The following is a 72,089-nucleotide window of genomic DNA, read 5'->3' as shown; positions in this document are numbered from 1 at the left end:
CGGTCTTGCTTTTCTTTCTTTCCAGTTTGTGAGTTTCAGGTGTCTTCCCCCAGGGTAAAATGGCTTCCATTAGCCTGTAAAACATTTAAAAGGATGCTTGTTTATTTGCAAGCAGAGATAGGTAGGGAGGTAGGTAGGCAGATAGACAGACAGACAGACAGACACACACACACACACACACACACACACACACTCTCTCTCTCTCTCTCTCTCTCTCTCACACACACACACACACACACACACACACACACACAGAGAGAATGAGCAAGCCAGGACCTGTTGTTACTGCACATGAGCTCCACCACACGCGTCACTTTGTGCGTCTGGTTTATGTGGGTACTGGGGAAATGAACCCAGGCCATTAGGCTTTGCCAGGAAGCATCTTGACTGCTGAGCCATCTCTCCAGCCCCTCATTTTTTTAAATTTAGTGTTGAACTTTGAACCCAGGGCCTCAGGGCATGCCAGGCAAGCACTTTACCACTGAACTGTATCTACAGGCCAAAATCTTTGTTCTCTAAGTCAGTACTTTGCAAATATTACCAAGACAGGTCAATATTTTAAGAGAACTTTTTGTTATAAACTAGACCAGCCTCAGGCTTTATATACTCCTAAAAATTTAGTGGGGGGCTGGGGAGATGGATTAATAGTTAAGGTGCTTATCTGTGAAGCCTAAGGACTCAGGTTTGATTCACCACTGACCCCTGTAAGCTACATGCACAAGGTGAAACATGCATCTGATGCTTGTGTGCAGTGGCCAGATGGCCTGGCAACCCATTCTATTTTAAAAAATTGTTACTTATTTGAGAGAGACACAGGGGTGGGGGGGAGGGAGGCAGATAGAGAGAGAATGGGTGTGCCAGGACTTCCAGCCATTGCAAATAAACTCCAGATGCATGTGCAACCGTGTTTATGAGTCCTGGTGAATCAAACCTGGGTCCTTTGGCTTTGCAGGCAACTGCCTTAACCGCTAAGCCATCTCTCCAGCCCTCTCTTTCCCTCTTAAATAAACAAATAAATAAATAGTATTAGCCAGACATGGTGCTACATGCCTTTAATCCCAGCACTGCCGAGGCACAGGCAGGAGGACCACCGTGAGTTTGAGACCACCCTGACACTACGTAGTGAGTTCCAGGCTAGCTTGGGCTACAGTGAGACCCTACCTCGAAAAATCAAAAACTAAAGAAAACGAGGGGCATCTTCTTGTCCCCCACTCCCCTCCTCTTCATCTGGGTGCTCTCCTGCTCCGCTTTCTACGTGGGAGCCCAGACCTTTCTCTGTACCAGGGAGATTCGCTCCATCTCCCTTCCCCCTCCCAGCCAGGCTGCGAACAGGGAGGGGAGAATTTCTCTTAGCTTGGGCTTTTCTGCTTTGCTTTCCCTCCCAAATCCCTACAAAATCAATCTCATAATTCATAACTTCAAAAGAAATGATTGCGATGAGGAGGACAGAGGACACCCTTGAGGGGCCGGAGCTTCACTTTCGTTGAGACAGAGCCTCATGCTGCTGTGGACAAGCTGCGGGACGGGAAAGGAGCATCAGGCTTAGTTTGCCTCTTCAGCGCGCCTGGCTCCTCTTAGCGAACTTGGAATCACAGATGCATGCGTTACTTTGCATCTGGCCTTCCTTGGGTGCCGGGCAATTAAATGGAGGCTGTCAGATTGTGCAAGCAAGCTCCTTTAGACTCTGAGCCATCTCCTCAGCCCCAAGAGTCCAGTGCCGAATTTTTTAAAAAAGGTTTTTTTCAAAAAAGATTTTATTTATTTAATGAGAGAGAAAGAGAGAGACGGGGGCTGGGGGAATGGGGTTCCCACGGCCTCCATCCACTGCAAACAAACTCCAGGTGCATATACTACCTTGTATATCTGGCTTGACATGGGTACTGGGGAATCAAACCTGAGTCCTTAGGCTTCAAAGGCTAGCACCTTAACCAGTAAGCCATCTCTCCAGCCCTAGATTTAAAAAACATATTTTATTTATTTGAGAGGAGAGGGAGACAGAGACAGAGACAGAATGGGCATGAAAGGGCTTCCTAGCCACTGCAAATGAATTGCGAATGCATGTGCCACCTTGTGCATCTGGCTTTACATGGGTCCTGGGGAATCAAACCTGGGTCCTTTGGCTTTGCCAATAAGTAATTGTCTTAACCACTAAGCAATCTCTCCTCCTACCCTAGTGCTAATTTTCTTTCTTTTTTGGTTTTTCCAGGTAGGGTCTCACTCTAGCCCAGTCAGGCCTGGATCTGATTCTGTAGTCCCAGACTGGCCTTGAACTCATAGCAATCCTCCGACCTCTGTCTCCCAAGTGCTGGTATTAAATGCTCTCTAGTGTTGAACTTTTTTAAAAATTGTATTTGCAAGTAGAGAGAGAATGAGAAAGACAGACAGAGAGAGACAGAGAGGGAGAGAGAAATTGGATTTTAGTTTGATTCCTTAAAAACAGCAACAAAGAGCTGGGGAGATTGCTCAGTGGTTAAAGACACTTGCTTGCAATGCCATGCCAGCCTAGGTTCAATACCCCAGTGCCATGTGTTTCTTTGAGGTGGCAAGAGGCCTTGGTGCACCCACACTCTGCCCATCTCTCGCTTTCCTATACATCTCTTTCCCCATATGTCTCCTCTCTCTTTTTCTCTCTCCCAAATAAATAATTTTTAAAAATTAAAAACAATATGTCACATTAGTATAATTTCCAAATTACAGTAAGATATATTTAATCCCACAAATACTTCCCCAAATTCTAAATTTACTTTACTGTAGGAAATGTATGCCTAATCAAACATCCCTGTCATTCTGTATTTTCTATACCATTGCTTTATTCAACCCCTAATGTCTCAGAATATTGACTATCCTTGACTAATCAAAATTTCTCAATTATACAAGAGGTTTTCTCTCACCAATGTTCACTGTAAAATGATAACGGCTACCAAACTTAAGAATAGATGCTAAACTTATCCATGCTAAGGACAAGAGCAGTAATTTCACATTTGAGATTTTACCTTTGCATTTACATTATATTTTGCCAATTTTAAGGTGAATCCAGGATCATCTGGAGCAGACCTTTGGAAAGCCTTCAGAATAAAAACATACAAGCATGGGTAAGTCTGGGTTCTTTCAGTCAAGTGAAAGATCAGTGCGCTGCCTACTAAATGACATTTCTTTTTCTTTTTTAGTTTTTTTTTTTTTAATTTTTTTTTTAGGTATGGTCTCACTGTGGCTCAGGCTGACCTGGAATTCACTATGTAGTCTCGGGGTGGCCTTGAACTCATGGCGATCATCCTACCTTTGCCTCCTGAGTGCTGGGATTAAAAGCATGGGCCACCACACCCAGCCTAAATGACATTTCTTAATGGATATTTTTAAAGAAAAACTGTAGAAATGTGCTATTACTTACCATTTTCTCTGATTCAACACTTATCCTATGCAATATTTAATGGAGTGTTTTTCTTATTTCCATATCAATGAGTAATAGACAAAGATGAAGAATATTCTGTCTACACAAATAGCCTCTCTAGAAGGCTCAAATGAAACCTAATTGCTAGCTCACCTATTTTGTGGCTACCTGAGGTGACATAAACATGATGACAGACAAAGTTGAAATGCACACTTCCCTCTCCATTCTCTATCCCTGCTTAGAGATTCAGCTGTGAAGCTAAAACAAACGACCATCATGGTTCTTCAGCACGAAGTCTATTCTACCGTAGACCTGCTTGTAGATTCGTCTTTTATAATCTTCAGGAATGTCACTGCTCTCTTCCATTTTATTATTACATTATTCACCTACATGGTGACAAGTCAGAAAGGCTGCTAGCCCCAGTCTTAAGGGCCATGTGTTCAAGACTTATTACTGCTACTTAGTAAATTCAAATAAATCTCCAAAATCCTGATTTGCTTTTTTTAAAATTTTTATTTATTTATTTATTTATTTGAGAGTGACAGACACAGAGAGAAAGACAGATAGAGGGAGAGAGAGAGAGGATGGGCACGCCAGGGCCTCCAGCCTCTGCAAACGAACTCCAGACGCGTGCGCCCCCTTGTGCATCTGGCTAACGTGAGACCTGGGGAACCGAGCCTCGAACCGGGGTCCTTAGGCTTCACAGGCAAGCGCTTAACCGCTAAGCCATCTCTCCAGCCCTGATTTGTTTCTTTTTTTTTTGTTGTTGTTGTTTTTCAAGGTAGGGTCTTGCTCTAGCCCAGGATGACCTGGAATTCACTATGTAGTCTCAGGGTGGCCTCAAACTCACAGCAATCCTCCAATTTCTGCCTCTCAAATGCTGGGTTTAAAGGCATGTGCCACCATGCTTGCCCACCAAAATACGGACATTTTGTAGGCTTTTGATATAGTCTAACTTAGATATTAGACATGAAAATAAATAACAAGAGAATCCAACATAGCAGTAGTTCAAGGAAATAAAATAGGCTGCAAACATGTTAAGGACATAGGTAGTACAGCAAAGAAGGGAAATTAATAAGTACAAAAATCAATAGACATATCCTCAAGATGTTAAATGTTATTAGTAGAATGTGTTCTACGTGCAGATGTTATCCATTTATAAGAAAAGATTTACAGTCCAGGATGTAAATGATTTCATTATTTATAAAACTGATGGTCCTATAATCATAGTTTAGTAGGGTCTGCTATAAAACCACTGGTTAAAAAAATAGTCGTTGTTGTGACCATAGAAGTAAAAACATTTGGACCGTGTTTCAGACTACCACAGCGTCTGAGGAACACTGTGCAGAAGAGCTTACACATAACCTAATTTCACATGTGAACTGATGTGATATGTACTTGAGTCTCAGCTATATCAATCTGTGCAGAACAATACACAAGTTATCAGTTTTATTCCTGTTTTCCAAATTACCTAATTTAAATGAATAAACCTATAAAATCCTACCTTGATGTTGAGGGACCTTCAGGACTTTCAATTCCTTATAAAGATAAAAGCAAAATACATTTTAAATTAGCAATATAAAATAACAAAATAGAGGGCAGAGAAAATATAATACAATGAAACCAATGATACATTGGTACGATGAGTCACTTTGGAACATACCTCAAGTGTATGAATATCACTTATATTAGCGATTGAAAGTTAATGGAGAAGCACTCTTGTGTTTGTTTGTATATGTCATACACCCAGATCATATAAGTCAAAGTGAAGAATGGAAGAAAGGAATAAGTGAGGGAAACAATGAAAGGAGAAAGGGATTAAAGGCAGAAGGAATGACTGAACTGAGGAACTAAGGAAGGAAAGAAAAAGCCATCAAAAATTAATGGCTAAAAGTAAACTACCATATACGTCTCTGATTCTGACTGAACATTAGCAGACTGACAGAGAATGGTATTATTAGCAGAAGGGCAGTTCTAAGCATGTATATTTATTTTCTTAAGACCCAATCCATAATGTGCAGAATGCTCAGTTTAAGATCTAAAACATCCTGTCACAAGGAACATCAGCGTATGGCCACGGTATTTTGCTACATTGGAAAATCTAATAAAAAGATGAGACACAAGGGTCCTTTTGGAGATGTTCCAGCCGCCAGGAAGGAAGGACCCAGAGAACTCAGTGTTGCATTCTCCCTCTGCCACTTCAAGGCCAGGTGCTCATAACAGCCCTGTTTCTAGAGACGGTCATGTCAAATGTGTGGTGTAAACAAGGCGCAAGAACATCTCCCATTTTACCGCTGTGGACAGACCTCATGGGAACACTCCCTTTTGACTTTGCCTACTCTTACACCTCACAGTCTGAGACAAGCTTCAAAAATCAACTGGACAGAAAGGCAGTTATCTGACATGAAAACTAGAGGGAATAGAAGGGCTGGGAAGACTGCTCCGTGGTTAAAGGCGCTTGCTTGAAATCCGGACGGCGTGAGTTTGATTCCCCGCACTCGCTTTATAAAGCCAGGTTCACAACGCGGTGCGAGCAGCTGGAGTTCATTTGCAGGAGCAAAAGGCCCTGGACGCCCATGTTTACTACGCTCTCGCACCCCCACCCTCTCTCTGTCTCTCACTCTGCCCTTGCAAATTAATAAATAAAATGTTAAAAAAGAAAAGCATACAGGAATAAAACTACTATCGCATCCATGCTTTAGAAGTTGCCAAGAGTGTGCTCTGTGTAATCAGAAAAAAAAGTGCCTTATATCATGGTAACTATAAAAAAAAAAGTGAGATTCTCCTGGGCATTTTCCATGACAAGAACCCCACTCATAGTAAAGAAGGGGAAGGACTTAGACTAATGGTGGAGTAGTACACACACACACACGCACACACACACACACACACGCACACACACACGCACACGCACACGCACACACACACAAACATGGGAGTGACTAAATATGAATTAATTACAGTGCTGTAGGAATTGAGTCCAAAGACTAGCACTGGAAAATAAAACAATGATGTTGAAATGAAAGAAAATTATTTATAAAAATATAGAAAGTGGCCAAGCATGGTGGGGCACACCTTTAATCCCAGCACCCAGGAGGCAGAAGGAGGAGGATTGCCATGAGTTTGAGGCCACCCTGAGACTCCCTAGTAAATTCCAGATCAGCCTGGGCTAGAGTGAGACCCTACCTCGAAAAATCAAAAAAAAAAAAAAAATATATATATATACATATATATATCAAGCCTCGAACCTGGGTCCTTAGGCTTCACAGGCAAGCGCTTAATCGCTAAATCATCTGTCCAGACCCGGTGCTCATTTTATAAAGGACAAAATCTTGCATTTGTATCCTTCCATTTTGAAACAAGACTTAGCAGGATGTTCTCCTTGATAATATAGCATGATGCCATTTTTCTCAATCTTTCTCACTCTGTTGTAAATCTCCATACAAATAATGACTTTTAAGCTTATGACATGTACAGCATCAAACCTTATGCTATAGGACAGTAATTAGTATAAACTTCAGGGCTTCAGGTACGTTATATGGGAGAACACTTGCCGAATTTGTGGAATCCACAGGTTCACTTATGAACATCACAGGAGGAAATTAACTGTTCAGGCAATACTGTGCCAGAAAATAAAATATATTTAATAATGAACTTATTAAGCAATTTTGTTTCAGGCATTTTAGGAAAGAAATTAAGAAAAACACATTTTAATTTCATAAACTTCACGTTGTCATCCAGCTCTTATATTCTTATTCCTACCTTTTAAAATCAAAGCAATGCTGTCCTAGTGTGGCTCACTATGAGAGGTCTTACCTGGGTTGCTGTCTTGACAGACTTCAAGTTCCTTTTGTTCACTCTCTAAGACTGTCCTTTTTCTGTGACTGAGAAAAATGAGAGGTAAAGTTACTATTATCGTAGAGCTATGAAAAGCATTTTACAGTCATTAAATTCTCAGAGAATATTTCATAAACTATGAAAGGACTGCACATGTAATATCACTCCTTTTCTATATTTCTTTTGGTGCCCATGCAGAATAGTTGGTTTTATAACTTCCTTGTGCTTTGTTTTGACATTTCTTTTTAGCCCATTAACTACTCACTAAACTTATCCCTATCAATTTACTTTTCAGACTTAGTGTGGAGCTGTAGCCACTGTGGAATACTACTAAAGTAGTTTAACTTAGAAACAGCAACAAACAACAGTACCTCTCCAACTCCTCATCCTCATTTAAATTGGTCTCGTCCCTTATTGACAACTCAGCCATCTGTGGTTTGTCTTCTTTTGGGGAAACTAGACATGATGCCAGTTTCTTCTGTATAAAATCAAAAGACAAAACATATTCACTCACAAAATATCACCAGATTACTCCTCAGCAACTCTAAAAGCCAGGGAAGCATGGACTATTTATTCTATTTCAAACACTGAAAACAACTTCCAACCAAGTTTGCCAAGATGGCTCTTGAAATTGCTGGAGAATAGACATTTCAACATGACCACAAGCTAAAGTTGTTCATGACCACCAAACACGCACTACGCAGTAGACTTAAAGAAACACTATACACAGAGAGTAGAAAGACACTCTCATCCAAGAAGACACAGAAATGAATGCGTTTCACTAGGTGATAACAGAGAAGCACCAGGAAACACTCTATGACGTCAAACAATGTGAATCACCAAATCCCCGAAAATGATAGTAAGAAAATAAGGGCTATAATCCAATCAACTAGAAAATGAACCAAGATGTTTAATGGAATAATTAAATGTGCATAATAATATTAGATTTTATTGAACACTGAAGAGACATATCCTTGCTAGCTGTATTAAAAACTGTATCCTATCCCCACGGGGTTGACCTGCATCCCAAATGAGGCAGGGCTCTTCAGAAAAGAGGCAGGGAGGAGGGAAAGGATGGTACCAACATGTGTTGTTTACATACTAAATATGTCCATATCTAATAAAAAAAAAACTGTATCCTGCCACACGTGGTGGCACACACCTTTAATCCCAGCACTTGGAGGCAGAGGTAGGAGGATTGCTAAGAGTTCCAGGCCAGCCTGAGACTACACAGTGAATTCCAGGTCAGTCTGGGCCTAGGTGAGACACCATCTCAAAAAACTAAACAAACAAACAAACAAACAAAGCAAGCCAGCCTGTATACAGGGGTCTGGAGAGATTGCTGAGTGGTTAAGGCACTTTCCTGCAAAGCCTAAGGACTCCCCAGTACCCATGCAAATCCAGAGGCTCAAAATAGCACACACATCTGGAATTTGTTTCCAGTGGTTGGAGGTCCTTGCAGGCCCACTGTATCTCACTCTCTCCAGGTTGAAGTTTGTTTTGTTTTAAAACTTTTTATTTTTATTTATTTGAGAGAGAGAGAGAGAGATTGAGGGAGACAGAGAGGGAGAGAGAGAACTGGCACACCAGGTTCTCCAGTCACTGCAAATGAACTCCAGACACATGCACCCCCTTGTGCATCTGGCTTATGTGGGTCCTGGGGAATCGAACGGAGGTCCTTTGGCTTTGCAGGCAAACACCTTAACCTCTAAGCCATCTCTCCAGCCCAGGTTAAAGTTTCTTTAACCACTGAGCCATCTCTTCTCCAGACCTCATCATGGGTTTAAAAATGAGTTCTGTCTATGCAATGCCTGAGCAGCTGCTTACCTGCAGAGGCCGCATGCCGCTGTTGCACAAGCGTGTACTTCCTGGGCAGCTGATCTGCAGAGTCCCCTTCTCACTCATGCTGTTGGTGACCACTGTCCTCCAGCGGCTCGCACAGGGCTTTCCCACACTATGAGGGCCAGCCAGGAGGGAGCTAGCTCCCCCTTTGGTTCCAGCATGGTATTCTGTTGTTCGTGAGTGCAACCTGAGGACACCCTCTTTTCCCTCTGTCACTTTTTGACAATTTCATATATGTTCTTTGAACATATTCCTCCCGACATTACCATCTCCTTTTCCTGTCCTAGCTCTTATCAAATCCCTCTTCCTCCCTTTAAGTCCTCCTTCTGCTTTCGCACGTTTACAGTTTTGTGCCATTTTTAAAAATATTTAATTTATTTATTACTTTTATTTATTTCAGAGGGGGAGAAAGAGAGAGAGCAAGAGAGAGAGAGAGAGAGAGAATATGGGCCCACCAGGGCCTCCAGCCACTGAAAACGAAGTACAGACGCATGCGCCCCCTTGTGCATCTGGCTAACGTGGGTCCTGGGAAATCGAACCTGGGTCCTGTGGCTTTGCAGGCAAATGCCTTCACTGCTAAGCCATCCTTCCAGCCCTAGATTTGTGCTATTTTTGGTGTGACTTACTGAGCTTCATTAGGCTTGCTTGTATGAACAAGGGTAGAGGATTATTTACTGAAGCACTGGCAATTTACCAGCGGCTTCAGCCCTAGAGGACATGCCTCGCCTCCCTCAGCAGCAATTAACTGTCTCATAAGTCCCTCCCCCATTCATGATGGACTCTTGGCAGGCCCAGTCCTGTGCAAGATAGAAGACGCCCTCTGAAAAGTAAGTTTTAAGAGGTTTAAGTTGTAATCTGGGCTTGTTGGCAGGTTTCTGTATTTTGAAGCACTGAAAAAGTTAGGAAGGAGGAAGACTTGAACCCTGGGGCTTGGTGCTAGGATGGGTAACATGACAAGACCCCGTTTAAAACATTAAATTATAGGGAATTTATATTCAAGCCTGGGAACCAAACCCAGAGCCCTGTACACAGCACACAGGAGCACGTGTCCTCGACACTTGATTGTATGATGCAATGGGACACTGTCATATATTGGCCTCAAACTGGGATACTCCTGTTTGTCTGGTTCGTATGCACCCCCACACCTAGCTAAAAGAGAGATAAAGGTGATTATAGAATTAGCCGTTACTAGACACCAGTCAGATTGGTATCGGACATAAGATAGGTAGGTAAGGCCCTATTTTAAAATTCATGTGGTTTTCAAATTCCTCCATGAACAGCATATGATAACAGGCCATGACTGAATTTACAAATAAATATTAAAGTATCCATATTTAGAACAAAATTTACTTGAAAATAAAGCATATTACCTTTGTATTTACATTATACTCCTCTATTACAGATACGAGCCAAGGACCAGAAGGGACAGATGTTTTGGAAAAGCTTCAGAATAAAAACATAAAATAAGGGATAAGTTAGATTCCATTTAAAAACTCTGGGGAAAGGTCAGAAATCTGCACACACAATGGCATTTTTAGTGAGTATATTTAAAAATCAGTTCTTTAAATATGTACTATTACTTACTTCTGATTCTGCTTTAAAACCAACCTATGAAATATTGAGTGAAGTTACTTTCATGTTTCCCCATAAATAAGTGATAGGCAATGACCAAGAAAATGCTGTGTACACAAATCGCCTCTCTTGAAGCCTCAAATGAAAACCTAACTGCCAGCTTACACATCTTTGCTGCTACCTGAGTTGACATAAACATGATGATACTGAACAAGGCTAAGGTATATAGTTATAGATATAGATATAATCTATATCTAGATATATATTTCCCTTCTCCATTGTCTATCCCTGCATAGAAATTAAGCTAGGAATCTAAGGTAGTCTTGGTTCTGCAGCATGGGAATCATAAATTTAAAAGATCCTACTCTTTTCTTCACCTCAAACAGAACAGGGAGTCCATATGCCTTTTAATATGGTATGAAGTTGTGTGTGTGTGTGTGTGTGTGTGTGTGTGTGTGTGTGTGTATATACACATACATATATATATATATATATATATATATATATATCTTATATTCAAGTTCATGAAAAACTGCATATATTTTAAGGCCATACCATCCCTATAGAGATTAAAATTCTTTAGAAAACAATTATTTGTCCTACATATGACCTATATGTTCTATATTCAGATATTGTCTAGCTCTAGGAAAATGTTTATACCCCAGGAGTTGCATGGTTTTGTTATTTAGGAAACTTGTATTATATGATCAAAGCCTAGTGCAATCTGCTGTAAAATCTCTGATTTAAAATAAAATCATTGTTTTGACCATAGAAGGAAATACATTAGGACAGTGTATCAGACTATTCACAGCATCCGAGGAACACTGCACAAAAGAGCTTACACATAACCTAATTTTACATGTGAACTGATATGACATTAACCATTAACCTTGGCTGTATCTATATATAGAGAACAATACAACTATCTGTTCTTTTCCCATTTTCCCAAGTTACTTATTTTAAATAATAAAAATATAATCCTACCAAAATGCAGAGTCCCAATCAGCACTTTCACCTGTTGATAAATATAAAGATAAAACATATTTAACTCAATAGTATACAATAACAGAATAGAATGCAGAAAAATTTACTACGGTGAAACTGATTTCTTTTGCAGCATTAATCACTTTGGAAGAATACCTCAGGGGTATTATAGTGTGAACAGCAATTATAGTACTGATTGGAAATTACTGAATTAAGCACTTTTCTAGGGGCTGGAGAGATGGTTCAGCAGTTAAATGTGCCTGCTTGCAAAGCCTGAAAGTCTAGGCTTGACTCCTCAGTACCCATATAAAGCCAGGTGCATTTGTAGGAGAAGAGGCCCTTGCACATCCATTCATATTCTCTCTCTCTCATATAAAGTTTTTAAAGTAATTATTTAATTTATTTATGTTACAGAGAGCATAAAACTTAATAAAAGAACGAAAAGTAGGAAAAAGGAAGTAAAGAAAGAAGGAAAGAAGGGTGTGAGAAAGCCATCAAAAATTGATAGCTAAAAATAAACTACCACACACAATGGCTATAATTATACCTGAAGATTGCAGCCTGACAGAGAATGGTATTAATAGCAGAATTATTAGTGTCGTGACTTGTCAGTGTCAAGCAAACTGGATGATCTTCAGGACTAACGGCACGAGGAGAAATTCTAACAGTGCATACTTATTTTCTCGAGACCCAATTCATTTGTGCAGAACTTCACTGAAAACTGCTCAGTTGAGCCCACCTGGCCACAATTCATTTTTAAAACTTCACTTTCATGTTCTGATATTAAATTTCCAATATACCTTTTATAAATCAAAGGAAGAATGACCTATTGTAATTCACTGTCAGAGGCCTTACCTGAATTGCTATGTTGACAATACTCATGATCCCTTTTCTTCTTATTATAATAAGATTTCAACATTCTATGGATGAGAACAATGAGAGGCAAAGTTACCGTTTGAGTAGAAATATGAGTCATTTAAAAGAAACATTAGAGGGCTGGAGAGATGGCTTAGTGGTTAAGCACTTGCCTGTGAAGCCTAAGGACCCCGGTTCGAGGCTCGGTTCCCCAGGTCCCACGTTAGCCAAATGCACAGGGGGGCGCACGTGTCTGGAGTTCGTTTGCAGAGGCTGGAAGCCCTGGCGCGCCATTTCTCTCTCTCTCTCCCTCTATCTGTCTTTCTCTCTGTGTCTGTCGTTCTCAAATAAATAAAAAAACAAATTAAAAAAAAAGAAACATTGGATTCTCATGAAGTATTGAACAAACTATGATAGTAATGAAATTTAACACCTCTCCTTTGCTGTATTTCTTCTTGTATCCACACGCAATAGCTGTTTTCTACCTTTCTTATGTTTGAATTCTGAAATTCGTATTGTACCCATTCATGGTACATTAACTTGCTCCTATCTATTTACATTCCAGTCTTGACTGACTGTCGCAGCACTGGAACACAACCACAGTAGTTTCACTTAGAGACAGGAACAAGCAATAGTACCTCTCCCAGGCAGTTAACTGTAGTCTGGCCTCTTCCGTTACTGGCAGCTCTGCTGGTTGTGGTTTGTTTTCCTCTAGATCAGGAAGCTGATCCTGTAGAAGGGCAAAAGACAAAAGAGAGGAACTGACAAAATGACACATTTTCCTACTGAAATTCCAGTCTTCCAACAACCTCTATGAACACGGTCACGTGGTGCACACAGTAGGTCAGCAGTGTGTCTCTTCCTTCTCCCTCCACTGTGCTTTCACAGATGCTTGTCCCTGCTTTGGAAACGTCCCCTCCCTGACTAGGCCTGCCACGCAAGTTCTCTCCACACTCACATCACACATACAAAACTTTTGGTAACTTGTACTTCTTTTTTAAACTACTTATTGACAACATCCATAATTATAGGCAATATGCCATGATCATAATTCACTACTAACACAACACTTTTTCTCACCCCTATTTACACCCCTTATTCTTTCCAACTAGACTCTCTTCTATTTTGATATCATATTTTTCCCCTACTACCTTGCAAGTCTTGTGGGGTAGCATTGGCCACAGTGAGGCCGTGATACAAGGCCGTTGTGTGTTTGGAAGATAGTATTGTAAAGCACGCTTCTCTTTCCTTTGGCTCTCACATTATTCACAATAGCTCTTCCCCAGTGGTTCCTGAGTTTCCTAGGGTGTATGATCAAGAGTCTCGGTGCTGAGCACCCCATTGTTACTTCTTAGCACTTTGTTCAGTTTTGAGTCACCAGGTGGTCATCACCATCTGAAAAGAGAAGCTTCTCTAACCTAAGGTGAGGGTAACCTTTGTTTCTGTCACAACATGTATTGTGGCAGTTTGAGTCACCAACATGTTATTACCTAAGTGGAAAGCTTCCACCGTACATCGTGTGTTTACCTCTCTATACTAAAACTGTACAATATAGAAGATGAGGCAAAGGTTTGAACACTTTACTGAAAATTACTACCTCTGCAACATGGTTTCTCCATCTGTACTCCAAAGCCTATCACTTCATCTGAAGGACCGTGTCCCACAGTAACATGCTGTTATCATCTTTATCGCTTTGAGATGTACTACAAAACTGGATTAATTTTCCAGTACTAAGGATCCTGTTTAATGATTATATATATATGTGGTGCAAAAGAACCTTACTTTCCATTGGTCACTATTTGATAAAGCTTCCTGTGGGAAACATCTACATTTAAGAAAGTAGAGTTTCACGGACAGCTTTCCAATGCATGTATATCCCCCCCCCCCCCCAGATTACGGAAAGCACTCATGTTATTCGCTTCTGTTTCAGGTTTTAGTACCCTGGTAGCAGTAGCAGACATTCATGCTCCCAGTGGAGCACTGACGGAGTGCTAGATTTAAATTCAGACCTTGGCATTTGTAAAGATTTTTTAGCATGATTTATTTTTGCATTATTGAAAGGTATGTATTAATTCTTATCACTTTACTGATTTTGTTGTGTCTTGTATGTTCCTATTCTTCTCTTGCCTAACGACTATTTCATCATTTTTCCCCATAGCCTTTGGTATGAGCTCATCTTTCTCTTCAGAATGAAGAGTTCCTTCAAGTGTCCTCTGTAGAGCTCGGTTCGTGCTCATGATCCTTTACCCTGTGTTGTGGGAACTTCTTCTATTTTCCATCAAACATGAAAGCTTTGCTGGGTATAGTATTGGAGGTTTGCAGTTGTTGTCTTTCAGAACTTGAAACACAACATTATAAGCTCTCCTGACATTTAACTTTTCAGGTTGGGCAATCTGCTGTTATTAGGTTGAGCCTGCCTTTATAGGTAACTTGATTTTCCTTGCCACTTTCAAGTGTGCTTTCTTTGATCTGCATATTTGATAGTTTAATTATACTCTGACTAGGGGAGTTTCTCTCTGTCCTTAACTGTGCGGCATTCTAAGAGCCTCCTGTATTAGCACTGGCATCTTCCTCCCAAGCTTTGGGGAGATTTCAGTGTGATTTTGTTAAAATTGTTTTCTATGCCTTAGGAATGAAATTCCTCTGCTTCCTATGCCCATAATTCATACTTCTGAACTAAGCATAGTGTCTTCTACATCTTGAAAGTCTTACCATAATTTACTAATTTATCATTTTCCTTGTGGAAGTTTAGATTCCTCTTCCTTGTCTTTATGATCACTTACATTGTCTTCTCCTTGATCCAGAGAATATTTTATTTGATTTACTATGTTTATCATATCTTTATCTATTAACTGAATTTCTTTTTGATAAACAGAATTGGTTTTCTTATGACATTCAGCAATGTTCTTTTGAATTCATCTGAATATGTGTGCCTTCGCTGAATTCTATGAACATGCTTGTAAGAATTGTTTTGAGTGCTTTGTCAAAAATTTCATCTAATTCTCTCTCAGTGGGGGAGACCAATGCTGTGGATTGGTAAATATTTGACAATATATGTTGCCTTAATTTTCCATGTTCCCTGTGGTTTTGTGCTAGGATTTTGATATTTGGAGTGAGGTTCTTTGTTGAATCTCTCTTTTTTTATGAGAGAGAGAACAGTTGGCATGCCAGGGTCTCTAGCCATTACAATCGAACTCCAGATGCATTTGCCACCTTGTGCACATGCATCACATTGTGTGCAGGTGTGTGCAGGTGCATCTAGAGTCCATTTACAGTGGCTGGAGGCCCTGGTGCTCCCATTAACTCTATCTGCCTCTTCTTTGACTTCTTCTCCTCTCTCTCTACCACCTCTCAAATAAATAGATATTTAAAAAAATAATAAATTATAAAATAAAGTACTGCCTGAAAATGTAATCAACTACCAAAGAATAAGCTGGTAATGAAAGTAGACTAATAAGCAAATAAACAAATTGGGGGGCTGGAGAAATGGCTTAGCAGTTAAGGTGTTTGCCTGTGAAGCCAAAGGACCTTGGTTCAATTCCCCAGGAAGCACATAAGCCAGATGTGCAAGGGGTGCATGTGTCTGGAGTCATTTGCAGTGGCTGGAGGTTCTGGCATGCCCATTCTCTTTCTCTCCCTCTCTCTGCCTCTTTGTCTCTCTCATAAATAAGTAAATAAATAGTTTTAAAAATAAGAAAACTAATCATCCTTTAAGCACCAATCATTTCGGGAAGTAAAGAGTCATTGATAGTAAATTGTGCACTAATATATTAGTTCATTTGTGTATGGGTGGAAAGCTAAAACCTATGTAAAATATACACAAGCAATAACACAAACAAAATCCCAAACCTAAAGTAAGTAATTAGTATTGGATTCACAGAGAAAATGTGGAGAAGCCAAACATGTATGTAAGAGGTTGCAGGTTGGCTGAACAGAAAAAGACAGAAGCAATGATTATATATATCCAAATGATTTATGTCATTCCAATTCTCAGGAAGCTGAGGAAAGTGGATTCAGTAAGCTTAGCCAGCCTATTTGGGGGTGGGGGTGGGGAGGGGTTGGGAGAGGAACATGCAAAAATAAAAAGTCAGGAAAATGGGAGATAGAATGGGGTACTGAATATCTGTTTGTGTATTCAGGCTTGAGCAGCACAATTCTGCTATGCCTGTGTAGTCCCTGTCATTTCCTCTGAATTTCCTGAGACTGCTGTTCACAGAGTCTGGAGCTGTCATACAGCCTACTCAGCAAGGTTTATGTTATTTGTTTTGAAATGGTTTCCTAATTCTTCCACTCCTATGTTGGCCATGTAGCCCTGCTTCAAGTCATCCATTCAATGCTCAGATTCACTGCTTCATCCTGGGAGTCTCTGTTCCTCTCTCAGACACACTACCTCACTCTCAGACTCAATGTCTCACTCTCAGAGTCCTTGCCTCCCTGTTGGACCCACTGTTTGGCATGTGCTAATGATGTTCTTTGCCACTGGGTACCATACTGCTGGGTCCTATTCAGACATTTAAGATTTTTATTTAGAGTAAGAGCCTTGATCCCTGCGACAAATGACACATTCATGAAGATTATTTTTCTGTCACAGGTGTACAGCATATGTGTGTGGTGTGGTAGGTGTAGTGTCTGTGATGTGTGGGGTGCCACATATGTGTGTGCATGCAGAGGCTAGAGGAGAGCACTGGGGTCCTTTCTATGTACCTGTATCCTTGTTTCCATGAGACACTTTCTCCCCCTCAGCTCTGACCTGCTGCTGGTCAGTGAGTTCCAGAGACCTTCCAGTCCACTGCCTGTAGACTGAGGTTATGGAGGTGCGTGGCCACATCCAGCTTTTTACTTGGGTTCTGTGGAGTGGAACTGGGCAGGCTCTCACTTGAGAGGCCATCATGCTTAAGTGGCAAGTCCTCTCAAGCTCTGAGCAATCTGCCCAGCCTTCATTCAGATTTAAAAACATACGTATAAGAAACGCACTGTTACTATAATTTTTAAAACACAATATTATATACTTATCCCTCATAACACTTTGCTCAATTTTCAAATTTACTCCTGTGGGAAACATGCCCAGCACAATATTCCTTTCACTATATATTTTCCTGACAATTTCTGTATTTAACCTTTACTACCCCAAAGTATTTATTATTCCTTTGTCATTGATCAAGTTAAAATAATCAGTGACTCACAACTGTACAACAGGTTTTCTCTGACCAAGAAAAGAAAATGAATTTCATGACAGAACATTTTACCTTGACGTCATCCTCTTTTGTTGTGAGCAAAGTATTACAAGGACCCGGCTTGTTGGTGAACCTTGAGAATGAAATACAAGCAAAACAAGATCAGTTTTCATTTTTTTAAAAAGTTTTTTTGAGGTATGGTCTCACTGTAGCTCAGGCTGACCTGGAATTCACTATCCAGTCTCAGGGTGGCCTTGAACTCATGGTGATCCTTCTACCTCTGCCTCCCAATGCTGGGATTAAAGGTGTGTGCCACCATTCTTTTAAGAGAAATTTGGTGGCTGGGAGACAGCACATTGGCTAAAATTGCTCACTTGCAAAGCTTTTTGGTCAGGGTTCAATTCCATAGCCACCCATGTAAAGCCAGACAGGCATTTGTTTGCAGTACCAAGACCATGGCTGGCACACACATAAATTAGCTAAAGTTATCTAGTCATCCATATACTAAATGTCATTCCTGTCCTGACATATTTAAAGCAAGCTACTAGTTCCCCTTTCTGCTTAAACTCTCAATCTATAATGTACTCAATGCATTCATAATAAAGAGTGATAGCAAATATGTTGGCAGAGCCCAAGAATAATTTACTAACATAAATTCCATCTCTTGAAAGATGAAATGAAACCCAGTTACTGACTCCCAAATATCTAGCTACCTGAATTTTAAAATAAAGAAAGAAAAGCTGAATTAAAGACTTTTTCTAACCCTTGTCTATTCCTGCTTAAAAGATTGCGATTCAGAAGTGGCAGCTCAGGTTCTTCAGAATAGACAGCACAAGTGTGAAAGGTGCCACTGCCTCCCTTGTCCTGGGCACAGAGAAGGAGGCCTTGAAACCCTTAAAGTATGGTGAAGGAGCGCTGTTGCAGCTCTTTCCCATGGAAACCACATGAGGGAACATCGTCATTATTTTTCCTCATCCCTCAAGCACAGGCAGCCCATGGAGGATTGAAAATATCCGATCATGATGTGTAAAAGTCAAAGACCAAATATAGATATCTTGATGGTTTTCACTTCCCGATAAAATTACAAGACTCCATTTTTCTTCCGATAGATGGACTCTGTTTTCAGCCCCACATAAACTAGCAAATTATCATTCAGACCCTGCAGGGAGACACTGCTACACGCATGAATCAGAATCTCACGAGCTAGACCTCTCTCTCTCTCTCTCTCTCTCTCTCTCTCTCTCTCTCTCTCTCTCTCTCACTACATAGGACATGCGAATATCTGCCTCCTGTGCACACCCACTCACGGATGCCCTTTCCCGCAGGGCTGAATGCCATTCTCCAACCTTTAGATTTGAAGCCTATGAAAACACAGATTCCCAAAAGAAAGTAGGGCTCAACCAAATAAGAGTACGGGCACTATTTCCACTTTCTAGAAAACAAGCTATATGTCAACATCAAGAACATACCAACTACCCCACTAAATGTCCATGACAGGGGTGCCAGCCATTCCTAAGGCTTCCTTCCATCACATGCACCAAAGAAGAAAATCAGTGAGCTGGGGAGAAGTGCAGGGATGTGACACATACGCCGAGCTATACACCCAACATCCCGTCCCCCAGCCTTCCAGGGGGCTACGCCACTTTTCACACATTGAAATGGAAGTAGAGGACAGCACAGTGCTATCTGTTACACATACTCTTCAAGTATCTCAAGTGATTTTAAACATCTTTTAACAGAAACTTTCATATGGTCAGTTCCTTCAAGTACACAAACAACAAAGGAACAATCTGTTCAGAACTCATTTGAATTCCCACTTTAATAAGTCTTTCTAAAATATCCTAACATTCTGAATTCACAGTTCCCAAATTATCTTTTATCATACTTGTCACAAAGCCCGATATTTTCATCTTTTGGATTTTCAAGGTAGGGTTTCATGCTAGCTCAGGCTGACCTGGAATTCCCTATGTAGTCTCAGGGTGGCCTTGAACTCACTGCAATCCTCCTACCTCTGCCTCCCTAGTACTGGGTTTAAAGGCGGGCGACACCACGCCCAGCTTTCATCTTGTTTTCAAAAACCTTTAATACTGAGCAATCCGATGTTGCTCCTCTTCAGCATTCCCCTTCTACTCTTGGTTCTGTCCTACCCCTACTATGTACTGACACTGAATGCTTCATTTTTATCCTCTCCCATGGGCTTCGCCATATGTGTTCACCCATATAACTATTAAAACACTCACCTGAGCTGGAGAGATGGCTTAGCTGTTAAGCGCTTGCCTGTGAAGCCTAAGGACTTCGAGGCTTGATTCCCAAGGACCCACATTAGCCAGATGCACAAGGGGGCGCACACATCTGGAGTTTGTTTGCAGTGGCTGGAGGCCCTGGCGGGCCTATTCTCTTTCTCTCTTTCTATCTCTCTATCTCTCTATCTGCCTCATTCTCTCTGTCATTCTCAAATAAATAAATAAACAAAAGAAATTTAAAAAAGAACACTCACCTACAAAAGGAAAAATAAGGAAGATGATTGACCTTAGAACCAAGGAACACAAATTCACATCTCATTTCTGCAACCTATGTATCCAGGTAACTTTAGTATCTCTGAGTTTCAGATTATCTGTCTCCTCAACACAACAATCACCTGGCAGCAAATTAAACACACACTGAAGTCCTGGGGACATTCTGACTACTCTCTCTGGTTACCCAAAGTCCTGAGGTTTTATGGAATCTTGATTCTACCTACAGAAGAAAAGAAATACTTATCTGGCAGAAATGAAAATGAAAGTTACAAAGGAAGTCAAGGAAAAGTGACATCGAGGAAAAATATATCCACGGAAAACTGACAAAAAAAACCCCACAGATTTGAAAAATGGTCATGGAACAAGGCACTGATTGTAGTTTATATGATAATAAAGCTGAGAATCAGTTCATAGAAAACTCAATATAAATTATAATTTAAATAATGTAAATATGATTAATAGCTCTATTCTTCAGGTTCAGAAAATAATTCTATCTCAGGAGCTTCGTAATTTTGCTTGTATTCAAAATGTGTGGAAAACACAAGACATTGCTCCCCATGACACTATCAAAAATATTAAGACTGGGCTGGAGAGATGGCTTAGCGGTTAAGCGCTTGCCTGTGAAGCCTAAGGACCCTGGTTCGAGGCTCGGTTCCCCAGGTCCCACGTTAGCCAGATGCACAAGGGGGCGCACACGTCTGGAGTTCATTTGCAGTGGCTGGAAGCCCTGGTGTGCCCATTCTCTCTCTCTCCCTCTATCTGTCTTTCTCTCTGTGTCTGTCGCTCTGAAATAAATAAAATTTTAAAAAAAAACATATTAGGACAAGGGCTGGAGAGATGGCTTGGTGGTTAAGGCACTTGCCTGCAAAGCCTAAGTACCCGTGTTTGGCTCTCCAGGTCCAATGTAAGCCAGATACACAAGGTGACACCAGGTTGGTTGCACACACAAGGTGGCACACACGTCTGGAGTTCAACTATAGTGGTTGGAGGCCCTGGGCATGCCAATTCTCTCTCTCTCACATTAAAAACAAACAAACAAAAAAACAAACAAACAAACAAAAAAAAAAAAAACAGGCCAATCTGTTAGGCTTGCCTCAAGAAAAATATTAGGACAAACTATTGGGCCGTGACAAGATTTCTCAGAAAAATTGTTTACCAGAGCTAACACATGACTAAACCTGACTTGATGAATTCACGTGACATAGACCTGACCTTTGATTCCATCAATCTAAGCAGAGGGACAAGGGAAGACAGGGCTGAGGAGACACACTCAATGGACCACCACTTGCCATATTAGGGTGTGACCCGAGTTCAGATCCTCGGCACCCCTGGATGTGATGGCAGGTGTGGCAGCCTGCCTGTAGTCCCAGAACTTGGGAGGTAAAGAGACAAGAGATCCCTGGAGAAATATGGCTAGTTATAATAGAATAGATGAATTCATGAGCTCTGGGTTCAGTGGAGATCCTATCTCAATAAACAAGGAGAAAAGCTATCAAGGAAGCCACTTCATGTCAACTCCTGGCCTCCATCTGCACACGCAGGCATCATCACAAATGTCTTCACACACGAATACATACAACACTCATGCATACATGCAAGGAAAGAGAGAGACAGAGAGAGAGAAAGAGGGAGAGGGAGGGCACTGGGGAGCAAGGCATGCTGACAGGTCATGGGTTAGCTACTTGCTAAATGTACAATAAAGTACGGCTGAAATGGGCATTGCTTAATTAGGGAAGATAGGTAACAATGGCCAAAGTGCGTTCAGACCTGCTGCGCTGACGGTATGAAAGAGCCAATGTTAAGCACAACATCACGAGGCGTCATGCTCAGACCCTCCTCATGGATTCACTTCATTGTCCTATATCCCCAAATTACTTAACTTGAACAACCTAAATCAATAAAATCCTACCTCAGTGAAGACTACTCTGCATTCTTGCCTTCTCCTAAAGATAAAGACAAAACACATCTTGAGTCAATATGAAATAATATAGTGGAAAATAGACAAATATATACGTCAAAACTATAGGACGTAGGGTGCCATGGAAGTACGGATTTCTTCAGATTCATGACTGACACTGCTCTAGAGTGCAGATGAGGGACCACCGTGGTTGTTAGTTAGTCATTAAGAACTCTTCCTTCTCCTCTGCATATTTCAAGTGCAAGGAGAAAGACTGGGAGAGTCAGCTGTTACACACAGCGACCTTAACCGGGATGGCACAGACGGTGAGTTCAATGTTCCACAGCACGATGTTCATTTTCTCAACCCTCATCTTTTGGACAATCTCTCTAGACAACGGGGCTTTCCACCAGATAAAAGATATGTCATCATACCTATGATGATTAAAAAAAAAAAAAAAGGAAACTGGGGCTGTGGATATAACAGGGAAAGATGTTGCTTGAGGATGCTCCAGAATCCCTGCATTCAATCCTCAGCACTGCCAGCACACGTTACTACCTTTTTACATTACACAGAATTCTACGTAGCCATTATTTGTAAAAAACAAAAACAAAAAACAAAAAACAAAAAAACCCAGCACTTCCAGCAGAATAGAGCACCGTGTGAGCAGTGGGTCACATGTGCACAGGGCACACACGCAGACTGCTCATCCTCCACAGACAGCACCGTGCAGACATGCCGTGTTCTTACTGCTCAGGACAGGAAGACCAGTGAAGTCCTGAGAAAAGCACGAAACAAAGATCATGCAGTTAGCTTGGTCAAAATGTCAAGTACAGTGTCGAGATGGAGCTGTGTGCGGGACGGCTGTGGCTGCACCCCGGGGCCTGGCCTGCCCAGTGAAGACCACAGCGGGGCCTGCAGAACGAGGTGTCTCGAAGGGTGGCACGTTGGGACGTGGAGAGTCTCCCTTACCAGTTTGGCTTTGGCAAATTCCTTCTCAAACTGCTCCAAAGCAAGAAGCACATCTTTAGCCTTGTCTGCCAGGCTTTCTGCCTCAGATCTTAAAACATGCCTCAGAACAAGGGACAAGGGACATGGAGGTAACTTTCGTAAATTGTTATCCAAAATTAATAAACCCTGAAGGCCAGGTCTCTGCCCTGCAGATAGTGTTCAACTTCTAACATGAAGCGGTGGTGGGTCTCTTCCAAGGACAATGACAATGACAACAACAGGGCCAAGAAAACAATCGAGAAGTCTAACATTACACTCTATCAGGACAGCAGTCTGTGGGCACATGGGGTGGGAATGAACAAATGGCAAAAATAACTGAAGTTTCCTTTTCAAAAAGTTAGCTCATAAACTTTTCAGATTGGGAACGGCTACTTTCGTATAGGTTTCATTGCAGGTATTTCTGGAAAAGGATGTTACAGTTTTAATTTTGAAATGACTATCAAAAATTTCAGAAATAACATCTTTTCACCTATTTACAATTAAAACCAGAGAATTTGAATCTTTACTCCACAGGCACTGCATCATCTTCCACAATTCTTGTGGGAGGAGGAGCCAAACAGTGGCCACAGGGTTAATTTTGCCGATTCGCTTGTACGTTAGACTGAACCAAACAAATCGGTCAATTGGTCTGCTTTGGAGGGAAACATGTCAGCACTTGCTAATAAGGACGTTTCAACTGTGGCGGGAAAAGGGAGCCTCATTTCATCTCTCAGGACATATTTGAACATCATGGCTTTCCTTTGCCATTTTTTGGAAGTTATTTAATTTATTTTATTTTATTTTATTATTTTATTTATTTGAGAGAGCCAGAGAAAGAGGCAGATATATAGAGAATGGGCACACCAGGGCCTTCAGCTACTGCAAAAAACTACAGACGCATGCACCACCATGTGCATCTGGATTATGTAGGTCCTGGGAAATCGGGCCTTGAACTGGGGTCCTTAGGCTTCACAGGTAAGCATCTAACCCATAAATCATCCCTCCAGCCCCATCATTTGCCATTTTTAAAGTCCCAAGTGCTTTGCAGTGACAGCCCAGTAGTCCTGAGGGCATTCACACAGATGCTGTGATCTCTCCCTTCAGGACAGGACAGAGCATGGCCATTTTGTTTTTGTGGTAAATTTCTAAATGACAATTTGCCTTGAATGCCAACACCCATTTCTTCTTACACAGTTGGAGCTGATTTCTTCTTTACCAAGGAAATCCTTAGATTACTCGGGCTCTCCTTAGGTTGGTCAAGTCACTCGTTCAGGCATGGTCAGGCGCATAACAGGGCCCAGGTGAGGCTGGATGCACACTGGATATGACCTAGGCTGGAAAGCCACAGGCAGTATGCCAGCACCGCCCCCTCTGTCCAGGCTTCAATGGGTGACAGAGCCTCTTCTCTGCTGGCTTATCCAGGGCACAGGCGCTCCTGGTCTATGAGTCTTGAAACACATTATGTGCAAAAGCAGGCGAGCCACTTGAGCTCCAACCTGCATCACTGACGCTACAATTGTTTTAAGCGATGGCATTAGAAACCTGAACCGTCTGAGAGCACTGGAGAGAAGGACCCTAACTCCCCCCACACCCCAGTCCACTTCCTCTTTCAGGATGTGTGCTGGCCAGGGCTGAGTTCTGTGGGTCCCTCAAGGGGGAGGCTGGCAGGCTTGGAGAGAGGGAGGACACTACCATGCCTGGACCCAGCAGACCAGTGTGACCAATTATTAGAAAATATACTGACTGAACCTACTGAGTTATCATCTCTGATGCTGTTCTAGGAAGCTGCACAGAGCTAAAGCTCACAGTAAGGAGGAAGGGCACAGCACCCCAATCAAAGCATTGTAACATTGGTGAAAGATGGTATTCATTACCTACTGAGGAAGAAAACAACAAAAATGATTGTATCTTATAACTTGTTTGAGTAGCACAAATCACATTTACTGATATAAACCCATGTGATATCCAGTTAATAAATGCAATGACTTTATTATAAAAACTAAAAAGTCCATTTTGTTAACAAGTCGGACTCAATGTAAGGTGACATTGGAGGAAACCTGTAATATAATAATTTTAAATATATCTTAGTTTAAAAAAAGGATGTAAACCTTCAGAGACTAAAATGAATTCTTACCTTTCTTGCTTTGGGGGGAATTGCAATGCACTTTTTCAATACATTCATGATGCATTTCTGTATACCTGTGTGTAGAGCATCATAAGAGAAAGTTACTACCTTCATATAGATACAAAAGCATTTGACAACCACATTTGTGAACTCAAGTTCCAGAACAGCCCCACATCTGCTGCACCTACTTTCTCCTGGGTGGACAGATAAAACTCCTGTGATCATAGGGGGCTGGAATGTGGCAGGATCAGAGCCATGTTACCTTGGCAAACTTTAGCCAATTAGCCATTTATTGCCCACGTCTGTGTCTGATAACATCCTGGTGGCTATCAGTTGATTAGCAGGTCACCGACTTCCACCAACCCAAGGACTAAGAATGTCATCAGAGAGCATCTGAAGCCCTATAGAGCAGACCTCCCACCACCCACCCTTGGCTGTAACCTGCCCACCTCCTGGTCAGCCAATGTATTTGAAAAGTGCCTTGATTTATGACATGACTTTCTTTGGTCGTATAGCTATAAAATCAGCATGAAATTGAGGGAACATGGTGTCACGGAGATTTGGCAGTTCAGAAATAGTCTTTGGACTCCAGACCCGGAATATGGATCCAGATTTAACCACAGAATTGGATAAGCCAAATCAAGAAGAATGATTTATAAACTGTTACATTTGTATTCAAAATATCAGGATGGTCTGGAGAGATGGCTTAGCAGTTAAGGCACTTACCTCTGAAGCCTAAGGCCCCATGTTCAATTCTGCAGGTCCCACATAATCTAAACACACATTGATGCAAACGTGCAAGGTCACACGTACACAAGGAGACACAACATGTCTGGGGTTCAATTGCAGTGGCTGGAGGCCCTGGCATACCAATTCTCTCTCTCATGCTCTCTCTTGCACAATAAAAGGCTAGTTTGTGGGCTTGCCTCAAAAGAAAAATGGCAGGGACACAGGGGGGAGGAAGGGTTGGAGAACAGAGGAAGGGAGAGCGGATAAAGCTTTGTTGTCCGCGAGCCTATCTGGGAGCACGAACATGGGGCCTGGAGACAAATATGAGAACAAGGATGTCTCCATTAAGGCATGTGCTCTCAAAGACATCCAAAGTCCAGAAAAATCGTGACAGAGAAGTATCCTTCCTCTCTCTGGAAGCATGGGGACCCAGACTTGGAGGTGTGAGCAGCTAAACAGCTGGACAGGATGTTGTCTTCAGACAGCCCAATAAGCTATTTCCAGTCAAGGCCCTGAAGGGATTGGCACAACTGTGTTAGGTGATTGGCCTAGGCTCAGAGAAGGTGTCCTCCACCTCTGAGTGCGTTGCCCACTGAAGAGAGAGAGAGACAGAGAGAGAGATCTGATTGAGAGACAAGCAGACTCTGGGTTCTGCAACTGAGGCAGGTGGGGCGAGTCTAGGCAGGCGGGGAGGAGCGTGTAACTTAAGGTGCCACTCTTGTGAGCCTTCCCTAGCTAGCTGCCTGAATCAAAGCTACCTTACCAGTCCCTCTCAAGGGAATGGGAGTAACCTAAATCCGTGTTCCCCGGGGCCACGGTCACTCATTAACTATCTCTCATCCCCTCTGAGATGAGAGCTGTGTCTCTTTTCTTGGCACTGAATACTTAAGAATAAATCATAAGGTATAAAAGGTACTCTCTCTGATCTTTTACACAATGCCTCAAACTTGTGGTCTCATCAAGATTTTATTAAGTTTGTAATTATAGAGAAAATTAATAAGTTGAAATGGTCATGGATAGGAAGCAGCACAGCTGAGTATATTAGCACAACATACAGGAACGTGTTTTGAAATCAGAATTTGGCTCACTTGAATCTGAATAACCTATTGCACATCAAAGAATGCCACCAATGGCTTCCTTTTCAGGCCCTATTTGAAACTGTTTGAAACAGGATGCAGAGTTTCACATCACTTAGGAGATTTTAATTGCTATGAAAAATAGCTCACTTCTGGTGACAACTGAAATTTAGCTATCTGGAATTTCCTGTGACATAAGAAAAGGTACTACACACATGGGCCAAAAGGAGCCTTTCAGTATAGATCCAGTATCACAGAAGGAAGAAAGCACAGATTTCTTCCTACGACATAGTTTGAACCTATCTGAAGGTTTAAAATGATCTGAACTCAGATATTCTGGCATAAATTACAAAGAATAGCCTCCTCAGAGCATAACCCACCATGAAGGTCTGGGTTAAAGTGTGGCCTCCACATAAACTTTTGGGTCGCTAAGGAAGGTCAGGTCGCCAACAATGTGTGAGTGAAGGTGGGAGGCTCAGCTGCCAGAGCAAAGCTCAGTCCTTTGGAAATAATGGCTGAGGATGAAAGCACATATGCATTAACAAAACTAACAGCTTTCACTCTATGTATGCATCCCATAAGGACGTGAGGCAAGGAGGACAATCAGAAGTAAAGGGTAAATGTTATCAGGATGAGGGCTGAGCTTAAAAGCAACACTGAAGCAACAAAAAAAGACAAAGAAAGAAATATCAAGGGAAAGGATGACAGATGGCTAGCGTACCCACTTTTTATCATCTTTCTTACTGTTGAAAGAAAATTTTCTTTCTTGGATTTAAGAGACCCCTTAGCACGCTGGAGAGATGGCTTAGCGGTTAAGCGCTTGCCTGTGAAGCCTAAGGACCCCAGTTCGAGGCTCGGTTCCCCAGGTCCCACATTAGCCAGATGCACAAGGGGCGCACACGTCTGCAGTTCGTTTGCAGAGGCTGGAAGCCCTGGCGCGCCCATTCTCTCTCTACGTCTATCTGTCTTTCTCTCTGTTTCTGTCGCTCTCAAATAAATAAATAAATAAAATTAAAAAAAAATTCTTTAAAAAAAAAAAAAGAGACCCATTAGCTTGATAATGGAGAGTGGGCTCATTTTTTTGGATATGATTCTGACTTGATTCCCAGCTCCAGCTATGGGTTCCCTTCCACTGAACGGATCTGTTAGCCAAATCAAGAGCAGCTGGTTACCCCCATGGCGCTGTGCCACTATTGAACTTGTCTGAGCATCACGTCAGATGGACGCAGACCCCGAGGAGAGAATCAGCCCATTGCACCTCACCAGGGCCCCAGCTGAAATGATAGAGGAATTGGGGAAATGAGCAACAGTGCTGCCTTCTTAGTGAACCTGGTATCAGCACAAGGGTGAAGGAGATAGAAGCAAAGGATACCTAACAACTACCAAACCAGAGAGACACAGAGGCTCTCAAGACCTAAAACAAACCCATCGTGGCTCAGGGAAATTTGTGAAGAGAGGCAGAAAGATTGTTAGAGCCACATGTTGGAACATTATGCACAGAGACACAGCCTCTTACCCGTAACTGATGGCTACCCCCAGAGTGCACGACCCTCATTCCCCAATGAGGAGGCTCCGTGCAGAGGAGAGGACAGGGAGCAGGCTAACGATGGTACCAACATGGCTGATTACACACTGTGTATATAACTAACTTAAAAATAAACAAACAAAAAACCTTAGGGTTAACTCCTTCAAGAATTAGTAACCTGGAGAGAGTAACCATATTATCTTCTAAATTGCAAAATTTAAGACCCATACAGATAATTAGAAAACTCATTCACATGACAGTATACCTTATCATTGGAATTAGATGAATAATGCTGTAGTCTCTAATGACAGGGGTCTTAAAAAATCCTTGGACTAGCCAGGCGTGGTGGCGCACACCTTTAATCCCAGCACTCAGGAGACCGAGGTAGGAGGATCACCATGAGTTCAAGGCCACCCAGAGACTACATAGTGAATTCCAGGAGAGCCTGAGCTAGAGTGAAATACTACCTCAAAAAAAAAAAAAAAAATCCTTGGATTAAACGACCTGTGAGTGCATCTTTGTAGTATAACATGTATGTATCATATATGAGTTTCTGCGTTCAATGCCCAGGATTGCCAAAGCAAAGGTCCATAAAATATAAAATATAAAATTCTGTACCCATTGCGACATCAACGTAATCTAGCATTTTACTTGGTTTCTGACTGATAAGTCAGCTAGCTTACACTCATTCCAACTTCCTGAACTAGACTATGAAATTTCACGAGATATTCAAGTATAGTTTTAACAATTGAAAAGCACCCAATAGTGTTGGAGCAATGGATTAGTGGTTAAGTTGTTTGCTTACGAAGCCAAAGGACCCTCATAAACCAGATGCACGAGGTGCTGGATGCATCTGGAGTTCGTTTATAAGAGCTGAAGTCATAGTGTGCCCATTCTCTATCTCTGCCTATCTCTCTCCTCTCCCCTCTCTCTCTCAAATAAATTAAAGAAATTTAAAAAATTTTTAAAACTCCAATGAACATTACCTATCATTTCAATGTAAGCACTTACTTGTCAAGGTTGTCCATTAAAATATAGTAACGCACAGTATGTCCAGAACTGTCTAGCAAACCATTACCAGCACCATGCTCAAGAAGAAGGTGGATCATATTTTTTGATTGACGTATTATGTCATGGAAGAGGGCAGTTCTAAAATAGCAGAGACATTAAAGTGTATCAACTAGTATTCCAAAGTATTTTATCAGCTTAATCTCTTGTCTGTGTGTATTAAATTGACTAGTAACACCAAAAGACAGACATACACATCCTATTGTAGAGCATTGATATTATTTTGAAGGCTAAAATGGACAAATTATTAAATGGCCTCTTGTCCACTTGGGAAAACAAAGACTTCCCATGTTTATATCTTTTTAACTTTTTGTTTTGTTTTGTTTTCCAGTGTAGGGTCTTCCTCTAGCTCAGGCTGACCTGGAATTCACATGGAGTCTCAGGGTGGCCTTGAACTCCATGCAACCCTCCTACTTCTGCCTCCCAAGTGGTGGGATTAAAGGCATGCATCATCATGCATGGCAACTTTTAATAATATTTTATTTTTATTTATTTCACAGAGAAACAGGAAGGAAGGGAGGGAGATAGAGAGAGAGAGAGAGAGAGAGAGAGAATGGGCATACCAGGCCTCCAACCACTGCAAATGAACTCCATATGTGAGTGCCACTTGTGCATCTGAGTAACTTGGATTCTGGGGAATCGAACCTTGTTTCTTTGGCCTTGGTGGCAAATGCCTTAACCACTAAGCCAGTCCTCTAGCCCACAGCAACTTTTATATAAGGGACAATCTCTATGCTGAGGTTTGACCTCAGGTTGGTAGATATTTAAATGACAATTTCTTCCCTACCCTAACGCAGTATTTTACAACTCATAACTAACTAAAGGCCAAAAATGAAAAACTAAACCAATTTAAGAATTACTTACATATATAGACACATACAGTAAATATTAGAGTAGTTGTAGTTAATGGGACTAATCACCATGTGCTAGCTCCTGATTGAATTTCTATATAAATAATTTTAAAATCAACATGCAGGCTGGAGCGCTTGGCTGAGTGGTGGAAGTACTTGCCTGCAAAGCCTAAGGACCCATGTTTGACTCCCAGATCCCACATAAGTCAGACACACAAGGTGGCACACGCCTGGAGTTTGATGACACTGGCCAGACGCCCTGGCATGCCAATTATCTATCTTTCTCTTTAACAACTACCAGTCTGTTTGTCTTGCCTCAGAAAAATTAACCTGCAAGAATATACCCTGAGGGCTAGAGAGACAGCGTAGCAGTTAAGGCACATGCCTATGAAGCCTAAGAACCAGGTTCAATTCTTCAGGTCCTACATAAGCCACATGCACAAGGTGGAACATGCATCTGGAGTTCATTTGCAGTGGCTAGATGTCCTGGTGTGCCCGTCCTTGCTCTTTCTCTAGTGAATAAATAATTCATATCATAAAATATATTTGGTGTTGTGGAATATTCCCAATTTCACCAAACCTTGCCAGTTGGAAAGCTATTGTTCAGCACATTCTTCAGGATTGAAATTCTCTCCAGAGGAGAGAAGGGAGGCTCTGATGCCGGAAGCCAAGTATGGGAGACCTGAAACATGAAGGTCATGCAATTCCCTCAAGGTTTTGTTAATGAGAAAGTGAAACATTCCTTCCTTGGGAGGGCAGTGGGAAAGAAAGCAATTTTCAGTGACTCAGGTTGCAAGACCTCACCCTAAAGCTAAACAAGGGGGAAACAGGGCTGGAGAAATGGCTGAGCAGTTAAGGCGCTTGCCTACAGCCATGTTCTGCTCTTCAGATCCCAGGTATGCCAGGTACACCATGGTGAGACAAGTGCAAAGTTGCATGTGCCCACTAGGTGGCCCAAGTGTCTGGAGTTCCATTGTGGCGATGAGGTCCTGCAATGTGTCTCTCTCACACTGTATCTAAAGAAAAAATGAAATTAAAAATATATGTATTTTAACAGTAAAACAACTGCTTGAGACTGACTCTTAGGCTTGCAGTGTGCTGGGACTCTCTGATTGAGCTGCCTGCAAGTGGTCCAATGCACTCAGGACTCTCTGAGCAGCCGAGCTGCCTGCAGATTGTGCAGTGGGCTCTAGAGGCACACTTTTTGTGAGTTGGCACAAAGGCTGTGGAGGGCTTTTCCGTGATGTGGCAGCCTTTGAGTCATTTATTGCTTCTACAAACAATCCCTCATTTTCTCTGTAAGGAACCCCAGTAAACTCACTGGTTCCCCCTATGTGGTTTTGGCAGTCATCTTTGGCTCTGTCATCTGTGGCCTGTCTGGGAGAAAGACATGTATTTGTGTCATCTCAGGGAGACAGAACTCCCATGACAGAAAGATCTAAAGTAAACCTAGACATAGGAAAAATAAGAATTCTCACTGGGCTGGTCAGATGGCTTGGCAGCTAAATTGCTTGCCTGCAAACATTAAGGACCCAGGTTTGATTCCCCAGTACCCATGTAAGCCAAATGCACATGATGGTGCATGCAAATGGAGGTCGTTTGCAGAGCATAGAGAAAATTGCCTCCAATTGTCTCTCTTCTCTGTTTCTCTCTCTCTTTCTCTCAAATAAATAAAATAAAAATAAATTTAAGAACTGGATAAATGGCTTAGTGGTCAACACACTTGCCTATGATGCCTAAGGACAGAGGTCCAATTCCCCTTATCACTTCAACTATATGCACAATATGGCCTGTGCATCTGGAGTTCCTCTGCAGTGGCTGGAGACCCTGGATAATCATCCATTCTCTCTCCTCTCCTCCTCCTCCTCCTCTTCTTCCTCCTCTTTTTCTTCTTCTTCTTCTCTCTCTCTCTCTCCCCCCTCTCAAATAAGTAAATATATAAACATTTAAAAATAAATTTTATAAAGAATTCCTTTTTCATTCACCTGAGATATTCTCCTTAAAGAATAATGATCCAAGCAACATGTGGTGGCACACACCTTTAATCACAGCCCTCAGGACAGAGGTAGGAGAATCACTGAGTTTGAGTCCACCCTGAGACTACATAGTGAATTCCAGGTAAGCCTGAGCTAAAGTGACACCCTATCTCAAAAAACAAAACTAAAAAAAAAAAAAAGTTTCAAGCACACGGATATCAGTGAGGCAAACTTATTTTCAAATTTCTGCTTAACTTAGCAATCTAAAGGAAAAATATATAAGAAGCAGAGCAAGAAATTCTATAAAATCATTAAGAATTTCATTGTGAATTAAAAACATAGTAAAAATTCTATGTTTTCATAATTAACACTGACATGGAACCGTTTTAGTTAGGATCATATATGACCAATAAAATCTACTACAAATAACCATCAGTTTTAAAATGAGACATGGGCCCTGGTATAGGCTACTTTTTCTTACTGAACCTGAAGAATTGATTTTAATGTCTATATCTGTTCTTCAGTTCAGTGTCTTGCACTGTATCTCTGTGTGCATCAGTTAATCTTCTGATGATTGACTCAGTATTTTGGACATGAGCATTTGTTACCAGTCAAAAAACACCATGAGGGTTTTTTTGTTTTGTTTCATTTTAAACAAAGGATATGAGGGCTGGAGAGGTGGCTCAGCAGTTAAGGACACTTTCTGTGTAAGCACAAGGACCAGAGCAGACCTGAGAAACTATGCAAGTTTGGTCCTCTGGGCTCACATAAACAGCCAGGCATGGCCAAGCCCCTCTGTCACCCTAGTCCTCTGTGGAGCTGACCCTTGGTGTCACAGGGGTTCATGTAAAGATGGCAAGGTTAGCGATCATTGAGAGACTGTGGTTCAAATAAGAATGGGTGAGCCCTTCTCTCTCTCTACCTCTCTCTCTCTCTCTCTCTCCTCTCTGTCTCCCCCTTTCTCTCTGTCCAATAAATAAATAAAAATAATATATTTTTTTTAAAAGGCTTGGGCTGGAGGGATTGCTTAGCGGTTAAGCACTTGCCTGTGAAGCCTAAGGACCCCAGTTTGAGGCTCGATTCTCCAGGACCCACGTTAGCCAGATGCACAAGGGGGCACATGCATCTGGAGTTCCTTTGTAGTGGCTGGATGCCCTGGTGAACCCATTCTCTCTCTTTTTCTCTCTCTCTCTAACTGCCTCTTTCTCTGTCTGTCTCTCAAATATATAAATAAAAATATATAACTTTTTTTTTAAAAAGGCAGGAGCGATGACTTAGTGGTTAAGGCATTTGCCTGCAAAACCAAAGGAGCCTGGTTCGATTCCCCAGGACCTGTTTGAGCCAGATGTACAAGGCTGTGCATGCATCTGGAGTTCATTTGCAGTGGTTGGAGACTCTGGTGCACCAATTCATTCTCTCTCTCTATGTTGCTCTCTCTCTCTCTCTCTCTCCCTCTCTTTCTCATCTGCCCTCTTTCTCTCTGTCAAATAAATAAGTAAATACAAAAGAATGGGTGGAAGAGCAGCGGCCAGTGCATGGGGCACTGTGTGGGCACATAAACATGCATGCACCACATCCCACAAAGACAGACAGACAGACAGCCCTGCACACATCCACGCACACACAGAGAACATGAAGCCGACCTCTTACAGTCGTCACTGGCATTCACGTCCGCCTTCGTGAGCAGGATCGCCGCTACCTGCACATTGTCCTTCACCACAGCAGCTATGAGTGGCGTGAAGCCGTCCTGGGAAAACGCAAAAGTAACTACCAGCTCACAGAACCGCATCTCAAGCCTATGGAAAATGTTAGAAAAGCCCCTACACGCGTGAATGTGGAACGAGGAGAAGGAACAGTGATCTCCGCTCTTCTCTCTCAGCTGCACCTTCACATATGCGGCTCCTCCCTGGGAAATCCTCCTCCCCTCCCTGGGGCTGTCACGTCAAAGACAGTCCTCTCCAAAACACACTGCAAAAACTCACTGACTCGCAGAATGTTGTTTCCAGCAGAGAATTCATCATGGTATTTTGGCTCCATGAGGTTTTTCACATAAACCTTGAACACAGGATTATTTGGTCTGTACAACCATTTTTGTTTCCTTTTTTTTTTTTGGACAATTTTGTACATGTACATAGTACATAGTACTTTCCTCAAAGTGCCCTTTCATTACCTTTTCTTGTCCCTCTCCCCCGTTCTTCCTTCACCAAAAAAGAACTGTTTGTGCTTGTGTGCATGGTGGTGGCTGCACATTTGTGCACTTGGCCGTGCTTTCCTTTCTCAAGGTCTGATGATTCCCAGGTCTCTGCTCACAAACAGGATGGAGGTCACAGGCATGCATGGCCATGCCGACGGCTCGTGTGGGCCCTGACATTCCAGCTCTGGCAGTATCAGGCCCCTTTCAGGCCCTCACACCTGCGCAGGTAGCATACTTAACAGCTGTACCACACTTCCAGCCAAAATCCCTCTTTAAATTTTTTTGTTTACTTTTATTTATTTATTTGAGAGCAACAGATAGAGAAAGAAAGAGGCTGACAGAGAGAGAGGGAAAGAGAATGGACCTCCAACCACTGTCCATGATCTCCAGACGTGTGCACCCCCTTGTGCATCTGGCTAACGTGGGTCCTGGGGAATCGAGCCTCGAACTGGGGTCCTCAGGCTTCACAGGCAAGCGCTTAACCAATAAGCCATCTCTCCAGGCCTTAAATCCTTCTTTAAGTATGGCCTCATTAAAAGCCCAACTTCGGGGTTGGAGAGATGGTTCAGCAGTTAATGGGCCCACCTGCAAAGCTGAAAGACCTGGGTTGGATCCCCAGTACCTATATAAAGCAAGATGCACAAGGTGCCATATGTGTCTGGAGTTTGTTTGCAGGGTTTGGAAACCCTGGTACACCCATTCTCCATCTTCCCATTTCCTGTCTTCCTCCTGCTCTCAAATACATAATTAATAACTAGTAAAAAAATAAAAATGAAAGCCCAACTTCTGTTTATTATAAGACTATCTGTTAGCAAATCGCTAAAATCCTTTTCAGTGACAGTGGATGACTGATAGTGGGAAGAAGAAGGACATTACATTGTAAGCCAGTAAATGTGGGAAATACCCCCCCTTTTTTTCTTTTTGGGTTTTGAGGTAGGGTCTCACTCTAGCCCATGCTGACTTGGAAATCACTCTGTATTCTCAGGGAGGCTTTGAACTCATAGTGATCCTCCTACCTCTGCCTCCCAAGTGCTGGCAGAAATACCACTTTTTAACATTTCATTTTTTATGTGCTTACTTAGAGAGAGAGAGAAAAAATGGGTTTGCCCGCATCTCTAGTAACTGCAAACGAACTCCAGACGCATGTGCTACCATGTGCATCTGCCTTACATGGATTCTGGAGGATCAATGGTGGGTCCTTAGGCTTCTCAGGAAAGCACCTTAAAAGCTAAGCCATTTCCCCAGTGAACAACATGCTTTACTTTCCACAATAGGGAGGTAAAGGAAGAAGGATCGGTTATAGGTATTATTGGATAGAAAGGATTGAAATAAGTATTATTTGATCAATATGCAGTTCTTCCAGAAATATAAACAGACATATATTTAAATAGGGTCTTATGTAGCAATGTAGCGCAGGCTAGCCTCACACTTTCTATGTGTCAGACATAAGCCTTAGACTCATGATCCTCTTGTATCTACCTGCAGAATGCTGGGATTACAAGGAATGCACCACTATAGCTGTTTTAATTTTTGTGATCATTGAATTCACATGCTACACTTTATAAAATGAATGAATGAATGGTGTGTGTGTGTGTGTGTGTGTGTGTGTGTGCTAATTCACTCTGCCCAGGCTGACCTAGATCTCACTCTATGATCCCAGACTGGTCTTGAACTCACAGTGATCTCCTACATCTGCCTCCAGAGTGCTAAGATTAAAGACATGCACCACTGTGCCCAACAAAACAAATAGTTTTTAACTAGGAGTTGTGTCAGAATGAAACACTTTAGAGGAGTAACGACATTTGTAAATTTTCAGAACTTTCTCCTGGACATTGTATTGCATGATCTAACTGAGAACCAAAGAAGCAGAGAAACAGAACTTCAGTCTCATCTCTTATTCACATATCCACTTTCTTATATTATTTGCCCCAAAGACAAAGCCACTCGTAACTTTCATTTAATTTTGCTGAGTAGGGGCAGATAGGGCCTTGGAATTTGAAAACAGAACTTCAGTTCATTAAACAAAAAGCATGGGTTGGAGCGATGCCTTAGTGGTTAAGGTATTTGCCTGTGGAGCCTAAGGACCCAGGCTCGTGTCTCCAGTATCCACATAAGCCATATGCATAAGTAGGTACATGTGTCTGAAATTCATTTGCAATGGCTGGATGCCCTGGCGAGCATATTCTCTCTATCTGCCTCTCCTCTCTCTGTCTCTCTCAAAATGGATAATAATTAAACAAAAAAAGTACCACATCATCCATCTGCATTGGACATATAGATTTGGCAACAGAATTTAAACTCTTATGTAAATGGTTCTTTCTGAGAGGAGAGGGGAATGTGTCAAGAAATTATTTGATTCTCCCTTTCTTTTCCACATAATCACTTTAAAGTTTGCCTCAAAGTCCGAAAATTGGTTGTGTTTGTAACTCAATAATTTCCTTCCTTCCTTCCATCCTTTCTTTGTTTATTTATTTTCTCGGATAGGGCTTCGAGATAGGATCTCACTATAGCCCAGACTGACCAGGAATTCACTATGGAGTCTCAGGGTAGCCTCAGACTCATGGTGATCCTCCTACTTTTACCTCCCAAGTGCTGTGATTAAAGGCGTGTGCCGGCATTCCCTGCAAATTGTTTTTCTGGAACTAAAACTTACTTTCTTCCAGATGAACAAAATATTTTTCTATGTTCATTTATTAAATAAATGAAACCTTTTTGTGCAATTGCTCAATTATCTAGTTTCAAATTTAGCATACAATTTCCTGCACATTTTCCATTCGGCCTGATTTAGCCTCAGCTGAGACAGCAAAGCCATTTTCACATAACTCATCAACACCAACAAGATTTAAACTTATCATGAAATAGTTTGGTTTTGTTTGGATTTTCAGGTCAAGGCTGATTTCAGGGAAAATTCAGTTTTCTGTCTTGATTTCACTAACTAAAAATAAACTTTGGAAAAATACAGCAAATTTTTATTTTGATTTTCAAACCTATTTGGAAAAAATATATATTTATTTACCTTCAATTTATCCATTGCTTTCCCAATTATTTTTCATATATACATAATATAAAACTGTACCCAGTACCCTGTAAAACTTCCTTGGTCTATTTTATTCCTTTGGTACTGTTTTTTTTTTTTTTTAGTGGGGGGAGGAGATGAGTTAGGGTCTCACCCTTGCCCAGGCTGACCTAGAATTCACGATGTAATTTTATAGTGGCCCTGAACTCATGGCAATCATCCTACCTCTGCCTCCAGAGTGCTGGGATTAAATACATGTGCCACCACACCTGGCTACATTTGAAACGTTTTTTATTATTTAATAGTGAAAGAGGGAGGGGAGAGAGAGAGAGAGAGAGAGAATGAATGGGCATGGCAGGGCCTCCAGCCACTGCAAACGAACTCCAGACACGTGTGCCCACTTGTGCATCTGGCTTACGTGGGTACTGCGGAATCAAACCTGGTTCCTTTGGCTTCACAGGCAAATGCAATTATTCCTAAGCCATCCCTCCAGCCCCCATGAAACTATTTAATCAAGGAGTGACTGAACTTCTCCATGTGGAAAATGGAGTGACACATGCTACTGCTGGATGAAATGTTCATCAAGTACTTTGTAAGTGAGGTTGGTCATGCTTACCTTTGCTTTGACTTCAGGGTCTGCATGGTATTCCAGCAAAGTGGTCACCATTGCAGGTTATCATTGTAGACGGCGTAGTGAAGAGCCGTGTTCTTCTTGGCATCGGCGGCATTGGGATTAGCATCATACTGAAGTAGGATCTTCACACACGCTTCATGCTGGTACTGGGAGGCCTGTGGGGATTGTACCAAAAGAATAAATTGCCAATTCAAGGAATTCCAGGTAAACTTTCTACAAGTTTCTCCCAATACTTATGCATAGTGCCATAAATTCATCTTATTCTATGATTTAAAAAAAAATGTTTATTTTTATTTACTTATTTGAGAGTGACAGACAGAGAGGGAGAATGGGCATACCAGGGATTCCAGCCACTGCAAACGAACTCCAGACTCGTGCGCCTCCTTGTGCATCTGGCTAACATGGGTCCTGGGGAATTGAGACTTCAACCTGGGTCCTTAGGCTTCACAGGCAAGCGTTTAACCACGATCCATCTCTCCAGCCCATATTCTATCATTTCTTAAAAAAAACATTTCAGGCACAGAGTCTACATCTTAGGATAAAATCAGATTTCCTAAGGAGTCCAGGCTTCTTGGAATCACAATAGTACTGTCTCAGGCTCCAGTATGCTAGGATTACAGGCCTGTACCACCACACCAGGTGCTCTAAACATCTAGGCCAAGTCCACTTCATGCTGAGAGTGTGGGCTAGTCTTTACCTTAATCAGAGGTGTGCATCTGTCACTATCACATGCATTGATCTCACACTTTCTCTTTAGAAGGAGCTGTGCCACTTCTGGGTGGCCGTAAGTACATGCATAGTGCAGCGCGGTCCTGTGGAAAGGAGACAGCTTTTAACAATATGACAGAGTATCACACCAAACAACCATCCAGGTAACTGTAAAGATTAAGGAACATAGAATTAATTTTACAGTGTAGAAATAGTATGGTATTTCTATGTGGGCTGACTTCTATATCGTTTCATTTGTTTAGTTCAGATGAGGCTGTAGCACATGCCAGCAAGCATCTGCCACTGAGCTGTGTCCCTGCCCTGGCCACCAAAGCTGAACTCCAGGAAAATGACATTGAGGTTTAGTTCAGACGACACTGGAATCCTACTTTCACCTTTGTTACTTAAGACCAGCTACTTCTTAGTTTAGCTGTGAACTCAACAGCTCAGTTCCCCCATCCATAAACTGGGGATTGAAAATTGTAGCTATGTTACAGAAAACCATGGCGACGCTTCAGTGGGAATATATGGGACAACTTGAGAACTGTTCTTAGCACATGGCAGCTCAATCTTCATTAGATATTATAGTCACTACTACTAACGAACATATATGTATATATAATTGTGTTTTTTTGAGGTAGAGTCTTACTCTAGCCCAGGCTGACCTGGAATTCACTATGGAGGCTCAGGGTAGCCTCGAACTCACTCAGATCCTCCTACCTCTGCCTCCCGAGTGCTGGGATTAAAGGCATGCACCACCACGCCCGGCACAGGCACATTTTAAATGAGTACAATAATAAAATTATTCACAATGTAGAGATATGATTTAAAGGTTTTGTATTGTAACAAGTCTAAGATGTTCTTTTCAATTTCAATCCGAGACAGCTATGGTGACATTAATTCTGCTATATTCTTCCGCTCCAATCTCCAAGTAGTTGGATTATGGGCCAGCACCCCCATGCTTCCTTTAAAATGCTCATGATAACACATGGGAACCCCTTGGGTATGGAGATGCCACTTAGAACTCATGATGTTTACAACTATATTTAGCATGAATTTAAACATTTTTCTTAATAACCAAAACAAAATGAAGGGTCAAAATACATTCAGCATTTCCCAGGAAGTTATTCAGTAGGCCTGTGGCAGTTCTAGTCAAGACAATGGCATTTCAATAAAATTTTATTTCTCAAAAGAATTATAGGTAAAGAGGGTTGACTAATAAAATAACTCTAAACACAGAATCCTCGCTTTGATCTACAAGAAACATTACGCCCAAGGCAAGACAGGCTGAAATGAGTAAGTACAGAAACCCCACTATGTACTTGATAGAGTCTCTCTCAAATTTGGTGTGATAACTGCTACAAACAGGGCGTGTGGGGGGGTGCGGAGGACTATACGCGAATTTGGAAACCAGCTAAGGGTTCGTGTTTGTTTCGGCTCTCTTATACAAAGCCTGGTGTCCAGACCCCTCCAGGGTGTGCAGGACCAGGTGCTGAGGAGCCTATGGTGGGAAGAAGACCCAGCATCCTCCGTGAAACCAGCTCTTGGGGACCCCCTTCTCTCACCTCCAGTGAGCCAAGCCCAGGAGGGAGGCACTTCTCTCCCTTTAGGCCCTGCCATCCACCGCCCCTTCCTGGGAGTCACACCTGCGGGCCCTCTTACCTCTTGTTCTTGTCCGATTGGCTAATGAGGCTGTTCTTCAGTGTGAGGAAACTATGTACCTTGTCTAAGTCTCCCTGGCTTGCAGCTTTGTGGAAGTTTTCAACAGGCTTGTACCCTGGCAGGTAACAAGGCTTGGCTAGGAGTGAAGTGCTCCCAGGACGCAAGAACTTCTTCATGGTACAGGCTGTGGCCTTAATGGCCCCTTCTTTCACACTAGCCTCTCCCCCATCCCCAACCCCTGAACTCCGTTCAGCTTGTATTCACCCACCCCTCCCCATCCTTCACTGTCTATAGCCGCCCACCCCTCGCAAGGAGAATCTCAGTGGTCCAAATCCCTAGCATCAGCGCATGTACCATGCTAGCCTACATGCCCCAGGGGAAAGGCACTGTGCCTCAGCATCTGCAGAACACTGACAGGTGGCAGCATTTTCATCTCGTTGCCCAGCAACATTGTCAATCAATTGTGACAGGGTGGCAAGGAGCCAGCATGCCTCAGGGACCAGTGGCCACTGAGCCACACCCTCCAGCCTCTCCTCCCCAGTGATGGTTGACGTCCCGCCAAATTTCAAACACAGACAAGGCTTGGACAAGGGTTCTGCACATACTGTTTGCTTAGGGCCTCTGGGAATGCAATCTTTGTGTGAAAATCATTTAAAGTCACGTAAAACTTGAGTGTCTTGGACATTTCCATGAAAACTCCTTAAAATATCAAACTTTGACCCCAGAAGGCCAGTTCCAGGCCAGCATGGTTACACGGTGAGATCCGGGTCTCAAAATGGACAAGCTACTCTTAGAATCTCGATACAGGTTCTTCATATCCCTTCCTCACCCCCACCTGTCACTCCATGGGAGAGACTTCAGGCCTGGCACCTGACCTGAGCAGTTGCTGTGACAAAAGGTTGTTTTACTGATTTCCTACATGATGGCAAATATGTATCATCTGGGCAAACTTTCAATGAAAAAAAAAAATTACTTCACCCAATAAATGAAAACACATCTCTACTTCCCTCATGACACCTCCCTTTAGCCCTCTGTTTCAGGGTCTTGTGGAATGTGGATTCCTCCAATTGAGGCTGATAGCTAAGTTCCCTTAACTTGGAGTTCATGACATCCAGTAACAATTTAAGGTACCTGTTACAATTTGGTTTAAGCCCTAGGTGGGTCTAAGTGATTGCCTAGAGCTATAAGGACCTTGTAACGTGATTACACAACTTAAGACTTAGATAACCCATTTTATCTTATCCTTTAGCCTTACATTCTAGCAAGGAATAACCTAACTTCAGTGGTCAGACAGACAGGTCTTTAAAGGACCCAAAGGAAGAGAGAGAAGAGGAGCATTTCTGGGCTTTGAGCATCAAAGGGATCTCAAGCACATGAACTGGGCCTGGCATCTACCCTGTGAGGCACCGATACTGAGTGAAGTGATGAAATGTCTCCCTTGATCCCAGTGCTTCCTCTGCAGACATTCCTAGCACAATCAGACACCTTAGGGGAGAAGCCATAATCAGACTTAATCAGGATACCTAAGGCCTCTGCCCAGTTTTCACAGAGCCAAAGGCCTCACACCCTCCTGTGGCCTCACAGCCTCCTTACAGCCTGCCTCACATCCACCCTACACTCCTGCAACCCCACCCGCCTGTGGCCTCGCCCTCTCCTGTGGCTTCCTCCTTCTGAAGGCTCACATGCTCACACCACGAGGCCTCACAGCCACCTGGAGCCTAATAGACTGCAGAGACCTCACACCCTGCTGATCCTCACATCCTTCTGCCCTCTCAGGCCGCCTGCAGCCTCACAGTCTCCTGCGTGGTCAAACCCTCCTGTGGCTCATGTCCTCCTGGAACCTCGCAAACTCCCGCAGCCTGACAGCCTCGTGGGTCTCGTGCCCTCCAGTGGTCCGACAGCCTCCTGTGGCCTCCCGCCTTGGTGGAGTCTCACGCCCTCCTGTGGCCTCGCTCACTACTCTGGCCTAAAACCCTTCTGCTGCCTCCCACCATCCTATTGCCTAGCAGGGTCCCAAAGCCTCCCAAGTTCCCGCAGCCCCATGCTCTCCTTGCCTCATCACCCTCTTGAGACCTCAGACTCTCCTGTGGCTTCCACCCTCCAAAAAGCTCACATCCTCTTGTCATGCGGCCTGACAAGGTCCTGGGGCCTCAGATCCTGCTGCAACCTCACGCTCCACAGTCCTCACAGCCTCCTGGGCCCTCACAGTCTCCTACAGCGTCACATCCTCCTGCATCCACACCTGCCTGCTGCCTCACAACTGCCAATGGTCTCACACCCTCCAGTGGCCTCACAGCCTCCTGCAGCCTCACATGCACCTAAGGCCTGAAACCCTCTTGTGGCCTCACACCTCCCTGTGGTCTAACACCCTAATCTGGCCTCACAGCCTCCAGTGGCCTCACACTATTCTGTGGCCCTCTACTGTGGTCTCATACCATACTGTGGTCTCACACCTATTGTGGTCTCACCGTGTCCGGTGGCCTCTTACCCTCCTGCAGCCTCACTTCCTCCTGCAGCCTGACACTTTCCTGCAGCCTCACCCCCTACTGTGGCCTCACTCTCTCCTATGGCCTCACATCCCAATGTGGCTTCACACCCTCTCCCACATACACTCTCCTCAAACTGCACACTCTGCTGTAGCCTCACACCCTCGTGCAACCTCACACCCTCCTGTGACCACACACCCTGCTGTGGCTTCACACCTTCCTGAGGCCTTACACGTGGAACTTATCCTATAGCTCAAGGATGGTCGGTCTTGAGCTCACTGCAATCCTACAATCCTCCCACCTCAGGGCTGGGAATACAGGCATGAACTACTACCTTCATGTTAAGGTCAAATTTTAATTCAGCTGCAGGGATGGCTTAGCGGTTAAGGCATTTGCCTGCAACGCCAAAGGACCCAGGTTCAAGGCCCAGAACCCACATAAGCCAGATGCACAACGTGACGCATGCATCTGGAGTTCCTTTGCAGTGGCTGGAGGCCCTGGTGTGCCATTCTCTCATCTCCCTCTCTGTTTGTCTCAAATAAAATAAATAAAAATATTGTTTAAAAAATTAATTCATATGTGAATTAAACATTTACCAGATACTTTTATTAGGTGGCAGGCACACTTGTACATATTTGGGATACATTAATGCTGACACAAAACATAGCTCTCATCTTAAAGGGTATAAAGGCTTATTTATTCTATTTTTTTTTGTTGTTGTTGTTGTTTTTTGGTTTTTCGAGGTACGGTCTCACTCTAGCCCAGGCTGACCTGGAATTCACTATGAAATCTCAGGGTGGCCTCGAACTCATGGCAATCCTCCTACCTCTGCCTCCCAAGTGCTGGGATTAAAGGCGTGCGCCACCACGCCCGGCTAAGGCTTATTTATTCTAAATGAAATATAGTGACCATGGACCAGTTACCAAAATGTATCATGACTTTTCTAGGCAGAGAAGAAAAGAAAGTCATAAATAAAGGCATTTATCAAATCCACTGGTGGAAAACTGCAAGTAGGCAGGTTACGTCAACACAGGGAAAATTCTGCTGTCAGTGTTTGATGTGACCTGCTGACCTTCTCAGCTAGTGGATGGTTGTGATCTTCCAACAGTTTTATCTCATAGTTTGAAAGGCTTTAACATCAGCCACAGAAGTGGGAAACGAAAAACTACTAAGACAACTAAGACCAGGCATAATGACACACACCTTTAATCCCAGCACTTGGGTGGCAGAGACAGCAGAATCTCCATGAGTTCGAGGCCACACTGAGACTACATAGTGAATTCCAGGACAGCATGTGCTACTGTGAGACCCTACCTCGACAAACAACCAAAAAAAAAAAAAAAAAAAAAACAGGAGAGAGAGAGAGAGAACTAAAGATAGGAAAACATAATTTGCCCCTGAATCTCCAGGGCTCCAACTCTCCACAGTCAGCTCTAACCAGTCAATCAGCTTTATAGAATTTTGAACGTAGGCGGTCTATCACCTGGGGGCTTCAATTCACATTATTATCCCAAACAAAGCAGCTTGCCTATCGCAGGTAAGATGCATGGTAGTAACAAGTGGAAGAAGTAAGTCAAGTCCATGGTGGGCTTGGTGCTGAGTGCTGTGGGGGAGGACATGTGTGAATGCAAGAGCCTGGAGGGTTAGTGGAATCACGGAGGTGGGTAAGACCTACTGGGCAGACGGTCTTCATGCAAGAAACTGAAAGACGTGGGGACGGGCTACATAGGTGTGGGGAGGATAACGACCAGGCTTAAACTGCAAGAAAAGAAAACATGTTTTTCCCATTATACTCTCCTATGTTCTCTAGAAAGCAACAGATTTACAAGAGCAAAATGGAAGTTTATCAGCCTGTGTACATGATATACGCATGAGAGAAACCAAGTATAGAATGACTCCTGACTAGACAGCTTAGAGGTTCCTCTTATACTATTGTCAATAGAATCCAACACAATAAGCAAAAGGCTTTCAAGGTGGGTATGGTGTCCCAGCCTTTGATCCCAGCCATTTGGAGGCAGAGGTAGGAGGATCACTGTGAGTTCAAGGCCACCCTGAGACTACATAGTGAATTCAAGGTCAGTCTGGGCTAAAGTGAATCTGCAGCTCAAACCCCCCCCCCAAAATAAATAAATAAAAATTTTTTTTTTTAATGCTTTAAATATCTAGAGGCAGTGTGGTCAGCAAATTTATGTCAAGGTGGGCTGGAGAGATGGCTTAGCGGTTAAGCGCTTGCCTGTGAAGCCAAAGGACCCTGGTTTGAGCTTGGATTTCCTAGGACCCACATTAGCCGGGTGCACAAGGGGGCACACGCGTCTGGAGTTCCTTTGCAGTGGCTGGAAGCCCTGGCGCGCCCATTCCCTCTCTATCTGTCTCTTTGTCTCCCTCTCTCTCTGTCACTTTCAAATAAATAAATAAATAATGAACAAAAATATATTAAAAAAAAAAAAGAAACTAAGCTGGGGAGGGGTTCTGGCTAGAATGCGCCTCAGCCCGCTCCCCTCCCACCAACATGCGTCCTCCAGCAAGGTTCCCTCCATGTTGCCATTAGCTGGAATCCAAGCATCCGAAACGCCTGCTTTTATGGAGGACGTCTGATTTAAACCATCATATTACATTTCAGTGTTTTTGAGGTAGACATATACCTGGAATCTTGGAGGATATATATAAAGTTTTTTCATTCAATCAATGGGACCAGGGGGCAAAAACTGACTGAAACAATTGAATATTAGAACGAGACAAGTGGGAACAGTAGAGGTGAGATTCCAACATATTTTGGCTGTTCTGCCCAGAAAACAAAACAAACAAACAAACAAACAAAAGACTGTATCTTGCCAAAGAAAATAGAATGGACAGTTGAAAGACTACTGATATAGAACAAATGAGAAATGATGCTACCTAGACTTTAGGGTTTACAAGGTAGGATTTTGGGTATGTTTTGAAGGTACAGACCATATAATTTATATAATTGCATTTTGAAAATAAAAATATATATATTCTGTATCTCCTCAGCAGAAGAGATGGCTGACTTAGTGGTTAAAGCACTTGCAGGCAAAGCCAAAGGACCCAGGTTTTATTCCCCAAGACCCACATAAGCAACATGCTCAAGGCAGTGAATGGGTCTGGATTTCATTTGCAGTGGTTACAGGCCCTGGCACACCCACACCCTTTCTCTCTCTCACTCTATCTCTTTCTCTGCCTTATTCCCTCTCTCTATCTATCCAAAATAACTAAATAAAATTTTAAAAGCTTTTGAAATATATTCTGGGGCTGCAGAGATGGCTTACTGGTAAAGCGCTTGCCTGTGAAGCCTAAGGACCCAGGTTCGATTCTCCAGGTGCCACATAAGCGAGATGCACATGGTGGCGCATGTGTCTGGTGTTCCTTTGCCATGGCTACAGGCCCTGGCGTGCTCATTCTTCCTCTCTCTCTCTCTCCCTCCCTCCCTTTATGTCTAATAAATGAATAAAAATAAATAAAATCTTTAAAATATATTCCATTTCTTCACATAATATAGGGGTCATATTTCAACCACATACTGAAGAGATTCTATGAATGCTTTGTAACAGTTCTAGAAGTAATTTATTATTCTTCATTAACATTCCACTCTGTTTTGAAATTTTCTCTGTTTTATACTCATGTTCAAACAAAAATTAGTTTTGAGGAAGGTGATAGAAAACTGGGGATAGAAAATTAACGATTAATAGGTAATGCATGGATTAGCTTTTACATTAAGCATGGCTCACTTATGTTGTACAAATTCTAAGTCAGTCTGTGAACCATAAACATATTTAATAATTATATAAATACTATATATCATCCACAAATTGAATTTAAGGCTTATTTTCAACCTCAGTACTATAGCTACAATTGTATAAAAATGATACATAAACACACATATATATGTCATAATAGTCTATCTTTTAAAATGGGAATTCCTAAACTACTAATAATAACTATGTGCTTTCCCTTTTAGTATCAAAACAATTGGAATGGGGAGGCTAACATTGAGAAACGTTCTCTGATCCAGTTTACCATTTCCCCCTTTGCCTTAAGTGTCAATTCTCATCAGAAATTGTATAACAGGGTTGGAGAAATGGCTTAACAGTTAAGACAAGCCTAATGACCCCATTCATTTGCCCAGGACCCATATGAGCCAGATGCACAGGAGGCACATGTGTCTGGAGTTCCTTTGCAGTGGCTGGAGGCCCTGGTGTGCCCATTCTCTCTCCCTCTCTCTTTCTCTGTCTCTCTCTCTCTGTCTGACCCTTCCTCTCAGGTAGCCTTGGTGGAATGGGCGGGTGCACCCATCCCACGCTGCTCCGGGTGATCCCAAGCATGGGCCCTTACACTGACATGGAACTGTTTTAGTTAGCATCATAAATGACCAATAAAATCTACTACAAATAACAATCAGTATTAAAATGAGACATGAGCCCTGGTATAGGCTACTTCTTACTGAACCTGAAGAATTGATTTATGTCTATATCTGTTCTTCAGTTCAGTGTCTTGCACTGTATCTCTGTGTGCATCAGTTAATCTTCTGATGATTGACTCAGTATTTCTTTTTTTTTTTTCCATTTTTTTTCTTTTATTTTTTTCAAGGTAGGGTCTCACTCTAGCTCAGGTTGACCTGGAATTCACTGTGTAGTCTCAGGGTGGCCTTGAACTCACAGAGATTCTCCTACCTTTGCCTCCTGAGTGCTGGGATTAAAGGTGTGCTCCACAACACCCAGCTTCAAGTTCATCTTTTAAAGAAGTTTATGTATGTTCACGTGTGTGCGGCTGTATGTATGTGAGAATGCATGTGGAGCCCAGAGGACAAGCTTCGGTGTCATCCTCAGGAATGGTGTCCATCTTTTTTTTTTTTAATTAGATTTTTTTTTTTATGAGAGAGGGAATTGGCACACCAGCGTCTCCATCCATTGCAATCAAACTCCAGATGCATGTGCCACCTTGTACACATGTGCGACCTTGCGCTTGCCTCACCTCTGCGCGTCTGTCTTACATGGGATCTGTAGAGTTTAACATGGGTCCTTAGTCTTTGCAGGCAAGCACTTTAACCACTAAGCCATCTCTCCAGTCCCTGTCTCTCTCTCTTTTTTTTAATTTTTATTAGCATTTTCCATGATTATAAAAAAAATCCCATGGTAATTCCCCCCCCCCACTTTCCCCTTTGAAATTCCATTCTCCATCATATTTCCTCCACATCACAACCATTGTACTTACATATATACAATATCAACTTATTAAGTACCCTCCTCCCTTCCTTTCTCTTCCCTTTATGTCTCCTTTTTAACTTACTGGCCTCTGCTACTAAGTATTTTCATTCTCATGCAAAAGCCCAGTCATCTGTAGCTAGGATCCACAGATGAGACTCAGTATTTCTGACATGAGCATTTGTTACCAGTCGAAAAAACAGGAGGAGTTTTTTTTTTTTTTTTTTTTAAGCAAAGGATAAATGAGGGCTGGAGAGGTGGCAGAACACTTAAGAACACTTTTTGTGTAAGCACGAGGAACAGAGCAGGCCTGAGAACCTACTCAAGTTTGCTCCTCTGGGCTCACATAAACAGCCGGCCATGGCCAAGCCCCTCTGTCACCCCAGTTATGTGGGGAGCCGACACTTGGTGTCACAGGGGTTCATGTAAAGATGGCAAGCTTAGTGATCAGTGAGAGACTGTGGTTCAAATAAGAATTTGTGACCTTTTCTCTCTCTCTAGCTCACTCTCCCTCTGTCTCCCTCTTTCTCACTGTCAAATAAATAAATAAAAATATTTTTTTTACGAAAACAGGCTCGGGCTGGAGAGATTACTTAGTAGTTAAGCGCTTGCCTGTGAAGCCTAAAGACCCTGGTTTGAGGCTCCATTCTTCAGGACCCATGTTAGTCAGATTCACAGGGGGCTCATTCATCTGGAAGTCATCTGGAGTGGCTGGATGCCCTTGTACATCCATTTCCTCTCTCTTTCTCTGTCTCTGTAACTGCCTCTTTCTCTGTCTGTCACTCTCAAATAAATATTTTTTTGGATTATTATTATTTATTTATTTGAGAGCAACAGATGGAAAAAGATGCAGAAGGAGACAGAGAGAGAGAGAGAGAGAGAGAGAGAGAGAGAGAGAGAGAGAGAGAATGGGTGTGCAAGGGCTTCCAGACACTGCAAACGAATTCCAGATGCGTGGGCCCCTTGTGCATGTGGCTAACATGGGTCCTGGAGAATAGAGCCCCAATTGGGGTCCTCAGGCTTCACAGGTAAGCACTTAACTGCTAATCCATCCCTCCAGCCCACTCTCAAATAAATAAATAAAAATATAAAAAAGTTTTAAAAAGACTGGAGGGATGGCTTAGTGGTTAAGGCTTTTGCCTGCAAAACCAAAGGATCCAGGTTCGATTCCCCAGGACCTGTGTTAGCCAGATGCACAAGGTCGTGCATACATCTAGAGTTCATTTGCAGGGGCTGGAGAACCTGGCCCTCCCATTCATTCTCTCTCTCTGTCGCTCTCTTTCTCTCTCTCTCTCTCTTTCTCTCTGTCAAATAAATAAAAAATAAATAGATAAAAAGAATGGATGGAAGAGTAGCGGCCAATGCATGGAGCACTCTGTGGGCACATAAACATGCATGCACCAATTTCCACAAAGACAGACAGACAGACAGCCCTCCACACATCCACGCACACACAGACAGCATGAAGCCTACCTGTTCCACTAGTCGCTGGCATTCACGTTCGCCTTTGTGAGCAGGATCGCCGCTACCTGCACATTGTCCTTCACCACAGCAGCTATGAGTGGCGTGAAGCCGTCCTGGGAAAACACAAAAGTAACTACCAGCTCACAGAACCGCATGTGTCTCAAGCCTGTGGAAAATGTTAGAAAAGCCCCTATGCGAGTGAATATGGAAAGAGGAGAAGGAACAGTAATCTCCACTCCTCTCTCACCCACTGCAAAGGAACTCCAAATACGTGCGCCCCATTGTGCATCTGGCTAACATGGGTCCTGGGGAGCCAAGCCTTCAACCGGAATCCTTTGGCTTCACAGGAAAGCGCTTAACCACTAAGCCATCACTCCAACCCATGTAAATGGTTCTTTCTGACAGGAGAGGGCCATGTGTCAAGAAATTATTTGATTCTCCCTCTGTTTTCCAATAATCACTTCAAAGTTTGCCTCAAATTCCTAAATATGGTTGTGTTTATAACTCAATAATTTCCTTACTTCCTTCCTTCTTTCTTCCTTCTTCTTTCTCTCCCTCCCCCTTCCCTTCTTTCCTTTCTTTGTTTATTAATTTTCTGGGGTGGGGGTTCGAGGTATGGTCTCACTCTAGCACAACTGACCCAGAATTCACTATGGCATCTCAGGGTGGCCTCAAACTCATGGTGATCGTCCTACTTCTGCTTCCCGAGTGCTGGGTCTAAAGGCGTGTGCCACCATGCGCTGCCAATTGTTTTTCTTAACCTAAGACTTACTATATTCCCATTTAAACAAACTATTTTTCTATGATCATTTATGAAAAAAATGAAACCTTTTTGTGCTATTGTTCAATTATCTAGTTTCCAATTTAGCATACAATTTCCTGCACATTTTCCATTCTGCCTGATTTAGCCTCAGCTGAGAGAGCTAAAGCATTTTCACATCACTCATCAGCACCAACAAGACATAAACTTATCATGAAATAGTTTGGTTTTGTTTGGATTTTCAGCTCCAGGCTGATTTCAGGGAAAATTCTGTTTTCTGTCTTGATTTAACTAACTGAAAATAAACTTTGGAAAAATACAGCAAATTTTTAGTTTTATTTTGAAACATATTTGGAAAAAATATATTTATATATTTACCTTTAACTTATCCATTGTTTTCTCTAATATTTTGCATATATGCACACAATATATTTGTACCCAGCTCCCTGTAAAAATTCCTTTGTCTATTTTACTCCTTTGATACGTTTTTTGGGGGGTGGGGGAAGTTGAGTTAGGGACCCTCAATCGCCAAGGCTGACCTGGAATTTACTATGTAAACTTAATAGTGGCCCTGAACTCATGGCAATCCTCCTACCTCTGCCTCCAGAGTGCTGGGATTAAATACATGTGCCACCACACCTGGCTACATTTGAAACTTTTTTTTTTTTATTTAACAGAGAAAGAGGGAGGGGGGAGAGAGGGAGAATGAATGGGCATGCCATGGCCTCCAGCCACTGCAAATGAACTCCAGACAGGTGCGCTCACTTGTGCATCTGGATAACGTCGGTCCTGTGGTATCAAACCTGGTTCATTTAGCTTCGGAGGCAAAGACCTTCACTGCTGACCCATCCCTCAAGCCCCCATTTGAAACTTTATAATCAAGGAATGACTGAACTTCTCCATGTGGCAAATGGAGTGACACATGCTACTGCTGGAAGAAATGTTCATCAAGTACTTTGTAAGTGAGGTTGGTCATGCTTACCTTCGCTTTGACTTCAGGGTCTGCATGGTATTCCAGCAAAGTGGTCACCATTGCAGGTCATCATTGTAGATGGCGTAGTGAAGGGCCGTGTTCTTCTTGGCATCGGCGGCCTTGGAATTAGCACCACACTGCAGTAGGATCTTCACACAGGCTTCATGCTGGTGCTGTGAGGCCTGTGGGGACTGTACCATCAGAATACACTGTCAATTCAATGAATTCCAGAAAAGCTGTCTATAAGTTTCTCCCAATGGTTATGCATAATTGACATATATTCATCTTATTCTGGGATTTTCAAAAAATTTTTATTACCATTTTCCATAATTATAAAAAATAACTCCATGTTAATTCTGGGATAATAAAAAAATTGTGTTATTTATTTATTTATTTATTTAAGAGTGACAATAGATATGTGTAAGTGCCATAAATTCATCTTATTATATGATTTAAAAATAGTTTTATTCATTTACTTATTCATTTATTTATTTCAGAGTGACACAGAGAGAGAGAGAGAATGGCCATGACAGGGTTTCAGCCACTGCAAAGGAACTTCAGATGCGTGAGGCCCCTTGTACATCTGGATAAAATGGGTCCTGGGGAATCGAGCCTCAAACCGGGGTCCTTAGGCTTCACAGGCAACTGCTTAACCATTAAGCCATCTCTCTAGTCCATACTGTATCATTTTTTAAAACGACATTTCAGGCACAGAGTCTACATCTTAGGAGGAAATCAGATTTCCTAAGGAGTCCAGGCTTTTGGAATCACAATCGTACTGTGTGAGGTTCCAGTATGCTAGGATTATAAGCCTGAACCACCACACCAGGTGCTCTAAACGTCTAGGCCAAGTCCACTTCACGCTGAGAGTGTGGGCTAGTCTTTACCTTAATCAGAGGTGTGCATCTGTCACTATCACATGCATTGATCTCACACTTCCTCTTTAGAAGGAGATGCCACTTCTGGGTGTCCCTAATTAACTGCATAGTGCAGTGTGGTTCTGTGGAAAGGAGACAGCTTTGAAAAATAAGATAGAGTATCACACCAAAACAACCATCCCGGTAACTGTAAAGATTGAGGAACATAGAATTAATATTACACTGTAGAAATAGTATGATATTTATATGTGGACTGACATATATATAGGCTCATTTGATTAGTTCAGATGAGGCTGCAGCACGTGCCAGCAAGCATCTGCCACTGAGCTGTGTCCCTGTTCTTCATTGTGAGCAAACTATGTACCTGGTCTAAGTCCCCCTGGCTTGCTGCTTTGTGGAAGTTTTCAACAGGCTTGTTCCCTGGCAGGTAACAAGGCTTGTCTAGGTTTAAAGTGCTCCAAGGTTACAAGAACTTCTCCATGGTACAGGCTGTGGCCTTAGTGGCCCCTTCTTTCCCAGGAGCCTACTTTAGAATGGCACATGTTAGGATCACGTATTGTGTTCTCTCTTGCGTCAGAACACTCGACAAAAAGCAGCTGTTGGTAGAAAAACATGTATTTAGGCTTACAGTCTCTATAGGAAGCTTCATAATGGCAGGGAAAGCAGAGGATGGGCGTCATTTTTGCCACAGCAAGTGGAAAACCACAACAAGAAACTAAGCTGGGGAGGGGTACTGGCTAGAATGCTCCTCAGCCCGCTCCCCTCCCACCAACATGCGGCCTCCAGCAAGGTTCCTTCCATGTTGCCATTAGCTGGAAACCAAGCATGGACAATGAGTGCTTTTATGGAGGACGTCTGACTTAAACCATCAGATTACACTTCAATGTTTTTGAGGTAGACATATACCTGGAATCATGGAGGACAGATATAAAGCTTTATCATTCAAACAATGGGAACAGGAGGCAAGAACTGAGTGTTACAATTGTATATTAGAACGAGACAAGTTGGAACAGTAGAAGTGAGATTCCAACATATTTTGGCTGTTCTGCCCAGAAACAAAAACAAACAAACAACAAACTGTATCTGGCCAAAGAAAATAGAATGGACAGTTGAAAGACTACTGTAATAGAACAGATGAGAAAGGATGGTACCTAGACTTCAGGTTTTACAGGGTAGGATTTTGGATATGTATAGAAGGTAGAGACTATATAATTCATATAATTGCATTTTGTAATATAAAAGTATATATATTCTGGATCTCCTCAGCAGAAGAGATGGCTGGCTTAGTGGCTGGGGCACTTGCAGGCTCAGCCAAAAGACCCATGTTTTATTCCCCAGGACCCACATAAGCCCACATGCTTTGGATTTCATTTGCAGTGCCTACAGGCCCTGGCACACCCACACCCATTCCCTCCCTCCCTCCCTCTCTCTCTCTGTCTTTCTCTGCCTCTTTCTCCCTCATAAATAAATAAAATTTAAAAAGCTTTTAAAATATATTCTGGGGTTGCAGAGATGGCTTAGTGGTAAAGCACTTGCCTGTGAAGCCTAAGGACACAGGTTCGATTCTCCAGATCCCATATAAGCAAGATGCACATTGTGGCGCATGTGTCTGCTGTTCCTTTGCCGTGGTTAGAGGCCCTGGCATGCTCATTCTTCCCCTCTCTCTCTCACACTCCCTCCCTTTATCTCTAATAAATGAATAAAAATAAATAAAATCTTTGAAATATATTCTGTTCCTTCACATAACCTAGGGGTTATATTTCAACCACATACTGAAGACATTCTATGAATGCTTTGCAATAGCTCTAGAAGAAATTTTTATCCTTCATTAACATTGCACTCTGTTTTGAAATTTTCTCTTTCTTATACTCATGTTCAAACAAAAATCAGTTTTTAGTAAGGTGATAGAAAATTGGGGATAGAAAATTAAAAATTAATAGGCAATGCATGGATGAGCTTTTACAATAAGCATGGCTCACCTATTTTGTACAAATTCTAAGTCAGTCTGTGAATCATAAAACTATTTAATAATTCTACAAATACTATCAATCAACCACAAATTTAATTTAAGATTTATTTTCAACCTCAGTGCTATAGCTACTATTGTATATACAATGATACATAAACACACACATATATATGACACAATACTATATCTTTAAAACGGGCAATACTAAACTACTAATAATAAGTATGTGATTTCCATTTTAGTATGAAAATATTGGAAGGGTTAGGCTAACAGTGAGAACTGTTTTCTGATCTAGTTTACGATTTCCCACTTTGCCTGAATTGTCAATTTTCATCAGAAATTGTGTAACAGGGTTGGGGATATGGCTGAACAGGTAAGACAAGCCTCATGACCCCAGTTCAATTGCCAAGATGCACAGCAGGCACATGTGTCTGGAGTTCCCTTGTAGGGGCTGGAGGCCCTGGTTTGCCCATTCAATTTCATTTTCTCTCTCTCTGTCTCTCTCTCTCTCTGACTCTTCCTCTCAGGTACCTCGGGGCCGGACCCAGGTGCCAGGGATGGACCATGGAGGTCAGGGGTGGGCCTGCAGTGGTCACCGATATCTGACTTTCCTCTCATGGACATCTAGCTCCTCCCGTGGAAGATGGGCCGCCCAGACCCGGCCCCACGCGAGGCCGAGGCCCAAGTGCTGTCCACCCTGAGGCCGAGGCCGAGGCCGCCTCGCTGGAGAAGCCTGTGAGCTCTGCGCCCGTCTCCGCGTCCCCACGCTTTCCCGGCCCAGCTGTCCACTGACCTCCGCCTCCATCCGCCGTCGCGCCCGTGACCGGCCCATGTCCGCGGAGCCACTGCGCATGTCCGCCGCCCTGACGCCGCTGCCCCGCTGGACAACCCCGCGGACCTCGGAGGTGGCGGCGCCCAGCGAGAGCGCGGTGCGCGGACCTTCCACAGCCCGGGACGCCGCCCAGCGCTGCGCGGAGGCCTCGCGGGTCCCGGGGACGGGGTGGGGCAGGACCCGCGGGGCTCACCTCGGACCTGCCTCCCCTGCAGCCTCCGTGGTCACTGGAGTCGGGGAGACGCTGAACAGAAGGACCCGGTGGACCCGGTGAGAGGAGAAAAAGCGAGGGAGCGCGATGTCCTGTGCTGCAGAGGGAGAGCTGATGAGCCCCGCCTCCCCGTCCGCCCCGCCCACAGCGCCTCGCTCCCCCAGAGCGCACCCCGCCCTCCTCCACGTCTGCCCCAGACTCCCCCCTCCTGCTTGGTATTGTGTCATTTATGTGAGGGAGAGGGAATGGGGAGCATCAGGGCCTCTTGCAGCTACAACCTCCAGACACACGTGCCACTTTGTGCATCTGGCTTTATGTTGGTTCTGGGGAATCAAACCAAGGCTGGCAGGCGCTTAACTGCTGAAATACCTTCCTCCTTTATTTAGTTTATTAGTTTATTTACTGGGGATAGAATCAAGCGTGGTAGTGCAAACCTTTAATCCCAGCAATCAGGAGGATACCAGTGAGGTTGAGAGGAGCCTGAGATTACATGTGAATTCCAGGTCAGCCTGGGTTAGAATGAGAGCCTACTTTGAAAATCCAAAAAATAAAAAAAGTACAAAACAAATATAAGAGAAAGCATGAGAATGGGCATGTCAGGGCCCACAGCCACTGCAAACAAACTGCATATGCATATGCCACTCTGTGCATCTGGTTTACCGGGTTACCAGGGAACTAAACCTGGGTCCTTAACATTGCACCCCAGACTGGCCAGAGCTTCCGCCTTCATCCGGTGAAAAACCTGACTCCCCTCCCAGTTTCTGTCAATAAACAGTCTCTCTGTAGAGATCCAGTCTGACGTTTTCTTTTCCTTTTCTTATCCTTTCCTAAAAGTATCTTTCTGACGCTTCACTTGACACTCTGAAGTGTTTTTGTATAAAAATAAAATGTTTTGAGCCTATGCTACTAATCTTCTATGAAATTTTGGGGAAAAAAATCTACACTTAACTAATGATCCGAATGAACAATGAAATTCAAAAATACCAACAAAAACCCAGTACGTAAAAGACAGATGGCTCCTTAGTTAAGGTGCTTGGCTGTGAAGCCTAAGGACCCAGGTCAATGCCCCAGTACCCAAAAAAAATCTGTGTGCAGAAGGTGGGACATGCGTCTGGAGTTTGATTGCAGCAGCTAGAGGACCTGACACACACATTGTCTCTGTATCTCCCTCTTTCTCTATCTCTCTGGCTCTTCTCCTTACAAAGAAATAATTCAAAAAAAGATCCTCATAATTTCCAAGAACTGAGACATACTTGCTTTCCTTACATGGAATTTGTGCATGATAAATTTGATAAGATTTGCACCCCCAGTAATGGCCTCATGGGTTGGAGGATGGTGATGGCTTAGTGGTTACGTACTTGCCTTTGAAGCCTTAGGATCCCAGTTTGAGGCTCGATCCCCAGGGCCCACATAAGCCAGATGTACAAGGTGGTGCATGCATCTGGAGTTCATCTGCAGTGGCTGGAGGCCCTGGTGCACCCATTCTCTCCCTCTCTCTCTCTCTCTCTCTCTCTCGCTGCCTCTTTCTCTCTCTCTCTGTTGATCTCAAATTAATAAAAAAATAATCAAAAATTTAAAAACATCAGTCTGCTTCTTATTACTCGTTTTGTTATTATTATTTTTTTACGTTTCATTTTTAATTATCTCAGGGACAACGAGGCAGAAAACAGGAAAAGAGATAGAGAGAATGGGCACACCAGGGGCTCCAGCCACTGCGAACAAACTCCAGATGCATGTGCCACCTTGGGCATCTGGCTTTACGTGGGTGCTTGGAACTTGAACTTCAGTCCTTTGGCTTCCCTGCAAGTGCTCTGATAGCTAAGCCATTTCGCCAGCCCTGCAGTGAGTTTAATGTCAGTGTGGCAACTTAGCAAGATCTGTCTTACTTTAAACAAACAAAATGAGAAAAAAAAAAAAGTAGGATGGGGTCTGGAGAGATGCCTAAGCAGTTAAGGTGCTTGCCCATGACACCCAAAGATCCTGGTTTGATTCTCCAGAACCCTCATAAGCCAGATGCCCAAGGTGGTGCCTGTGTCTGGAGTTGTTTGCAGTGGCTAGAGGTTTGGTGTGCCATGGTATCCCTACCTACCTCTCTCTCTTCCTAATATAAAGAAATAAAATATTTTTAAAAACAGGATGGGTATTAGGTCACTGTCTCCCAGTAAGATTCTATGGTGTCACAGGGGTTCATGTAAAGATGGCAAGCTTAGTGATCAGTGAGAGACTGTGCTTCAAATAAGATTGGGTGACCCCTTCCCTCTCTCTGCTTCTCTCTCTTCCTGTCTCCCTCATTCTCTCTGTCAATTAAATAAATAAAAATATGTTATTTTTAAAAAGAGGCTCAGGCTGTAGAGATGGCTTAGCAGTTAAGTGCTTCTCTGTGAAGCCTAAGTACCCTGATTCAAGGCTCAATTCTCTAGGAATCTCGTTAGCCAGATGCACACGGGGACACACACATCTGGAATTCGTTTGCAGTGGCTGGTTGCTCTGGTGAACACATTCTTTCTTTCTCTCACTCTCTAACTGCCTCTTCCTTTCTCTGTCTGTCCCTCTCAAATAAATAAATAAAAATATATTTAAAAAATTTAAATGAGGCTGGAGGGAGTGCTTTGTGGTTAAGGCATTTACCTGCAAAACCAAAGAATCCAGGTTCGATTCCACAGAACTTGTGTTTGCCAGATGCACAAGATCATGCACGCATCTAGAGTTCATTTGCAGTGGATGGAGACCCTGGCACAGCCATTCATATTCTCTCTCTCTCTCTCTATGTCTTTTCTTCTCTTTCTCTCCCTCTTTCTCTCTGTCTAATAAATCAAAAATAAATAAATAAAAAAGAATGGATGCAGGAGCACTGGCCAGTTCATGCGGCACTGTGTGGACACATAAACATGCATCCACCACATCCCACAAAGACAGACAGACAGCCCTCCACACATCCACGCACACTCAGAGAGCATGAAGCCTACCTCTTGCACTCGTCGCTGGCATTCACGTTCGCCTTCGTGAGCAGGATCGCCGCTACCTGCACACTGTCCTTCACCACAGCAGCTGTGAGTGGCGTTTAGCCGTCCTGGGAAAACGCAAAAGTAACTAACAGCTCACCGGACAACGCGCGTCTCAAGCCTACAGAAAATGTTAGAAAAGGCCCTATACACGTGAATATGGAACAAGGAGAAGGATCAGTGATCTCTGCCCTTCTCTCTCAGCTGCACCTTCACATATTCTGCTCCTCCCAGGGAAATCCTCCTCCCCTCCCTGAGGCTGTCAAGCCAACTACATTCCTTTCTAAAACGCCACAAATACTCACTGACTCGCAGAATGTTGTTTCTAGCTGAGAATTCATTGTGGTATTTTGGCTGCTTGAGGTTTTTCACATAAACCTTGAACACTATGGCTATTTTGTCTGCTCATCCATTTTTGTTTCTTTTTTTCCTTTTGGGCAATTTTGAACATGTGCATAGTACATAGTACTTTCCTCAAAGTGCCCTTTCATTACCTTTGCTTGTCCCTCTCCCCCGTTCTGCTTCCAATGAAAAAGGATTGTTTGTGCTTGTGTGCATGGTGGTGGCTGCACGTTTGTGCACTTGGCCTTGCTGTCCTTTCTCAAGGTCTCATGATTCTCAGGTCTCTGCTCACATACAGGATGGAGGTCACAGGCATGCATGGCTTTGCCCACTGCTCCTGTGGGCTCTGACATTCCAACTCTGGCAGTATTGGCCCCTTCAGCCCTTCACAACCGTGCAGGAAGCATTTTTAACAGCGGCACCACCTTTCCAGCCTAACACCATCTTTAAATTTTTTTATTTTTATTGATTTATTTGAGAGCAACAGAAAGAGAAAGAAAGAGGCAGACAGAGAGAGAGAAAGAGAATGGACTTCCAACCACTGTAAACAAACTGACGTGTGCACCCCCTTGTGCATCTGGATGACATGTGTTGGGTCTTGTGGAATTGAGTCTCAAACTGGGGTCCTTAGGCTTCACAGGCAAGCATTTAACCACTAAGTGATCTCTCCAGGCCTTAACTCCTTCTTTAAATATGGCCTCACAAAAAGCCCAACTTCTGGTTGGACAGATGGTTCAGCAGTTAATGGGCCACCTGCAAAGTCCAAAGACCTGGGTTTGATCCCCACTACCTATAATGCTGTGTTTCTAAGGACTGGTGTCTTAAAAAATCCTCGTATTAAAACTCTTGAGAGTGCAACTTTGTGGTATAACACATATGGATCATACATGAGTTTCTGGGTTCAATAACCAGGATTGCCATGGAAAGGTCCTAAAATACAGAATTCTCTATGCATTGCTACATGAACTTGATCTAGCATTTGGCTAAGTTTCTGACTGACAAGTCGGCTAGCTTACACTCATTCCAACTTCCTGAATTACATTATGAAATTTCACTGGATATTCAAGGACAATATAGTTGTAACAATTGAAAAAGCATGCAATAGGATTGGAGTGATGGTTTCGTGGTTAAGGTGTTTGCCTATGAAGCCAAAGGACTAATGTAAGCCGGATGCACAAGGTGCCGCATGCATCTGGAATTTGTTTACAGCAGCTGAAGGCATAGTGTGCCCATTTTCTCTCTCCCTCTCCTTCTCAAATACATGAAATAAATGTTAAAAAAAAACTTTTAAAAATCCAATAAATATTAGCTATCATTTCAATGTAAGCACTTACTTGTCAAGGCTGTCCGTTAAAATGTAGTAACGCAGAGTATGTCCAGAACTGTCTACCAAACCATCATCACACCAGCATGCACAAGAAGAAGGTGGATCATATTTTTTGATTGATGTATTATGGCATGGAAGAGAACAGTAATAAAAGAGAAGAGACATTAAAGTGTATAAACTAGTGTTCAAATATATTTCACCAGCTTACTCTCTAGTCTGTGTTATTAAATTTACTAGTAACACCTAAGGACAGACATACACATCCTATTGTAGAGTATTCACATTATTTTCTAGGCTAAAATGGACAAATTAGTAAATGACCTCTTTTCCACTTGAGAAAACTAAGTATATTTCCCACTTTTATATGTTTTTTTGTTTCTTTCTTTTTTTTATTTTTTTTTATTTTTCCAACGTAGGGTCTGGCTCTAACTCAGGCTGACCTGGAATTCCCTCTGCAGTCTCCGGTGGCCTTAAACTTAAAGCAACCCTCCTACCTCTGTCTCCCAAGTGCTGGGATTAAAGGCATGCTCTATCATGGAGAGAAACGTTTAGTAATATATTTTTTTATTTATTTGACAGAGGAAAAAGGAGGAAGGAAGGAAAGGAGAGAGAGAGACAGACAGAGAGAGAGAATGGGCATACCAGGCCTCCAACCACTGCAAATGAACTCCAGCTGTGAGTGCCCCTTGTGCATCTGGTTAACATGGGTCCTCTAGCCCACAGCGACTTTTATATAAGGGACAATCACTATGCTGCGGTGTGACCTCAACATGGTACATATTTAAATGAAGATTTCTTCCCTATCCTAATGCACTATTTTCCAACTCATAACTGGCTAAAGGCCAAAAGGGAAAAACTAAATAAATTTGAGAATTACTTAGAAATATAGAAACATATAGTAAATATTAGAATAGTTGCAGTTAATGGGACTAATAACCATGTGCTAGTTCTTGATTGAATTTCTATATAAATAATATTAAAATCAAATGCTGCCTCCGGAGATTGCCTTAGTGGTTGAAGTACTTGCATGCAAAGCCTAAGGATCCATGTTTGAATCCCCAGATCCCACATAAGGTAGACACATAAGGTGGCTAAGGACTGGAGTTTGATGACAGTGGCCGGAGGCCCTGGCCTGCCAATTATCTATCTCACTCTTTAAAACCTGACCTTCTGTTTGACTGGCCTCAATAAATTCAACCTGCAAAAATATACCCTTAGGACTGGAGAGACAGCTTAGCAGTTATGGCACATGACTGTGAAGCCTAAGGATCCAGGTTTAATTCTCCAGGTCCTACATAAGCCAGAAGCACAAGGTGGCACATGCATCTGGAGTTCATTTGCAGTGTCTAGATGCCCTGGTGTGGTGGTTTGATTCAGGTGAACCCATAAACTTAGGTGTTCTGAATGCTAGGTTCCCAGCTGATGGATATTTGGGAATTAATGCCTCCTGGAGGGAGTGTATTGTTGGGGGCGGGCTTATGGGCTTTATAGCCAGTTTCCCCATGCCAGTGTTTGGCACACCCTTCTGTTGCTGTGGTCCATCTTATGTTTGGCAGGGGGTGATGTCCACCCTCTGCTCATGCCATCGTTTTCCCCTGCCATCGTGAAGCTTCTCCTCAAGCCTGTGAGCCAAAAGAAACCTCTTTTTCCCAGAAGCTACTCTTGGTTGGGTGATTTCTACCAGCAATGCAAACCGGACTGCAACACCTGGTGTGACCATCCTTGCGTGCTCTCTCTCTCTAATAGATAAATAATATAAAAAATATATACTCTGAGTCTCATATAATAAAATATGTTTAGTGTTGAGGAATGTTCCCAATTGCACCCAACTTTGCCAGTTGTAAAGCTATTGTTCAACACAGTCCTCAGGATTGAAATTTTCTCCACAGGAGAGAAGGGAGGCTGTGATTCAGGAAGTCCAGACTGGGAGACCTGAAACCTGAAGGTCATGCAGCTCCCTCAAGGTTTTGTAAATGACAAAGTGAAACATTTCTACCTGGGGGGTGGGCAGAATAAATTAACTTTCAGAGAGTTAGGATATCAGCAATATGGGAAACGGTTGCAAGTCCACACTCTAAAGCTAAATGAAGGGGAAAACAGGATTGGAGAGATGGTTGAGTGGTTAAGGAGCTTGCAAAAAGCCATGTTCTGCTCTCCAGATCCCAGGTATGCCAGACACACAATGGTGAGTCAAGTGCAAGGTTGCACGTGACCACTATGTGGTGCAAGTGTCTGGAGTTCCATTGCAGCGGCTGAGGGCCTCTGCTCCAACTCTCTCTCTGTGTCTCTGTCTCTCTCACATTCTCTAAAAACATAAAATAAGCAGGGCGTGGTGGCACATGCCTTTAATCCCAGCACTCTGGAGACAGAGTCAGGAGGATTGCCATGAGTTCAAGGCCACCCTGGGACTAAATAATTAATTCCAGGTCAACGTGAACCAGAGTGAGACCTTACCTCGAAAAATCAAAATAAGAAAATAGAATAAAAAAATGTTTTAAAGGTAAAACAACTGCTTGGAACTGACTCTTGGGCTTGGAACAAGTGGTGCACTGTGCTGGGACTCTGATTGAGCTGCCTGCAAGTGGTCCAATGTACTCAGGACTCTCTGAGCAGCCGAGCTTGTGCAGTGACCTCCATAGGCACCTTTTGTGAGGTGGCATGAGTGCTGTGTTAGGCTTTTGTGTGAAGTGTCAGCCTTTCATTCATTTATTGCTTGTACAATCCCTCATTCTTCTCTGTGAAGAACCCCAGTAAATTCACTGGTTACCCCTAAGATGTTTTTGGCAATCATCCTTTGCTCTGGTATCTATGGCCTACATGGGGAAAAGACATATATTTGGGTCATCTCAGGGAAACAGAACTGCTAAGACAGAAAGATCTAAAGTAAACCTAATCTCATAGGAAAATAAGAATTCTCATTGGATTGGACAGATGGCTTGGCAGCTGACTTGCATGCCTGCAAAGGTTAAGGACCCAAGTTCAATTCCCCAGTACCCACGTAAGCCAAAGGCACATGACGATGCATGCAAATGGAGTTCGTTGCAGAGCATAGAGAAAATTGCCTCCAATTCTGTCTTCTCTGTCTGTCTCTCTTTCTCTTTCTCAAAGAAATGAAATAAAAATAAATTTAAGAGATGGATAAATAGCTTAGTAGTTAACACACTTGCCTATGATGCCTAAGGACACCAAGGAACTAAGGTTCGATTCCCCTTACCCACTTAAGTTATATGCACAACATGACCTGTGCATCTGGAGTTCGTCTGCAGTGCCTGGAAACCCCGAAGAATCCATTCTCTCTTTCTCTCTCTCTATCTCTCACTCCCTCTCAAATAAGTAAATATATAAACATTTAAAAATATTTTTTAAGGCCTGGAGAGATGGCTTAGCGTTTTAGCGCTTGCCTGTGAAGCCTAAGGACCCCGGTTCGAGGCTCGGTTCCCCAGGTCCCACGTTAGCCAGATGCACAAGGGGGTGCACGCGTCTGGAGTTCGTTTGCAGAGGCTGGAAGTCCTGGTGCGCCCATTCTCTCTCTCTCCCTCTATCTGTCATTCTCTCTGTGTCTGTCGATCTCAAATAAATAAAAACATAAAAATTTAAAAAATATATATGTTTAGATTTCCTTTTTTCATTCACTTGAGTTATCATCATTAAAGAAAAAGGATCCAGGCCAGGCATGGTACCACATGCCTTTAATCCCAGCCCTCTGGAGGCAGAGGTAGGAAAATCACTGTGAGTTCGAGGCCAACCTGACACTATGTATTGAACTGTAGGTCACCCTGAGCTAAAGTAAGACCCTAACTCGAAAAACCAAGCTGAAAAAAAAAATATTTCAAGCTCAAGGGTATCGGTGGGGTAAAGTAAGTTTCAAAAGAATTTCTGCTTAACATAGCAATCCAAAGGAAAAATATATAAGAAGCAGAGCAATAGATTTTATAAAATGATTAAGAATTACAATGTACATTTAAAATCTAGTAAAAATTCTATGTTTCATAGTTACACTTACATGGCACTGCTTTAGTTAGGACCATAAATGACCAAAACTTTACTACAAATTACAATCAGTATTAAAATGAGAAATGATGTGTGTCTGTATCTGTTCTTCAGTTCAGTGTCTTTCACCGTATATCTGTGTGCGTCAGTTAATCTTCTAACTATTGACTCAGTTCTGACATATGTATTTGTTACCACTCGAAAATACCAAGAGGGGTTTTTGTTGTTGTTGTTGTTGTTGTTGTTTTAAAGGATAAATGAGGGCTGCATAGGTGGCTGTGCAGTTAAGAACACTTTCTTTGTAAGCTCAACGAACAGAACAGGCCTGGGAACCTACTCCAGTTTGCTCCTCTGGGCTCACATAAACAGCTGGCCATGGCCAAGTGCCTCTGTCACCCCAGTTCCGTGGGGAGCCGACACTTGGTGTCACACGGGTTCATGTAAAGATGGCAAGCTTAGTGACCAGTGAGAGATTGTGTTTAAAATAAGAGTGGGTCATCCCTTTTCTCTCTCTCTCTCTCTCTCTCTCTCTCTCTCTCTCTCTCTCTCTCTGTTTCCCTCTTTCTCTCTGTCAACTAAATAAATAAAAATAATTGTTTTTTAAAAAAATGTTCCGGCTGGAGAGATGTCTTGGCACTTAAGCACTTGCCTGTGAAGCCTAAATATCCTGGTTCAAGACTTGATTACCCAACACCCAGGTTAACTACATGCACAACAGGGCACATGCATCTGGAGTTCGTTGACTGTGGCTTGATGCCCTGTTGCACCCATTCTCTCTCTCTTTCTCTCTCTCTCTAACTGCCTCTTTCTCTGTCGGCCACTATCAAATAGATAAATAAAAATACAGAAAAAATTTTTAAAAATATGCTGGAGGGATGACTTAGTGGTCAAGGCATTTCCCTGCAAAACCACAGGATCCAGGTTCGATTCCCCAGGACCTGTGTTAGACAGATGCACAAGGTCGTGCATGCATCTGGAGTTCATTTGCAGGGGCTGGTTACCCTGGCCCTCCCATTCATTCTCTCTCTCTCTCAATTTCTTGCACTGTCTCACCCTTATTCTTTTTCTCTGTCAAATATATAAAAAATAAAGAAATAAAAAAAAAGGGTGGAAGAGCAGCGGCCACTGCATGGGGCACTGTGTGGGCACATAAACATGCATGCACCACATCCCACAAAGACAGACAGACAACTGCCCTCCCCACATCCACGCATACACAGACTGCATGAAGCCTACCTGTTCCACTAGTCGCTGGCATTCACGTTCGCCTTCGTGAGCAGGATCGCCGCTACCTGCACACTGTCCTTCACCACAGCAGCTATGAGTGGCGTGAAGCCGTCCTGGGAAAACGCAAAAGTAACTAACAGCTCACAGAACCGCGTGCTTCTCAAGCCTACGGAAAATGTTAGAAAAGCCCCTATTCGCGTGAATGTGGAAGGAGGAGAAGGAACACTGATCTCTGCTCTTCTCTCTCAGCCACACATTCACGTATTTGGCTCCTCACTGGGAAATCCTCCTCCCCTCCCTAGGGCTGTCACGTCAAAGACAGTCCTCTCCAAAACAAACTACAAAAACTCACTAACTCGCCGCATGTCTGTAGCACAGAATATGTCATGGTATTTTGGCTCCTTGAGGTTTTTCACATAACTCTTGAACACAGGATTAATTGGTCTGTACAACCATTTTTGTGTCATTTTTTTATTTTTGGACAATTTTGAACATGTGCATAGTACATAGTACTTTCCTCAAAGTGCCCTTTCATTACCTTTGCTTGTCCCTCTCCCCCGTTCTGCTTCCAATGAAAAAGGATTGTTTGTGCTTGTGTGCATGGTGGTGGCTGCACGTTTGTGCACTTGGCCTTGCTGTCCTTTCTCTAGGTCTCATGATTCTCAGGTCTCTGCTCACATACAGGATGGAGGTCACAGGCATGCATGGCCTTGCTGACTGCTCGTGTGGGATCTGACATTCTAACTCTGGCATTATCGGGCCCCTGCAGGCCCTCATACCTGTGCGGGTAGCATACTTAACAGCTGTACCACCTTCCAGGCTAACTGACTTTTTAAATTGTTTTGTTTAGTTTTATATATTTAGTTGAGAGCAACTGATAGAGAAACAAAGAGGCAGACAGAGAGAGAGAAAGACAGTGGACCTCCACACACTGTACACAAACTCCAGAGGTGTGTGCCCCCTGTGCATCTGGCTAAGGTTGGACCTGGGGAATGGAGCCACGAACTGGGGTCCTTAGACTTCACAGGTAAACACTTAACCACTAAGCCATGTCTCTGTGCCCTAACTCATTCTTTAAATATGGCCCATTATAAGCCAAATTTCTGGGTTGGAGAGATGATTCAGCAGTTAATGGGCCCACCTACAAAGCCTAAAGCCCTGGGTTTGATCCCCAGTACCTATAATGCTGTGTCTCTAAGGACAGGGGTCTTAAAAAATCACTGGATTAAAAGTCCTGGGAGTGCAACTTTGTAGTATAACACATATGTATCATACATGAGTTACTGGGTTCAATGCCCAGGAATGATAAGGAAAGGTCCTAAAATACAGAATTCTCTACCCATTGCTACATCAACTTAATATAGCATTTTGCTTAGTTTCTGACTGATAAGTCAGCTAGCTTACACTCATTCCAACTTCTAGAATTAGACTATGAAATTTCACTGGATATCCAAGTATAATATAGTTGTAACAATTAAAAAGCATCCAATAGTGTTGGGGAGATGGTTTAGTGATTAAGATGTTTGCCTATGAAGCCAAAGGACCCACGTAAGCCAGATGCACGAGATGCCGCATGCATCTGGATTTCGTTTGCAGCAGCTGAAGTCATAGTGCGCCCATTCTCTCATTTTCTACCACTCTCTTTCTCAAATAAATGAAGTCAATTTCAAAAACCACCGAGAAATCCAATAATCATTACATCTCATTTCAATGTAAGCATTTACTTCTTAAGGCTGTCCTTAAAAATGTAGTAACATAGAGTATGTTCAGAATTGAATACCAAACCATCACCACCACCATGCTCAATAACGGGGATCATATATTTTGATTGATGTATTATGGCATGGAAGAGGGCATTTCTAAAATAGCAGAGACATTAAAGTGTATAAATTAGTATTCCTTTATATTTTACCAGCTTAATCTCTTGTCTTTGTGTATTAAATTGACTAGTAACACCTCAGGACAGATATTAACATCCTATTGTAGAGTATTCATATTATTTTCAAGGCTAAAATGAACAAATTAGTAAATGGCCTCTTGTCCACTTGGGAAAGCTAAGTAGATTTCCCACTTTTAGATCTTTTTTTTAAAGTTTTCCAGTGTGGGGTCTCTTTCTAGCTCAGGCTGAGCTGGAATTCACTCTGCAGTCTAACAGTGGCCTTGAACTCAAAGCAACCCTCACACCTCTGCCTCCAAAGTGCTGGGATTAAAGGCATGCACCATCATGCATGGAAACTTTTAATAATATTTTATTTTTACTTATTTGACAGAGAAAGAGGGAGGGAGGGAGGAAGAGAGAAAGAGAGAGAGAGAATGGGCATACCAGGGCCTCCAACCACTACAAATGAACTGAGATGTGAGTGCCCCTTGTGCATCCGGATAACATGGATCCTGCAGAATCAAAGCTGGATCCATTGGCTTTGCAGGCAAATGCCGTAACCGCTAACCCAGTCCTCTAGGCCACAGCAACTCTATATAAGGGGCAATCACTATGCAGCAGTTTGACCTCAAGTTGGTAAATATTTAAATGAAGACTTCTTCCCTACCCTAGTAAAGTGTCTTACAACTCATAACTAGCTAAAGGCCAAAAATGAAAAACTAAATCAATTTAAGAATTACTTGGAAATATAGAAATATATAGTAAACATTAGAGTAGTTGTAGTTAACGGGACTAATCATCTGCTAGCTCCTGAATGAATTTCTATGTAAATAATTTTAAAATCAACATGCGGCCTGGAGAGATTGCCTTAGTGGTTGAAATTCCTACCTGCAAAGCCGAAGGACCCATGTTTGACTCCCAAGATCCCACGTAAGCCAGACCCATAAGGTGGCAAACGCCTGGACTTTGATGACAGTGGCCGGAGGCCCTGGCCTGCCAATTATCTATCTCTCTCTTTAAAAACTGCCAGTCTGTTTGGAGGGCCTCAATTAATTCAACCTGCAAAGATATACCCTGAGGGCTGGAGAGACAGCTTACCAGTTAAGGCACATGGCTACAAAGCCTAAGGATCCAGGTCCTACATAAGCCAGATACACAAGATGGCACATGCATCTGGAGTTCAGTTGCAGTGGCTAGATGCCCTGGCGTGCCCATCCTCGCGCCCTCTCTCTCTAATAAATAAATAATTTAAAAAATATATGCTCTGAGTTACATATAATGAAATATGTTTAGTGTTGAGGAATGTTCCCAATTTCACCAAACTTTGCCAGTTGTAAAGCTATTGTTCAACACAGTCCTCAGGATTGAAATTTTCTCCAGAGGAGAGAAGGGAGGCTCTGATTCAGGAAGTCCAGACTGGGAGACCAGAAACCTGAAGGTCATGCAGCTCCCTCAAGGTTTTGTTAATGACAAAGTGAAACATTCCTTCCTGGGGGTGGGCGGAATAAATTATCTTTCAGAGACAGGATGTCAGCAAGTCTGGGAAAGGGTTGCAAGACCACACTCTAAAGCTAAATGAAGTGGAAACAGGGCTGGAGAAATGGCTGAGCAGTTAAGGTACTTCCCTACAGCCATGTTCTGCTCTCCAGATCCCTGGTATGCAAGACACACAATGGTGAGTCAAGTGCAAGGTTGCACGTGACCACTATATGGTGCAAGTGACTGGAGTTCCATTGCAGCGGCTCAGGGCCTGTGCTCCAACTCTCTGTGTCTCTGTCTCTCTCACATTCTCTAAAAACATAAAATAAGCAGGGCGTGGTGGTACACGCCTTTAATCCCAGCACTCTGGAGGCAGGGTCAGCAGGACTGCCATGAGTTTGAGGCCACCCTGAGACTACATAGTTAATTCCAGGTCAACCTGAAGCAGAGTGAGACCTTACCTCAAAAAACCAAAATAAATAAATAAAATAAAAAATATTTTAAAAGTAAAACAACTGATTGATACTGACTCTTGGGCTTGGAGCATGTGGTGCAGTGTGCTGGGACTCTCTTATTGAGCTGCCTGCAAGTGGTCCAATGCACTCAGGACTCTCTGAGATGCCGAGCTGCCTGCAGACTGTGCAGTGGGCTCTAGAGGCACACCTGTTGTGAGGTGGCATGAAGGCTGTGGTGGGCTCTTGCGTGAGGTGGCAGCCTTTGAGTCATTTATTGCTTGTACAAGCCCTCATTTTCTCTGTAAAGAACCCCAGTAAACTCACTGGTTACCCCTGAGATGCTTTTGGCAGTCATCCTTTGTTCTATCATCTGTGGCCTATCAGGGAAAAGACGTGTATTTGTGTCATCTCAGGGAAACCAAACTGCGACGACAGAAAGATCTAAAGTAAATCTAGTCTCATAGTAAAATAAGAATTCTCATTGGATTGGACAGATGGCTTGGCAGCTAAATGGCTTGCCTGCAAAGCCTAAGGACCCAAGTTCAATTCCCCAGTACCCATGTAAGCCACATGCACATTATGGTGCATGCAAATGCACTTCATTTGCAGAGTATAGAGAAAATTGCCTCCAATTCTCTGTCTTCTACGTTTATCTCTCTTTCTTTTTCTTTCAAAGAAATGAAATAAAAATAAATTTAAGACATGGATAAATAGCCAAGTGGTTAACACACTTGCCTATGATGTCTAAGGACACTACGGAACTAAGGTTAGATTCCTCTTACCCACTTCAGCTATATGCACAACAAGGCCTGTGCATCTGGAGTTCTTCTGCAGTGCCTGGAAACCCTGGACAATCCATTTTTCTTTCTCTCTTTCACTCTCTCTCTCTCTCACTCCATCTCAAATAAGTAAACATATAAACATTTAAAAATAAATTTTAAGATTTCCTTTTATCAGTCGCTTGACATATCTTCTTTAAAGAAAAAGGATCCAAGCCAGGAGTGGTGGCACATGCCTTTAATCTGAGCCCTTGGGAGGCAGAGGTACGAGAATCACTGTGAGTTCAAGGCCAACCTGAGACTACATAGAGAATTCTAGGTCACCCTGAGCTAAAGTGAGACCCTACCTCAAAAAACCAAACAACAAAAAAAAATTAAGTATCAAGCCCATGGGTATCAGTGAGGTAAAGTGATTTTCAAAAGAATTTCTGCTTAACATAGCAATCCAAAGGAAAAATATATTAGAAGCAGAGCAAGAAATTCTATAAAATGATTAAGAATTTCATTGTACATTTAAAATTCAGTAAAATTCTATGTTTCAAAATTACATTGACATGGAACTGCTATAGTTAGGATCATATATGACCAATAAAATTTACTACAAATTACAATCAGTATTAAAATGAGACATGAGCCCTCGTATACACTACTTTTTTTTTTACGAAACCTGAAAAATTGAATTATGTCTGTATCTTGTTTTCAGTTCTGTGACTTTCACCAAATCTCTGTGTGTGTCATTTAATCTTCTGACTATTGATTCAGTATTTCTTTTTTTTTTAATTATTTATTTATTTATTTGAGAGGGACATACACAGAGAGAAAGACAGATAGAGGGAGAGAGAGAGAATGGGACGCCAGGGCTTCCAGCCTCTGCAAAGGAACTGCAGATGCATGCGCCCCCTTGTGCATCTGGCTAACGTGGGACCTGGGGAACAGAGCCTCGAACCAGGGTCCTTAGGCTTCACAGTCAAGCGCTTAACCGCTAAGCCATCTCTCCAGCCCTGATTCAGTATTTCTGACATGAGCATTTGTTACCAGTCGAAAACACCAGTAGGGGTTTTCATTGTTGTTGTTGTTGTTTTTAAAGGATAAATGAGGGCCAGAGAGGTGGCTCAGCAGTTAAGAACACATTTTATGTGAGCACGAAGACCAGAGCAGGTCTGAGAACCTACTCAAGTTTGCTCCTCTGGGCTCACATAGACAGCCGGCCATGGCCAAGCCCCTCTGTCACCCCAGCCCTGTGGGGAGCCGACACTTGGTGTCACAGGTGTTCATGTAAAGATGGAAAGCTTAGTGACCAGTGAGAGACTGTGGTTCAAATAAGAATGGGTGACCCTTCTCTCTCTACCTCACTCTCTCTCTCTGTCTTCCTCTTTCTCTCTGTCAAATAAATAAATGAAAATAATTGTTTTTTGTAAAAAGGCTCGGGCTGGAGAGATGGCTTGGCGCTTAAGCGCTTGTCTGTGAAGCGTAAAGACCCTGGTTCGAGGCTCGATTCTCCAGGAACCACGTTGGCTACATGCACAAGGGGGCGCACACATCTGGAGTTTGTTTACCTTGGCTGGATGCCCTGTTACACCCATTCTCTCCCTCATTCTCTCTCTGTGTCTCTAACTGCCTCTTTCTCAATCTGTTTGTCACTTTCAAATAAAAAAATAAAAATAAACAAAAAAATTGTTTTTAAAGTGTGGAGGGATGGTTTACTGATTAAGGTATTTGCCTGCAAAACCAAAAGATCAAGGTTTGATTCCCCAAGACCTATGTTAACCAGATGCACAAGTTCCTGCATGCATCTGGAGTCTATTTGCAAGGGCTGGAGACCCTGGTGCACCCATTCATTCTCTCTTGCTCTCTCAATTTCCCTCACTTTCTCACCCTCCCTCTTTCTCTCTATCAAATAAAGAAAATATAAATAAATCAATAAGAATGGGTGGAAGAGTAGCGGCCCGTGCATGGGGCACTGTGTAGTCACATAAACATGCATGCACCACATCCCACAAAGACAGAGAGACAGACACACAGCCCTCCACACTTCCACGCACACACAGAGAGCATGAGGCCGACCTCTTCCAATCGTCGTTGGCATTCACCTTCGCCTTCGTGAGCAGGATCTCTGCTACCTGCACATTGTCCTTCACCACGGCAGCTATGAGTGGCGTGAAGCCGTCCTGGGAAAACGCAAAAGAAACTACCAGCTCACA

The 72,089-nt window shown here is 42.8% G+C and overlaps 1 long non-coding RNA gene across 1 annotated transcript; it reads right to left on the bottom strand.

Moving 5' to 3' along the window:
• Positions 1 to 38,298: 38,298 nt before the first annotated feature.
• Positions 38,299 to 51,698, bottom strand: LOC123454579. The gene is made up of 4 exons (XR_006633415.1): positions 51,528 to 51,698; positions 49,795 to 49,898; positions 38,947 to 39,061; positions 38,299 to 38,404 (listed from the first exon to the last, which is right to left on the bottom strand). It is a non-coding gene; the product is annotated as an uncharacterized LOC123454579 (long non-coding RNA).
• Positions 51,699 to 72,089: the final 20,391 nt, after the last annotated feature.

Source organism: Jaculus jaculus, chromosome 14 (genome assembly GCF_020740685.1).
Source record: "Jaculus jaculus isolate mJacJac1 chromosome 14, mJacJac1.mat.Y.cur, whole genome shotgun sequence".
In the NCBI taxonomy this organism is placed as follows: domain Eukaryota; kingdom Metazoa; phylum Chordata; class Mammalia; order Rodentia; family Dipodidae; genus Jaculus; species Jaculus jaculus.
This window is presented reverse-complemented; position numbering and strand designations above follow the sequence as displayed.